Genomic DNA, 57,817 nt, shown 5'->3' with positions numbered 1-57,817 from the left:
GTTTTCCAAAGACGAGATTTTCATGTAACTGAACATGTAACTACTCCCAATAAAGAACACTGTGAATTACAACTATACTCTCAACTTATATCACAAATACAAGTGGATAAGAGTGGCTTTACTTTCAGCTCCATCCTTGACGTGTAAACCCTTATGGCCCACACTGACCTCAGCTGATTGTCAAAAGCACAAAAATGTCACAGAATCAAATGTTTGACGTGGCTTATCAACTGCCAGCTCAACTGAACACATAAATGCAGCTATTGTTCTTTTCCACCAACGTTAACACAAAAACTAAATAATCTTTGTGGACCAAAGGTTACATTTAGCAACCATCCACAAAACAGATGTGACAGAAAACTAAGAAAAAGAAGTAAAGTAAAGCAAGATTAGCAGCGAGTCAAGTCAGTCCTGACAGTGAAATGGTGTACCGTTACAATCTTTTACGAGTACTGTTTTGGTTACTATGCGTCGTATTTGAGCCAAAAACGGACATTCCTGCATGACAGCCATTTGTGGCAATGCCATAGTTATGATACTAACTTGGTTATCGTTGGAAACATTATCTAGAAAAAGCCAATTTAACGGTAAAAACATGTAATCTACGCTTACCAAAAAAGGTAACGGACTGTCCGTTGATGTTGTTGTTCCTCAATAGCTAGCGAGCTAGCGAGCGCTGACAGCCAAACCCCCCTGTAAGTTTTCCTAACTTAAAACTACTCAGAATTGTTTTTAATTAACTCCAGGCTTCAGTGCTTCCTTATCTCAAAAACTCAACGTACGCCGCCTGAACTGCACCGTTGTTGAGGAGTTTATTGTTTTAATAGTTTTAATAATTGCAGCTGCAAATGTCAAAGCGACCTACCATCAGTTTCTCATCCACTCCCGTCCATCGCCTGCCTCGCTGGTATCGTAAACATGTGGAGGGGGGAGGGCTTTCCCACGCCGAGGCGCCTCCCGGAGGGGCGGAGTCAGTCCGAAGATGGTATATAGAAAAGACCAAACACTCAATAGTTAAAAAAACAGAATAGTCCGCTTTCCAGTCTGCAAAAATGGGCGTAAATCGTCGCTCATGAACTGCCCTGCTCCTATTTTGATTGGAGTATTCTCAAGCCCCAAATAAGGGGTTCTTGGATCTCACCCCCTTTCAAATTAATGTCAAAATGAATATAGCTAATCTTGATTATTTTTTCTTTCGAAGGTTCCTCTATTATGCATTTCTTTATTTGTGAAGGTGGATTCGGATGGGTTTTGAAGCTGCATGAAATGAAATGAAAAAAGTAAAAAAAAAAAAAAAAAAAACGCTAGCCATACTAAGCATTTCAGCATTCCATGGCTTTGTGAATTTCCCCAAGGGGATTAATAAAGTGCTATCTTATCTTATCTTATCTTGAAGTGAAGACCGCCGCATGGTTGTTATCAAAATAATTTTAAAAAATTCGGTAACATGTAATAACTTTGTCATACATCATTTATTTCATTCATTTTAAGAACAAAACAGTTGACAAACAGGATCCAAAAATTCCATTAATTTTTGCCATAGGTAAAAAAAAATGGATCTGGATATAATCCGAATTAAATCCACAAAATGACGGAAACACTTAGTTATAATAATGTCTCATAATAATATCTGAATATATTAATATCATATTTCCATGATTTTGACCCAGGGACAAACGGCATAAGCATAGCTACACAAAATGCTATTATCAGTTAGTGACTGATCTGGTTCAAACCTTAAATTTATTTATCTCTAAAAAAAAAGAAAAAAAAAGAAAGAACAAAAACATAAATTTTATTCTGTATGTTAGTATTATTTTCGGTTTGTGTGTAATTTGATCCACTAAATCGTCTGTTTGACACATGCACAGAGGAGAAACTGACCATCAAAGGTGCTGGGTATAGCAACATCAAAACATCACTGGAAGAATAGCAGCCCTTTTCCTGTTTTGTGTTGTAAAGCAATTTCCTTTTGCGCCATACTGCAATGTAGCAGATATCCAGGGAAATCCAACCCAGTGGCACACTATGTAAAATGCAATGTAAAGGCTGGTAGAAGCCACCAAACTTGTTAATGGTAATTATACTACTGTGGTAATGATTTTTTTTCGATGTTAAAATACTACACATAGTGCTTTTAAGATTGCAGGTGCTTGGAGGTTGTAGTAGATGGAAAGAGAATGGAATTACACATAAATGTACATAAATAAATGTATTGTTATCAGCCACAGTTAAAATTTTCATTTTGTAATGAGTAGTTTTTGAGAAAAAATAATTTGTTTTAGGTCTGTGCCAGATCAGTCCCTAGGGTAACGTGTTATGCATTATGCTTATGTAGTTTCTGCTTAGGGCAAAATTGTGGGAGGAGAGTGCATGAGCGAGGATTAACGCCCTCTTTTGCATACCGGAAGGTGTTTGGGTTTTTTTTCGTTTGAGTGATTCATCTTTTCAATACAACATCTTTGCACTTCCTCCTATCAGCACTGTTCTCGCGGCAAAAACAGGAACGCGCCAAAATAAGAAAACACAACTGTTGTCAAATCGTTATGTTGCGTAGTTAGCTAGCAAGCAGACGATAGAAGTAGTCTGTTTGTATACTACAGCAGTCTATTACAGTTGTAGTCACAAACTTAGAAAAACAGAGAGGGTATTTTATCGTGGTACTTGCAGACCACGATATAAGATGGTTCTGCAAAACAGTGGAAGGTACAGAGCGGACCGGGGACAAGGCGGGGGAGATCAGGAAAATCAGTAAGTTCTTTCGCTTATGAGAGCTAAACTTGGTTAGACTATCCATGGTTAAAGTGATACGCATTTAACGTGCCGTTATGTTAACGTTAATGACACAATGTGAGTCCACGTTAGACAGAAACCAAGCTAAGTGTATGTCGGCTAGCTGGTTATCGGCTCCCTCTCTGTTTGAACCAGGGACGATGGCTCCGCTTTGTCGGCCCTCAAGAGGCTCGAGCGCAGCCAGTTCACCGACGAGATGGACGCCCGGTTCGGTTTCGACAGGATGAAGGACCCGGGGGAGAAAACAGGCTGGCTCATGAACATGCACCCGGTAGGTCCACAGTCTGTGAAGCACACTTAGTGGTTTAAACAGAAATCAACATAAACGTGACACGACATTTTGCCTGCTTGCAACTTTCAGACAGAGATCCTGGATGATGATAAAAGGATGATCAGTGCTGTAGACTACTATTTCATTCAGGAGGATGGAAGCAGATTTAAGGTGAGGAGCACATTTGCCTTGGCACTATACTGTGTACAGTAATTACCATGTAATAATACACATCAGGAAGTGCAACCCCTAACCTCTTCCATTGCCCTAACATATTCCTCCTCATATTATTGTGTCTGCAGGTGGCCCTCCCCTTTAAGCCATATTTTTACATAGCCACTAAAAAGGTAAGTCTTTGTCCTTCGTTGGCTCATGTGCTATGTGAGAATGTGTAAACATTTACTTAAAGAAAACGTGTGCTTTGCATCCAGAACTGCGAGAGAGAAGTCATCTCATTCTTGTCGAAGAAGTTCCAAGGAAAGGTGGCGAAGCTTGAAATGCTCCCCAAAGAGGACCTGGACCTGGTGAGAATGATCCAGGATGTTTACTATTCAAATAAACTGATGATAGTCAGTGATTTTGAATACTGTTATATTGCTGCTGTCAAGAGAAAACCTTGTATCTCTAAAACACCAGTTTCTTAGGAGTTGTAAAAAACGACTTCATTTCCTGTCTCGCAATCATGCATATTTAATTATGTGTTTTGAATGATTTCATGTACCTTGAAGTCATAAAAGTGCGTTTATGTTTCATTCTATACATCAATGAAAACCTCAAAAATGGACCTACAAAATTTGAGCACAACAGACACAATATTTTTAATCCTCATTATCTGTTTGATCTCTGTGGCGATGTTGGCCTTAAGTGTTGTTGATGTCAAGGTCTGCAACCACACACACGTCATCTACACTGTCCTGTTCTCCGCAGCCTAACCACCTGGTTGGACTGAAGAGGAATTACATCAAGCTGTACTTCAACACAGTGGACGACCTCATCAAGGTGAAGCGTGAGATTTTTCCGGCAGTACGCAAGAACAGAGAGAGGGATCAGTCCAACGACGCCTACACCTCAATGTTATCAAGGTACTTCGTGTCTATTAGAAGAGACCAGCAGGGTTCAAAACATGCTTATTATAGTTAAACCTTTTACTATATCAATATATATTCTTTTAAGGGGGTTTCCCCTAGGATTTTAGGCTCGTAACAGGCACCAATCCCATTCATTTCTAATTTTGTTTCCAATTATCCCAGTTTTCCCCTGTTATTCCCTGTTGTTGTTTTTATTTTACTGACCTGTTCACATCCCTGTCTGTTCTTCAGCGCCTTATCAGGCGGCAACGTGACGTCAGCAGACGAGGATGGGATGTCAAAGAAAATTTCCAACCAGTTAGACAACATAGTGGACATGAGAGAGTATGACGTGCCCTACCATGTGCGCCTGTCCATCGACCTCAAGATCCACGTGGTAAAGAAATTGGAAGTTTATGTCTACGTTTTAAAAAAAACTCCTCAAGTGTGTTGCTCTTCTAATCTTCATTGTCTTTACTCCTCAGGCCCACTGGTACAACGTTCGGTACAGAGGCAGTGCTTACCCGCCAGAGATTGTACGGAGAGATGATCTCGTGGAGCGACCAGTATGAGGATTTTATTTTTTATATTACAGCATAAGATCTGTTGGATTCATTTTGAAGCATTCACCCTTCCTGGTGCCTTCTATAAAACTGTTTTCCTGCTCTTTTTTAGGACCCAGTTGTTTTGGCTTTTGACATAGAGACCACCAAACTTCCACTGAAATTCCCAGATGCCGAGACTGATCAGATTATGATGATCTCATACATGATTGATGGACAGGTGCGTTTTATTTATTTTATTTATCCATTCTCTATTGGTTCTATATGTGTCAGAATGACCTATTCTGTAACTTTTACTAACTTTTGCTGTCTTTTAAAGGGCTACCTAATCACAAACAGAGAGATTGTCTCTGAGGACATTGAGGATTTTGAGTTCACCCCCAAGCCAGAATATGAAGGGCCTTTCACTGTTTTCAATGAGGATGATGAGGTAAGTAGGGGAATACATAGGGCAGGGGTCAACAGTTCCGGTCCTCGAGGGCCGGTGTCCTGCAGACTTGTGGTCCTCCTTGGTATTTAACGAGCCACACCTGGTGTCACGTCTGCAGGACACCGGCCCTCGAGGACCGGGATTGATGATCCCTGATGTCGGGCGTAGCTGCAGAGTAGTAGATAATACTGTATGCAGTGCAAATGGAGATGAAAATGCTTGAAAGTAATCCTATGTGCTTACATGACTGTAATCCTATTTTGCTGCAGGCGGCCCTCATTCAGAGGTGGTTTGATCACGTTCAAGAAACCAAGCCGAACATCTTTGTAACCTACAATGGAGACTTCTTTGATTGGTGAGCTGTTATTTTCTTAGAAATTATTGCATATATTGTTTATAGCCTATGCTGTTCACCTCTCATCTCCCCTTCCTCTCACTTTGTTCCCCTTTCTTCGAAGGCCTTTTGTGGAGACGCGGGCTGCCCACCATGGACTGACTATGTACAGGGAGATTGGCTTCCAGAAGGACAGCCAGGGCGAGTACAAAGCCAGTCAGGCCATCCACATGGACTGCTTAAGGTTTGCATACTCCTGCCACTGAAGAAGAAATCAGTGTAGTTTACTCAACTGCACACTTAAATAATATAATTTCTTATATATCAATGTGTTTCTTCTGTGTGTCAGGTGGGTAAAGAGAGACAGCTACCTGCCGGTGGGCAGCCATAATCTGAAGGCAGCAGCAAAGGCGAAGCTGAGCTACGACCCGGTGGAGCTGGATCCTGAGGAGATGTGCCGCATGGCCACAGAGGAGCCGCAGGTACAGTCTAGGACTTTAACTGGCACATCTCACACAGGGAATGACTGGGTTGTTGTGAATATATTGCTATTGTTGCAGTTTTGTAGACTGATCTTTTTTCTTTTTTTCTTTTTGCCCTTCTGTCAGACTTTAGCCACCTACTCTGTGTCTGATGCTGTGGCCACATATTACCTTTACATGAAATATGTGCATCCCTTCATCTTCGCTCTCTGCACCATCATTCCCATGGAGCCTGATGAGGTTTGTCTCCTATCTAAGTTAGGCTGAAATGCTAGAAATAACACACTCTTTGATTATTACTTCTTTCTTTTTTCTTTTTTTTTATCCCTGTTTTGTTTCATTTTTTGGTGGCATGCTTATGTCTGCTTCTGACACCAGGTTCTGCGTAAGGGTTCTGGGACGCTCTGCGAGGCCTTGCTCATGGTGCAGGCCTTCCACGCCAACATCATCTTCCCCAACAAGCAGGAGCAGGTTTTCAACAAGCTGACCGAGGACGGCCATGTCTTGGACTCTGAGACCTACGTGGGCGGCCACGTGGAGGCGCTGGAGTCCGGAGTGTTCCGCAGTGACATCCCCTGCCGTTTCAAGATGGTGCAGTTCATCCCAGTTCAACTCACTGTTCATTCTTTGTTTGGCTATTTTTCGTACAATTATCGGACCCCTGTGTGTGACGATGTGGTCTGGTGTGTTGACAGAACCCAGCTGCGTTTGACTTCCTGCATCAAAGAGTGGAGAGAACGATGCGTCACGCCATTGAGGAAGAGGAGAAAATCCCCCTGGAGCAGGTCACCAACTTTAATGAGGTCAGTTAATTTTTCATGGTATGTGTCTCCAGTTTGTGTTATTATTTTGAGAAGTTGTCCCCAGCATTCTCAGCATTATTGATGTGTTGTAAAATGTGTCTTGCATGTTGTTCTGTTGATTAATCCTCTGGCTTTTTCTCAGGTCTGTGATGAGATCAAGACGAAGCTGATCTCTCTGAAGGAGGTTCCCAACAGGATAGAATGCCCCCTCATCTACCATCTGGATGTTGGGGCTATGTACCCCAATATCATCCTTACCAACCGCCTGCAGGTGAATGAGCCCCACAGATAAGAAGAATAATGAAGAGAGTAAGTAAAAGGTATAGAAATGCACCAAGCTCAATACTTCCTTTTCTGCTTCTACAGCCATTCGCTATGGTTGACGAGGCCACTTGTGCTGCCTGTGACTTCAACAAGCCTGGAGCCACCTGCCAGAGGAGGATGGCCTGGCAATGGAGAGGGGAAATCAGTAAGTTGGTCTTGTATTCTTTGTGCTGCTCTTTGATATGGCAAAGGATTGAGGTACAGTGCCTCTAGAAAGTATTCAACCCCTTTGACTTTTTTTGTATTTTGTGATGCTGCAGCCTGAAATCAAAATGGATTCAATTAGGATTTTTGTTGCTGATCTGCACACAGTAAACCATAATGTAAAAGTGGATTTTTTTTGAGTCAATAAGTACTCAACCTCTTGTCAGTTAAAGTGCATGCAAATTCCTTTAAATGTCCTCTAGATGTCTCTACAACCTGACTGGAGTCAGTCTCTTTGTCCAAGAAATAAGCATTTTAACAGTGTGATGTGTTAGTGTTTATTAACCATTACAACATGTAGTGGAGTAAGCTGTTCCTTCTGTCTGCAGTGCCTGCCAGCCGCAGTGAGTTCCACCGCATCCAGCAGCAGCTCGAGTCTGAGAAGTTCCCCCCGTTGTTCTTCAGCGGTCCCCCTCGGGCCTTCCACACTCTCAACCGGGAGGAGCAGGCGAAGCATGAGAAGAAACGTTTGGCGGGTGAGTTCTGTTCAGAGTATCAAGGTCTACTGTATGCTCTGGCCAAGGCAATGTCTGGGCAGTCTGTTATGGATCTCTTGAGCTACTTTTGGTTCTGTGAATTTGTTGGCAAGTGTTCTAATTCACTGGTTCCCAAAGCAGGGCCCAGGGACCCCTAGGGGGCCTTGAGGGGGTTACAGGAGGCCCCCAGAAAAATGCAGAATAGTTCAGTTTCTGTATTATTTCACTCACTAGATGTTTGCACAGTGAGAGAATATATAAGAATTACTGTTTTGAACATAGATTTCATTGACCCTTCATCACATTCAATACAGTTCTATACTAAATCAACTATTTCCCCAAGGGGATCAATAAAGTGCAATCTTAATCTTAACCACAAAAAACTTCTCAGATTCTTGGGACACTGTCACTGTCAACTGGAGGTTTGTGGTCTAATGCGTATCTATTCGGGGTTCCTTGACATGAAAACATTTGGGAGCCCCTGTTTTTACTGTATTGACGTGTGTTTTGTTTGTCTCAGACTACTGTAAGAAGGCCTATAAGAAGACTCATGTCACCAGGCTGGAGGAGAGAGTCACCACCATCTGTCAGAGGGAGAACTCCTTCTATGTCGATACTGTGAGAGCTTTCAGAGATCGGCGTTATGAATTCAAAGGGCTGCACAAGGTACGTTTTGGAAAGACTGCCACAATATGGTTAATATTCCTGTGATATGAGAAGTCATTGATATCATACAGTGGAAATAACTTGGAAATGGAAAGAAGTGTAATGAGGATTATGGAAATAATCCTCATTACACTCATTTACATTCCATTAAATAGGAATTTCAAGATGTTCAGCCTTTGAACAAACTCTTTGAAACTCCCATTCATTTCTGATGGGACACTTTTTATGCCAATTTCTTGCATTTGTGTTCCTGAAGCTGTTCTCCTCCCTTCTTGTCAAGTCAAAATCAGTTTCTCTGTCATTCTTATTTGTTGTGAACTAATTGTTTTTCACGCTCCCTTGCTTCAGGTGTGGAAGAAGAAGCTGTCAACAGCTCAGGACAGTGGAGACGCTGCTGAGGTGAAGCGCTGTAAGAACATGGAGATCCTCTATGATTCTCTTCAGCTGGCTCACAAGTGTATCCTCAACTCTTTCTACGGCTATGTCATGAGGAAAGGGTAAGAGTCAACTTCAGTTTTCATCAGGAGATGTTTTGGTAATGGTCATTATCTTCCATTATCCAATATCCAATATTGCACAAGCTTTTTAGCCTTCACCACAGGGGAAATCAATTAGTATAGCACATTAAAGCCTACTTGATGGTGTCTGTGGTGTCTGTGTCTCCGTCAGTGCACGCTGGTACTCCATGGAGATGGCTGGCATTGTGTGCTACACTGGAGCCAACATTATCACCCAGGCCAGAGAGCTTATCGAACAAATAGGGTGAGTGTCATAATGATAATGTGATACTTAATTGGGGAAATTACCATTTTGCTTACCACTCCCAGGGAAATCATCTGGAAGCAATCTGCTGGAGCTGGTATGGATTCACTGTCTTGCTCAACAACACTTCATCAGGGCAGATCCTTGCCAACACAGAGGCTTGAACCCGGTTCCTCCAGTTGGGGAGACAGTCTCACCTAGGCTACCCTGCTGTCCATGTCATCTCTATTTCCTTACACAAGATACAAGGTTTTACATCTTACTTTGTCGCCCTAAGCCATGGCCTTGTTAGGCAGCAGATACGGTATTGGTATGCTGCAGGTCGGCAGGTTGGCCTAATAGAGAAACTGAAAGGTATCAGGTTTGATCCCCTCAACAGCCATGTGTCCTTTCCTTTTGAAGTGTACATGAGCAAGATACTGAACCCTTACTTGCTCACTCAGTGTAAGTTGTTCTGGAGAAGAGCATCAGCTAAGTACCTAAAATATAAACTGAAATATACTGTAATGCATTTGCGCTCATCACGTTTCCATTTCTCACACATCACATATTTCACTTCCACTTCTCCGTGACCCAGGAGGCCCCTTGAGCTGGACACTGACGGAATCTGGTGTGTCCTTCCCAACACCTTTCCTGAGAACTTTGTGGTGAAGACCAGTAACGAGAAGAAGCCCAAGGTGACCATCTCCTACCCGGGGGCCATGCTGAACATCATGGTGAAGGAGGGATTCACTAATGACCAGTACCAGGAGCTAGTAGACCCTGCTACCCTCACTTACGAGACCCGGTCAGAGAACAGCATCTTCTTTGAGGTGGACGGGCCCTACCTGGCAATGATCCTGCCTGCCTCTAAAGAGGAAGGGAAGAAGCTGAAGAAAAGGTACGGCTGTAGTGGAAATACATTATATATTTTTTGTTTTTGTTTTCCTGTGATTAAATGTACTGTCAGACTCCTGATTCTGAGACTGCGTTTTGAGGGATTTATTGCCTACGTTAATGGATGAGCTGCCTAAACGAGGTGGAGATGAAAATGTACAGTGATGAAGACTTAAGGATTCTCTCTTATGTTCAGGTACGCTGTGTTTAATGAGGACGGCTCTCTGGCTGAGCTGAAGGGTTTTGAGGTGAAGAGGAGAGGAGAGCTGCAGCTCATTAAGATCTTCCAGTCCTCAGTGTTTGAGGCTTTCCTCAAAGGAACCACTCTGGAGGAGGTCTATGCCTCTGTGGCCAAAGTAGCTGACTACTGGCTGGATGTGCTCTACAGCAAGGTAATAGTCTAAAATAGTAGTCTGTTGTTATAAGTCCATTATATAACAACCAGTTATTGGTTTGTGACTTCAGCATAGTTTTGAGTGACTTTTGGCTAAATCAGTCATTTGTGGACTTTGTCAAATGCCAACATTATTCTCAGAGAAAAAAGTTCAAGCAGAAGTCATCACAAAAATGCTGATTGATTCATTTCACCGGTTGTCCAGGCTGCCAATATGCCAGATGCGGAGCTGTTTGAGCTGATTTCAGAGAACCGTTCAATGTCCAGGAGGCTGGAGGACTATGGCGAGCAGAAGTCCACCTCCATCAGCACAGCCAAGAGACTGGCTGAGTTCCTGGGAGACCAAATGGTGAAAGATGCTGGCCTGAGCTGTCGCTACGTCATCTCCCGCAAACCTGAGGGTTCTCCTGTTACAGAGAGGTGGGGAAACGGCTCTGGAAAGAAACATTCAAAACTGTGGGACAGTCAGAGGGGCCCTGCATCTCAAGTTATGCTCCAGCTCAAAAGGGGTTAAAACAACTGCAGTGTAGCAAGGGGCTTTTAAACGTGATCAGTAAAGTCTCGATTCAGACCTTGACTAAAGCCTTTTTTTTTGGCACCAGTTAAAATCCAAGCTGCTGCATTCTAAACGAGCTGGAGTCATGAGAGTGACTTTTGACTGAAGCAGGAGTAGAGACAGTTGCAGTAGTTTAAACAAGATGAAACAAAAGCATGGATGACCTCTAAATTTGTAGAGGAGAAAAGTATTTGGATTTTTGATAAGTTTCTCAGCTGCAGGAAGCAGTACCGTGCTACCCTCTTGAACAGCTCTTCAAAAGCACTCCCAAGTCTCTGACTTGGGAGTGATGGAGAACAAACTACACTCTCCCTGCTAATACATTTAGACAGGTAGAGTTTGACAATGACTGACTTGTGGTTCTCTCTGTCAGGGCCATTCCCCTGGCCATCTTCCAAGCTGAGCCCAGTGTGAAGAAGCATTTCCTTCGAAAGTGGCTGAAGATGCCCAGTATGCATGACTTGGACATCCGCTCTGTAAGTCTAGACAGAGACTTGTGATGGATTTAATGGATACGAGAGACAAAAGAATGGTTAAATTGTCCTTTTTTGTTTACTGTGTGGATTTATTTGCATGCCCCTTCTAACATTAAAACTTCTGTTATTGTCTACCCAGATCCTTGACTGGAGCTATTACATTGAGAGGTTGGGTAGTGCCATCCAGAAAATCATCACCATCCCTGCAGCTCTGCAACAGGTAAAAACACATATGATTTGTCTCGCACAGTCTGGTTTATCTACAAATGAAGGTAACAATTTGATTGTTTCTGTACATCAAGGTGAAGAATCCAGTGCCCAGAGTGAGGCATCCTGACTGGCTTCACAAGAAACTCCTGGAGAAGAATGATATCTACAAGCAGAAGAAGATCAGTGAGCTGTTCACCAGTGAGGGCAAGAGACAGGTAGGCTCACCTCAGAGTAACAGTCATGGTAGTTATACACTAAAGCAAAGTTTCCAATTGAAGTTCAATCAGTAAAACATCATGTCCAGTACACATAACACACACCCACAAACTAATGAGAAACTTAACTGATATCCGTAGGGAAGTTTTCTTTTTGGAGGTCAGAGTGCAGAGTGCAGGTTCAGCTCCAGAGAATCACCCCTGGAGCTGGTAGGGATTCATTGCCTTGCTTAAAGACACTAGAGCAGGGCAGATGCTTGCCGAAATGGAGGCTTGAGCCCATTTCCTCTGGTTGAAGGACAGTTCTGCTGCCCCAAACTTCTCTCCAGTTCTGCTCTAAAAGTCCTTTTCTGTCTCAGGTGGCCCATCAGCCTCTTGAGCCAGGCCAAGCCAAGGACATCGAGGACTTTGGGATGCCTCCCAGGCCGCTGCAGCCAGCCATCCTGATCAGCACCAAGCGTAAGCGGATTTCCCAGGGGGAGGACAGCCAGGTGGAGTCTCAGGACATGGAGCTCACCCAGTCCTGGAGAGAGATCCTGGGACCACCACCACCCATGGGAACAACACGGGTAGGCAAGCAGCTATAACCGCAAACTCTGGCCTCTTGTGGAAATGTAGGATGTGTTTCGTCATAAATGTACCGATCTAGTAGTCTTTTCATTCAAGTTCAGAATATGTTTAATAATACCCTATTATAAATATTCTATTAAATATTTAAAATGAGAATTTCTTGTGGATATGTATAATTGTTTTTAATAATTCTTGTTAGTGTTCCTTGAGAAATATTAGCAAATATTCCCCAAAACATTTTTTTATTGTCCTGTCTTACATGGTATCTCTGCACAGGAGGAGCGTCTGGTGTGGCTGCGCTACCATAAGAAGAAGTGGGAGCTGCAGCTGAGGCAGAGGAAGGAGCGAAAGAAGAGGAGGAGGCTGATGGATGGAGAGGCCCAGCCTGTAGGAGGAGGGGTGATCAGAGGCGGCCCCACCACCGGCCTGGGAAGCTTCCTCCGCAAAACGGCACGCAGCATCTTGGACATGCCTTGGCAGATTGTGCAGGTGGACCAAAGTTGCCCCCCAATAAATAACAAAATCCAAATTGGCTAGTGTTGTAAATACCAAAATGACCAGTCTTATCTAACGGGATGTCCTGTTTCCTGCTTCCCAGATTGCAGAAACCAGTCACCCTGGTCTGTACAAGTTGTGGGCTGTGATTGGAAATGACCTCCACTGCATGAAGCTCAACATCCCACGGGTCTTCTATGTCAATCAGAAGGTCCCCAAGCAGGAGGAGGGAGCCACATACAAAAAGGTAAACAAAGCTAGTGCAGTGAAAAAGAAAATCATGGCAAAGACTATACATGTTTTGTAAGCATGTATTATTGTGAAACAGGTAAATGTAAATTTTGATGAGTGTTATTGGCTTCAGGTGAACCGGATGCTGCCTCGCTCCAACATGGTTTACTACCTGTATGAGTACTCTGTACCAGAGGACATGTACCAGGAGCACATCAATGAGATCAACGCTGACCTCTCTGCTCCGGACATTGAGGGGGTCTATGAAACACAGGTACTATATATAGACCTTTCATAATGCCACCCTTGATGCTATACGTGTGTGTGAATCTGATGTAGACTGGCAAATAAATTTAGTATAGTTGCATTATACTAAAGAATGTGAATGCTAATGGATTTTTCCACATGTGCCACGGTATACAGAAAATGAGGTGCTGATGTGATTTCCTGGTCTTCTCTCCTCCAGGTGCCCCTGCTGTTTCGTGCGCTGGTGCAGCTCGGCTGCATGTGTATGGTCAATAAACACACTGCGAGGGACCTGGCAGGCCGGGAGGCAGACACTTTTGACCTGGAGCATCTAGAGATGAGGTCGCTGGCCCAGTTCAGCTACCTGGAACCTGGTACGACCTGTCTCACACACTGATCATATTGGTCTTAGACAGATTTATTGATGCAGTTTGTTGTTTGAATTGCTGAGCGGCCCATTTCAAGCCAATAGGGTCAGCCGTCTCTCAAACCTGTTGTTGTGAAGACCAGTAGCAAGGTTAGAAATGACTGGATATAATGTTGTGAGCTAGGTGTTTGAGTAGATACAAGGCAGTGTAGCTGGGTCTAGTTCTTATGAGTCTTGACAGCGTGTGTGGAGGGGGTGGTTATGGGATGCCAGAACTTAATGTTGAAGCTTTTAGAGGTGTTGTGACGCTAATTCGACAAAACATCTGTGATGGGAGGTGCCCACGCTTAATTCCAATGTCATACCTGTTCTCACCCACCCCCTCGTACCTAACATGCAAGCTAGGTTTTTATATAGATGCTCACCCAAACAGCACAAGGGATAGTTAGTGATGAAGATGTCATGGATTCAAATCCTGCTCATGAACTTTGTCACGTCATGCCTTTTCTCTCCTGCCTTTTTTGTCTCTCTCGACTGTGTATTGTCCAGTGAAGCAGAAGGAAATGCCATAAAGGTAATCATGAAAAAGTGTTACTTCACTGTGTTTTGTTTCCTTTTCTCTCAGGGAGTGTTCGCCACATCTACCTGTACCACCACAGCCAGGGACACAAGGCTCTGTTTGGCCTGTTCATCCCTTCGCAACGCAAAGCTAGCATCTTTGTCCTGGACACAGTAAGAGCAATAATACTGTTCTTTCTTCCACTGACATCCTGTTGGTGTTTTGACTCGTACATCTTGTCAACTAAAGCTCTTGAGGAGCCAACGAATGTATGATTGGACTGAAAGGTTAACACATAAATATACTCCACAGTCTGCAGAATACAGTTTTAAGGGTTTTTTTGTGATACTCTTCCAATCCCCCAAAGGAGAAATTTGTCTTTTTCACTTGCCCTCTCAAAGTGCAGGGTCAGCTACAAAACAGCGACCCTGGAGCTTTTAGGCATTAATCATCCTGCTCAAAGACACTAGAACAGTGTGGATGCTTGCTGTCATGGGGGCTTGAACCCGGGCCTTCCACTAGAAGGACAGACTCCTTAATCTCTACACCCCCTTGCTTTCCAAATATCCCAGCCACAGTAGAGAAAAATGCTCATGGTCTGTCTTTATTTTATCCCCACAGGTCCGAAGCAACCAGATGCCCAACCTGAGTACCCTCTACGCAGCAGAACGCACAGCCCTGCTGGAGAAGACTACTGAGGAGCTCCTGCCTCCAGAGAAACACAACTTTGAGGTCCGGGCTGAAAACGACATTAAGGCAATCAACCGCGCACTGCAGCGCATACTGCTGAACTACAAGGTAAGTTGCACCAGCACTCCTTATTGAACTCTATCCTTCTCTCATCATGGAATTAATATGGTTTGGAGACATTGCTAATCATGTTCATATGCTCGGTGATGTATGATCAGCTCTCTAATGTTTTGTCTCTGTTCTTTCCCTGTCTGCAGGAGGAGCGTCGCGGCCCCACCCTCATCGCGGTGCAGTCCAACTGGGAGTTGCGGCGGCTGGGAGCGGGGATGCCGGTGCTTGAGGAGTTCCCGGTTGTTCCAGTGCATGTGGTGGATGAGATCAGCTATAATGTGCTGGACTGGCAACGTCACGGTGCCCGGCGCATGATCCGCCACTACCTCAACCTGGACAGCTGCCTGTCACAGGCGTTCGACATGGCCAGGTGGGAACTACATACCGCTGGACTTGTGGATCCCATATTCTCACTACAGGGGAGGAACAATAGAGGATAGAGAGGATGGTCCTCCACATTTTTTTTTTACTTTTTCCTTAAAAAGTAGGTTGTTTAGTCTTGAGTACAGTGGACTTACTAGACATGTTTTTGGGCCATACCCTATATTTTACCCCGACCATGCCCTGTCCTCAACTCAGTCACAAGCCTCTACTGACCCACTCAGACTATGGCTGTACTTTCTAACAAAGTGTATTTTCAGTTAATACATTTTTTGTCAATATTCAGATTTCTTTGATTGCCAACTCATCCATCTTACTGTTCACTCTCCCTTTGTTTTCAGGTACTACCACTTGCCAGTGGGGAACCTGCCTCAGGATGTGTCCATCTTTGGCTCAGACTTATTCCTGGCAAGACACCTACGGAAGCACAACCACCTCCTGTGGCTCTCCCCCACAGCCAGGCCCGACCTGGGGGGGAAGGAGGCTGATGACAGTCGTCTGGTCATGGAAAGTGACGACAGGGTCTCTGTGGAGATCAATGCACAAGGATGCTACTCCACAGGTACACACGCACACGCACACACACACACACACACACACACACACACACACACACACACACACACACACACAAGTGACTTACTTAGGTTGTGCCTATGAAAGGTTGGGCAAAAGAGCATGAAACAAATGTACGTTTCTTTCTGTCTGTGTGTTTATGGATTGTCCTGTTTCTTTCAGTGTGTGTGGAGCTGGACCTGCAGAGCCTGGCAGTGAACACCATCCTCCAGTCACAGCATGTAAATGACATGGAGGGCGGAGCCAGTCTGGGCGTCAGCTTTGACGTGATCCAGCAGGTCTCGTTAGAGGACATGATGTCAGGAAACCAGGGAGCCAGTGCGCTTGCTAGCTATGATGAAACTGCCCTCTGCTCCAACACCTTTAGGTATGTAAACATCGAGATCGAGAGTACATGTCTATCAAAATACTAAATGGCTTGTTGTATGTGTATTCCATATGATCTGAAAATTCTCTTGGGTGATGGTTTTTATACCATGGCCTGGGAGAATACTCAATTTTGTAGGGTGTCCATCAGTGTGACACGGCTGGTGGTTCTTGGCCCCCACATCATCCATTCAAATTGTTTTAAAGATACACCTTGTTAGGTTTTATCTTTTATGTGTTTTGTTAATCTGAATGTCTGCTCTGTGTTGTATGAGCAGGATCTTGAAGAGCATGGTGGTGGGCTGGGTCAGGGAGATTACACAGTACCATAATGTGTACGCAGACAACCAGGTGATGCACTTCTACCGCTGGCTGCGCTCCCCTAGCTCTCTGCTGTATGACCCTGCACTGCACCGCACCCTGCACAACATGATGAAGAAGGTCTTCCTGCAGTAAGTGTCACGTCAACCTCTGCACTGCAAAAAATATCAATCTTAACAATTCATTCAGTCTCATATTGAGTCTTAAAATCTTGTTTTTCTTAAAACAAGTGATAAAATCTGCCAATAGGGTGAGAAGTTTTCTGAGTAATGAAATGATTGTTGCATTTTAGTAAACGCTGGTTTGTCATCAATTTCAACCCCAGGATATTTATAAGAGGACACCCTCTCAATGAGGGACTCTTTCACCATATTAGACGAGGACTGGTACCATCTTGATTGAAAGCTATGGTCATGGCCTTTATTTTTCTTAACATTATTCTCAGGGTAATTCTGTTCACAGTAGTTGGTAAAGCTCTCAAGCTCTTTAACTCAGGCCAACTTGATGTAACGATGGGCCTGATCAGGCACTTTACAATCATGTATGACAGTCTTACATTAATATATCGCCACCTTTTTAGTGAATTTATAACTATGCTACTGTCTGGATCTTCCATTAATCATTCTCTCATGCTGTTGTCAGGTTGGTTGCAGAGTTCAAACGTCTTGGCTCCACTGTGGTGTATGGGAACTTCAACAGGATGATCCTGTGTACTAAAAAACGGAGGATAGACGACGCCATCGGCTATGTAGACTACATCACCAACAGGTTAGAAATGTACCCATCACATGTCTCTGTACAGAATGTCAATATTTCCTTTTTTCCTTTCCTCTTTAAAGGGTTGTAATCAGGACTACTAAAAGCAGGAAAAGTAATTTCCCATTAGATGTGGTTAGTTGTGGTTAAGATCCTCACCACTAGAGCCAAATGCGCCCCTGCTGGCTGAGACTCAAATCTTACCAGAAACTTGTCTCCTGTATATTCTACTTCTGTATCTGTCTCCCACGTTCCTACTGTCTCAGTAATCATTTAATCAATTACGTGTGTAACTATTCCCTTGTGCCATTTTTGGGTGAGCACCTATGTACAGTAGAAGCTAACTTGACTAGAGGAAAGAGGATAAAGTGTGCACCTCCCACAATAGATGTTTGACTGAATCAGGCCCACAATGCCTCCACAAGTCTCAATAGTAAGTTCTGTCGTCTCAGAGACCCCACCTCCATACCATACACACGCTCTCAACACTGATTGGAGTGATTCTTATCCAGCCTGTATTAGGCTTACACCTAGCTCACAACATGACTTCCTATTATTATTATTATTATTTAATTTTCTAACCTCGCCATTGAAAGGAAGAAGAAATCAGTGGAGCTGAATGTCCTGAAAACCTGAAAGATCACCTCCCTAATTGTATTCATATCTTTACTGCTTCTCCCTCTAGCATACACTCGCGAGAAATCTTCCACTCCCTGTCCATCTCCTTCTCCCGGTGCTGGGAGTTCCTGCTGTGGATGGACCCAGCCAACTATGGAGGCGTGAAGGGCAAACTGCCCTCCAGCATCTTGTATGGAGAGGTACGTCAAACTGCACCTCTCGCCTTCTAGTTGATTTGTTTTAATTCGTTTGTATGAAGCTGAACATGGAGCTCATTTCCCCCTCCATGTGCCTTTTTTTAGGATGGAGCCAAGCAGAAGAAAAACAGAAAAGGGGAGGGAGAAGAAGATGGCAGTGAGGATGAAGATGAGGAGGAAGCCAACGGTGAGGAAGATGACGGAGATGGAGAGACGGATGAGGTGGAGGAGCTGATTGAGAGCAACTGGAACATCATGCAGTATCTGCCCCAAACTGCCTCCTGTCAGAAATACTTCCTCATGATTGTCTCAGGTAGATATATGATACTGTACTTTGCATATACGCAGTTAATTTTGTCAATAATAGCCCTACGGTGCAGCAGTAATGGGATGTTATTAATATATAACATGATAATATGTTGTTGCACATTTTATCAGATTTCTCTGACACTACATTTTACAGTTTAGAGTAAAATGATCTATGCACGATGGATTTTTTTTGTGTCTTGTGTCATCACCCACCTCAGTCCTTAATGTATTTTTCTCTCCACCACACCCACCCACCCAACCACACACACACACACACACACACACACACACACACACACACACACTCCCTCAACTCCAGCCTACATCGCAGCTGTCTACCACAGCATGAAGGAGGAGCTGAGACGCAACGCCCCTGGAGCAACGCCAGTCAAGAGACGGGGAGGCAGCCAGGCTTCCCAGCAGGCAGTGGGGGACTTGAGTGCTCTTCCTGGTAAGATACTATTTGGTGGACTGGTTCAGTTAATAAAGACTTCCATTGAGTTTGTTAGGAACTTCACCTTTCAATCATTAGATTCAACGCCAGCTAGTATCCATTACATTTAAACCTACGATGGGCTGCTTTTTATTGTATTTACATAGATTTTCCTCTCAGGCGTGATGTTATTGTAATGTTTTAACACTCTGGCCCGCAGGTATGATCTCCTTCTCCCAGGAGTATGTGTCCAGTGAGCTGACACAGAACTTCTTCACCATCACTCAAAAAATCCAGAAGAAGGTAACGGGTACCAGGAGTGTGACTCAGCCCTCAGAAATGTTCCCCGTCCTGCCTGGTTCCCACCTGCCTCTCAACAACCCGGCCCTGGAGTTTATCAAATATGTCTGCCAGGTATATCACAGACAACCACAGTATTGGTATCATGTTCAAGTTGGAGATTTTATCTGCATGGCTGTGATCTGCATAATCATTTCTGCCGCCAGTAATCCGGTTATGTCTAAAAGTAGTAGAATTTACCGGTATTCTGTAAAGACACGTGCTGCTCAAATTTATACCAAAAAAAATATTACTGTATGAACAACTGATGTCAAATCCTACTACTATAGATAATAATAATAATAAAAATAATAATGATAATGCCATTAATGAATATTTGTATCTAGCTGAAATTATCACGCAAAACAATTAACTACATTATCAAATAATTTATTATTGGTAACATACCAGTAGGCTACCAGAGCATATTGGTCATCAGTCTTGTAAACAAAGTATCAGTGCTTCAAAATGGCATGAAACAAAAGACACAAAAGCAAATCAAAAAAAGCTCTCTGTCGTGTGTTGACTGACAAACATGAGTAATGCTATATAGCGATCCAAGCAGTAGTTGTGTGTGTGTGTGTGTGTGTGCGCAGTGGAGAATAAACTACCCAGAGACTGCAACAGAGTTTCTAATTGAATGCTGAAGACGCCCCAGCTGTGACGAGTGTATCCAATTTTTGTTTACATTTCACCAAGTGGAACATACACTTTTGCTTCATATTCCCTTTCCATCCTGTCTCTCTTTAGGTCCTTTCACTGGATGCCAACATAGTGAACCAGGTGAACAAGCTGAAGAGAGACCTGCTGCGTCTCGTGGACGTTGGAGAGTTTTCAGAGGAAGCCCAGTTCCGTGACCCCTGTAACTCCTACATCCTGCCAGAAGTCATCTGCCACCACTGCAATTTCTGTCGTGACCTGGACCTCTGCAAGGACCCCTCTATGGCGCAGGTAAGAGCAGAGCAAAGGAAAGGGAGCATCTGAAAAGTTGAGTAATAACACTGACACTACTGCTATTTCTAAAGCGGCTAATTAAATTGAAATTGAATTTGGTCCTTTCTTTATCCACCCATCTCTTCCATTTCATGATCAGAACTCTATACTTTCTACAAATTAGATTATCGTGTTTCTGCAGTATTTAAACAGTGTTTTCCTATCCTCAGGATGGATCTGTCCTGCCCCAGTGGTTCTGCTCCAACTGCCAGGCCCAGTATGAGACTGAGTCTATTGAGATGGCTCTGGTGGAAGCCCTGCAGAAGAAACTGATGAGCTACACTCTGCAGGACCTGGTGAGTAAATAAACATGCAGTTTGGAATATAGCAGTATTACCCAAGAGGGCGTTCTTTTCTGTGATAAAGGGTACAACAGACGAGGCACAGCTGAGTCCAATCGGATTCAGCTGTGCTTTATGGGATTTATAAGCATGGCTGGAATGTGTCTTTGACCAATCAGATTGTTTTGCTGAAACTAAGTGTTGTTTAATAGCCTGTTTATTGTTTTCAGAGAACAATCTTTTCCTAAAGCTGTCTCGGTGCCAAAAAACCTCCTTGTGTCGTTTTAGGTGTGTTCCAAGTGTAAAGGTGTGAAGGAAGCAAACATGCCCCTCTACTGCGCATGTGCTGGAGACTTTGACCTCACTTTCCCAGCCAAGGTTTCTACTCTAAATGCATTACATGCCTATAATCTTTCCCAGTTGACACCGTTCTCAAAACTAATTTTTTTTTGCTTTGTATTTCTCCCATTTAAAGCGCTTCTCTGAGCAAATTCAGGTGTTTCAGAACATCGCGTCCCACTACAACATGAGCTTCCTGGAGGAGACCATCGACTGGCTGCTGGTCATGAGCCCACACATCAGCCAGACCACTCACTAAATGTAACATCTGCCACAGAGACCCTTCCCTCCCTGAGCTGCACTGGTCCCAACGGCTAATTCTTTTTTCTACAGGAAGCACTTAATTCTGAAACTGTTATCAAGCCTGATGGTGTATAACTGGGACACTTGTGACTGTGAGTCATTGCTCAAATTGCTTTGTGGGTTGGAACAGAAATGGGTGGATTGTAGATATTTTTCCATTCTTGACCATGTTATGTCCTAATTATTAGAAATGTATATGATTTTGTTGACTGTGTCAATAAATATTTTTCAAAGCGTATAAACTGATTCTCTTCCTTTTCCGCTTTAAAATCCACTCAGGACTGTACTTAAGACTTTTTCATCCATTATGTCAGTAATTCAGCGCTGAGTGCCATCTGGATTAAAGATCTTCATCAGTCACGTCGACTTTGCTTCCTCCTCATTTGGCTGCTAATGTATCTCAGTAATATTCATCATGGCTTATGCACAGCTTGTGACCTACACTATACTAACTACACCCATTTATTCTTTTAAACTGCTGTAAGTTTCATGACTTGAGACATGAATGATGCTGCTGAAATAAGTTTGTTGTTAATTCTCATGTTACATACTTTCATCACCTAAGTTTTTTTTTCCAATTGAAAGGATACATTTGATTATTTTGTTTTTAAACAGAATATATAACTTGTTTCATTCATTGTTATTGGTGAAGAATTGATGAGAAAAACTGAATTATTTCTGAACCTTAAGGTTTTCAATTTGCTGAGCATCTTGCTTTTACAGTTCAGTGTAGAAACTCTGTAGTCTGCTAGTGTGAGGATTATTCAAAGGGGTGATAAAAGATCAGAGGGAGTTTTAAACCGGTTGTGAATAATTTTGCTCGTGATTGAATGTGACGGAAACATTCGGTGGTCAGTGATTTTCACCTGCATGTAAGTGTGGATCAAAATTATGTCAACCCATGAACCTCCATCACGATAACCTCATTGTCCCACAGATGACTCACTTTGCCCGCTGATGGGCATCTCCCAGACGAGTAATCACATTTCAGACTCTGAACTGAGACACAATTAGATTGGCTCCTCGCTGACAGCTTGTCTCAAATGAAGGAATGAAAGCACTTGCTGTTCTTTATAGTTTCCTTTTTTGTCTTTCTTTTTATACATTTTTAACCGAAGGCAGTACAATCTGGCTTTTTCAGTTAAGTAGTGAAATGCAGTTGCATGCAAATAATTCAATAACTGCACTTTAATTATTACATGTCGTAGCTGTTGTCTGTTCTTTACATATCTAAACATACAATTTTCTAAAGTGACGTGGCTGTCCATTGTGCTCCATCTACTGTGGAAGATAATGATCCATTAGACCTCAGACTTAAGTCCTTTTCACCATTGACATTTGTATTATTTTCCTCAGGAGTCCAGATGGATTCACACTTCCCCACAATCTTGTTAGAGAAAATGTCGGTGTTATTTGATTACTGTTAAAGCGTTGCTCTCCTCACAGACCTCTGCCTTTTTCTTCCTGTACATTCTCCTTATGCTGAACACATGAGGTTGAAAGATGAAGCAAATGAATCAGAACATGGTCAGACAAATATTTTGATTCTACAAATAGTTCTTGTTATGCAATAATAATTAAAAGAACAATGGTCAATGTGATATACTTTTTAATGAAATAACTATTAACAGAGACTACAATTCAAGTTTATAAAGGACATTTAATGTTGGATTTGAATGTCATTAATACATTGATAGAAACGGGCATAGTTGTGTTTCTCGGAACATTATACTAAGACATTTTTTTCTGCTATGAAATGGTTTAGTTTCATACTTGAGAACATCAAGCATTTGTATCTTTTATTCAATGGGGTTGGTATTCATGTCGTGTCAAATCATGTCAACTGAAAGAGAAATAGAATTCATCCATTGCAGTACAGTTCAGGTCCTTATACTGACAATGTTTGAGATGGTAGCCTATATAAACTGACTCTGCTCTGCAGGCAAAGACTTGTAGAGAACCAGCTGTCATTCAGCAGGATGCCCCTGTTTCTGTGGCTGTCTTTCAGTTCATTCCCATAAAGAACTGCATAGCGCTCGGCCCGTCGAGCCTTTGCAGACACCTGAGAAACCACTTGCTGTCGTTGTCAAGGTCAGTCGTTAGAGGAGCATCCGTACACTTGGCCAGAGAGGATTGTGGGAACTGGGCATGACTGCATCAGAGTGGCACACCCTCCGACAGGTCTGAGTGGTTTGAGCCGTAGCTGCTGACGATGCTGAACTCTGTGGAAATAGGCTGTGTGGACTCTTTACTAACCTGTGGAGGCAGTGCAATGGACAAATATCTTAAGTTACTGAGTAAGACATACAGTATATCATAGCTCTCAAAATATTGCCCAAATAAGTTTATATTGTGTGACTTTTCTTTTAAAAAAAACAACGATCATGCAGATGCAATTAAGTAAAATGCAGAGCACAGTGTAGAGAGACAGTTTGTTGCTCAGATCAGCAGACTGGTTTCTATGGAGGGGTTTGAGGCATGTTGGGGCATGATCCAGCAAAATACCTTGTGGATTTAACATGAATCACTTTGTGACCTTGGAATTACAAGGCTCCATCTGACATTTTGTTCAAAACTGAGCTATTCATGTGATCAATGATAGTCCACTGTTTAACATCCCAACCTCTGGAGCCACATGAGTCTGGTCCAGGACTGAGTCCCATCAGAGCTTTCTCTCCTTCGTCACCCCTCCTCTGTTTCCCTCTCTGATTTCCCTCTCTGATTTCCCTCTCTTCCCTCTCTGAGTTGTAAATGTATAAAACACTTCTTACTCACATCATCAAACTTTCTCTCACTGTAGACTTCATTCTTATCAATAAATGTCAGCATGATCCAGTCACAGATAATGGAACACTAGAGGGGAAAAAATTATAGGTAAATAAGCAAAGATCTGAAAAATAATGTGTGTTAAAGCATGATTATGGTCACTTTAGAGTCACAAGACAGGCAAAAAGGGGAGAATTAACGAAAAACTCACAATTCCAACCGATGTCAAGGCAGTCACTGTGCTGATGATGGTTGGGATGGGACTGAATTTACCTGCCTGCAAAGAAATAACATGGCAGTAAATAGAGAGAGATAGAGTCCCAACAGCAAGCTGGAAATAAACTAAACTTGAGCAACTGAAAAACTGGGTGATGATGGAGTGATGATCCACTTACATGTCCATGAACTATGACGTCCAGACGGATACCATAGGCCTTGATAAGCGTCCGAGACTCCACCCCATCCTTGCTGTAATACTTGGCAAACCTACGTAGAGATAAGGAGAAAAAACACAGAGGATGAGGTGCAACGAGCTGATCACAAGCCAAAGTGAAACCTGCAATCTAAAATACCGCACAAAACCTCAGTGTTGGATGCTGGAGCTCACCTGTAGTAGTAGCCAGAGCTGGGCAGGTCCTTTCGCAGGTCAAGACGACGGAACGAATATGTGGGTTTACAGTGTGAGGGATCCACGTCCAGGTCACAGTTCCAGTTGATGAAAACCCCAATCACTCCTCCCTGACCAAAGCACAATAATCGTAGCGTAAGCAATGCTACACACATGTGTTCGAAATGACACATCCTTTTTAAGAGTGTATACATCTGAAATCTTCTGAAATCAAAACCTTAGTGCATTCATCGTACGTACAGTCCTGCAGAGCTCACTGAACTTCTCCCTGGCTTGATCTGCGATGTAGCCCAGGCGGAAGTTTGGGCAGTACGGCTCTTTCTCCTCATCGTAATGACACTTGTTGAGATATTTCTGCCTGCTGCGTCTGTTTGAGCTGTCCTTGATATTTCCTCTGCCAGAGAGAAGAACACCTTCTGAATCACTGCAGATCTAATGGCCAGTAGCAATGGCTCCAGTGTGTGTGTGTGTGTGTGTGTTGGGAGGGAAGAGGGTGTCAACAACATACTGTACTCTACCTCAGCACTTTAAATTTGGGGAAGTGGATAGAGTTCCTAATGAAAACTGTGAAATTGATGGCCTCCTTTAATGCGGGCTCCCTGTTGAAGACACCAAAGAATTACGCCTTTAGAGTAAACTGCAGCACAATAGTACAAGCAGCTTTGTCCAGACCAAGCAGCTTGCCTTACCGTACTGCAGCATAGTCCTCGATGGGACACCAAGTCTGGATCTCACAGGTCTTGAAGGTTTGGTCGTAGTAGGGAACACATCGGCCGGTCCTCCTGCCTGCAGAAAGTGTTTTGAACATGGAAACACTGTGCGACAAATACAGACAAACCTTAACACAAAGAAAGATTTGATCAGGAGTAAAAACAGTACCATGGCCGGCAAAGTCCATCTCTCCCGGGACGCAGTCAGAATCCATTGTGCAGTTGGCGTTGGCAACAGAGAAATGCTGAAATAAAGTGAGACAGTTGCTCAGTCATGGGAGTATGATTTCCTGGGAGGGCTTGGTGTCTATGTAACTGATACACTTTTATTACATTTTCTTCTCCTGCATAGCAGCAGGTATGCTGTATTATTGAGAAAGACACTTTGAAGGTCCAGTAATGATGATCTGAGATTCCACTAATCTTTTGTTTGTTTCTGACTTCTCGACTTGTGTGTGGTTGTGAACTTTTGTTGACCTCTCACCTCAGCGCAGTTGTTTTGCTTCTGATCGTACGTGACTTCACGTCTCAGTATTGTACTAATTACATCACCACCCTATGAGGGAAATGTCAGAAGAGAGTATTACAAAGTAGGGCTAATTGTGGCGTGAAAAGATAATGCTACTGACAGATAAAGGCAGGTTAGAGTTCACCTCCGGGGGTCGAGCGTACTCCACTGTGTCCAGGATATGGTCTCCCTGAATGGCGGTGCCCCTCATCTTAGTGTAAACTGAGCTCTCCGGACGAGTCTCGCTGTCTTGGTACGCTTTCTGACTTATGAAGACATACCTTCAGGATGATATAACAGACATTAATGATATGACATTTTGTGCCATGAAATTATTTCTAGTGAAGGTGGATTTCCCTGGATTTGTTCAACCCTCTTTGCTGAACCTGGAGAAGCCTACATGAGACATAAATCTCAAGACTTCTAATTGGATCATTATTAAAAGGCCATCATAAAACCACAATCTATGAAAATGGCCCTCTTTAGATCAAATTACATTTAGTAATGGGCAGACAGACTAAACCATCCCTGTTGACATCACTGTCTCAGTTATGTTGTCATTAATTATGTTGTACATTTGTTTCCGGGAGTGAATTGCAAGTGAGAGGCGTTTCCTCACCACAAAATTGCTATTTTCAGGTTTTGAGAATTTGAAGTCACAGTGCATGGTTTTTTTTTTTTTTTGCCTTTGTAGGCTCAATTAAGATTTTTTTGACACACAAAAGCATATTGTTTACAAATTATGTTGTGTTCCATAATAAATATTTTATAATTTATTCCTAAAAGAAGCATAAAAAATGAACACATTTTACTTCTCCACTAACACAAGATATAGAAAAGGCTACAAAGTCACAAATTTAAGTTACCAAAGCCTTTGAATTTAATAAAATCTCCAAATTATTAATGTAGATGTTTGCTTTTACTAAACAGGCATGCAAATACACAAGCTCAGAGCTTACCAGATGAAGTAGGTGATCACTAGAAACTGTACCCCCCTATATATGACTCCAAGAGTTCTGTTTTTAACCACCATCACCTTTGGGGTCTCATAGTCCCAGAAGCCAAGAAAATAATCCTTTATAAACTCACGCAGTCCCATTCTGAATTTAACAAGTGTCTGCACTCTGCAGATGTCCTGAGATGTCTTGTGCCTTGTGAGACTTGTGAAGTCTGTCTAATCTCTCTCTACCGCTCTATCTCTCTGCATCTAGCTTTCTATTTTCTCTCACTCTGGTCCTGAGGAGACTGAGAGGAAAGAGAAGGGGGCGGGGTTGAGATGGGGGGAATCACCCTATTCATTTTATATTTTGTCTGTATTGTCTATAACAGTGTTTTCTGATGATCATACAGCTCTAGGATGGGTTTCTGACCAGAATTCAAATTTGATCACTTTTTTTCCAAATAGCCTACAATGCAACTGCACAGGACCTTGTTTTTGGTGGCAATGGTGCAGATATATTGTCTGCAACATAAAGGTAACACAGTAGCCTACATGTTAATAATAACTTTATTTATTTCATATTGATACACATGGTAGATAGATAGATAGATAGATAGATAGATAGATAGAGAGAGAGAGAGAGAGAGAGAGAATTAGTGCGAATCTGTGTGTTCTTTGTTACATGATCTGTTTAATCTGCATTCGTTTACAGTCTGTTATAATTATTAATAATTTTGTTTATTTATGATTATTAATTATTGTTACCATTATTTATGCAAGATTTGGCAACATAAGAATTACTTGTCATGCCAATAAAGCTGATTGAAAAGAGAGAGAGAGAGAGAGAGAGAGAGAGAGAGAGAGAGAGAGAGAGAGAGAGAGAGAGCGAGAGCGAGAGCGAGAGCTCCTTGTGAATTTTACTCAGGCGTAAAAAGGGACTACTACTGGTCCTGGTCCTTGCGATTGCTTTTGCGTTTCGTCCTCCGCGCATGTCAAACGACACGTGCATCGGCTACGTGTTATGGTGGCGAGCTCCCTGTTTACATTTTTATCACACATTTTCTAGGCAGTTAAAACATTTCCAAGCTGGTGCGGAACGTTACATATTCTTTGTAAATGGGGGGTCTTCAAAAGAAAAAGGTAAGTGTCCGTGTAGGAGTGATGTCAGGCAAACCAACTCCGTTAGCTGGTTAGCTAACATTAGCTGCCAGATAACTTTAAGCTGATTTTACATAACTAGAATAATCTGTGTTGGCCAGAGGAGGGGGAAGTTGAAGTTTAAGTATTTAGTTAACCTAGCTAATAAAGAAAGCCTTGGTTTGTGGGTTTTTAAAAGCAGCGTGTGTCCTCATTTTGCAGTTTGAGAGGGGCTCTGCTACCAACTACATCACCAGAAACAAAGCTCGCAAGAAGTTACAGCTGAGCCTCCCAGATTTCAGGTATGGTACATCAAATCGTCGTTACATCTCAAGAACGAGTCCCATGTCTGGATACTTGACTGGCAGGACACAGTCCAGTTGTCTAACAGCACCCATATCCCTGACACGTGATTTCCTGGTCTACCTTTCTGGTTCTCAGACGTCTGTGCATCCTCAAAGGCATCTACCCCCATGAGCCCAAGCACAAGAAGAAGGTGAACAAGGGATCCACAGCCCCGAGGACCTTCTACCTGCTCAAAGACATCCGCTTTCTGCTGCACGAGCCCATTGTTGGGAAGTTCAGAGACTACAAGGTATTGTATTACAAGCACATTTGGTCCATTCTACAAACAACAAAACTAATATCGGGTGAAAACAAGATTTGATTTGGTGAATCAGGACTAGGATCTCATTGTATTTGATCAGAGTGAACTGTTGTCGATCGATTGCTTTCTAATTTAGTCTACCAAGTACACAAAAAATACCAGCATTAACTGAAGAGAAGTCGATTTGTGTCATCTGAGCATTTGCTAGGATTGTAATTGGTCAGACTGCTCATTTTGATTTTGTTATTACTTCTTATTTTATATCTCTAATTTTGAGAATTTTTATTATTTTGCATTCTTTCTTTTTTGTTTTTATTTTTTTACAGTGCTTTCTTGAAACAGAATGTTATTCCAGTGAGATTTTCTTTATAAATGTGTCAGTCAAGTATTAACACTGTGTCCTATTGTCATTATGTTTTATCTTAACAGGTATTTGTACGCAAACTTCGGAAGGCGTATGGAAAATCAGAATGGACGGGAGTGGAGAGACTGAGGGAGAACAAGCCGACCTATAAATTGGACCACATCATCAAAGAGAGGTGAGACCATCAAGTGTTGTACTGAACAGCCAACAGAGGAGGGCGTTGTTGACATTTGCTGATTTCCCTTGTGTAAAGTCAAATTACAGTTCACCCTAAGCCTGTTGCAGCAGCAGAGATGACCAGTAACATGAAATTCTGGGAATTATAAATTCATTGTAAAATAATTAAAGATGAGGTGAAATAAGTTGCATATTGCTGCTTTAAACAAAAATACTGCTCAGCAGAAGTTGTTTTGGGTTGAAGTTTTGCAAACTATATTAAGTTGCATTGCCTCACTGGTGCTCCTTTATGCGGCAGGTACCCCACCTTCATCGATGCTCTCCGTGATATCGACGACGCTCTCTCCATGGGCTTCCTGTTCTCCACCTTTGCCCGCACGGGAAAATGCCACGTCCAGACGATCCAGCTCTGCAGACGCCTTACAGTGGAGTGGATGAACTACGTAATCGCATCTCGTGCTCTCAGGAAGGTAAGAGGTGCCAATTTGCAAAGTACAGCAGTGATTAGGCTGCCTTGGGTTTAGGGGTTTACTATGTTGCTATTGGATGTGTTGAGTTCACTGATCTCTGTTCTGCAATACACTAAATGTGTCTATTTCCCTGCCAGGTTTTCCTCTCCATCAAGGGAATATATTATCAGGCTGAGGTGCTGGGACAACTCATTACATGGCTGGTGCCCTACCAGTTCTCCCATGATGTAAGTGCAGAATGATGAAATGCAGTCCATAGTGATCTGCTAAAAGTAAGCTGTCAGTATGTAATTAAGGGTTTAAAGTTGGCACAGCTCTCACAGTAACAAGTTGTGTTGTGATCCAATAAAACCTAAGACAGTGTAGTTTGCTTGTGTTCGGTATACACTGGCACAGTTGCTGCCACCATCTCCTTTGCTGGGTTTATCAGTCAAAGGATGGGTACAATAGCACAGTGTGTGTTTCAGATTCGGCATTGATTATGATGCTGTCATTCTGTTGGAGATATCAGTTTTAATCAATAGGATCTTGACTTTGGAGAGGTCAGTTGGTCTGTTTGCAGAACACCATTTTGTAAATGATTGTTAGGAGGATTTCACTGACTGCCCTAAGGTGTGAGAATGCCCAAGGGATTTAAATTGACTAAAAATGTCCGCACTCATGTTTTCTTTATTTCATCTTTTAGAAACACTTATTTATTTAAACTCAATCTTTGCTCTTCCAGCACCCTACAGACGTGGACTACAGAGTGATGGCGACTTTCACAGAGTTCTACACCACCCTCCTTGGGTTTGTCAACTTCCGTCTCTACCATTCCCTCAATCTGGTTTACCCACCAAAGGTAACTCAAACCCTGAGATTCTGCTCTCCGTATTACATGTCATATTTGCTGTAACCCCTTATTTAGAGATTTAGAGATTTCTGGTCATTTGGTCGCCTAGTGGCTCTGCGCTCTGATAATCCCACTCTCCTTTCCAGCTGGACAGCAAAGCAGAGTCAGATCAGAAGGCAGAGAATGACGATGACTATGCCATGGACTCGGAAAGCTACTTGGAGGTGAGACTCTTTCTGTTTCCAGTCAGCTGTACTGGATGAGAGGTTGTGTGTATATATAGAGGCTGCCTTTTTCTCCATGTTCAAGACATATAATACGGTTCTCTTCCTAAACTCATTCTTTTCGGTTGTTGCGTAGAAACTGTCAGCCCTGAGCTCCAGTCTGGCCCGGGTGGTTTCTACAGCAGAGGAGGAGGAGGCTGAACTGGACCAGTTCCCTGCTGAAGAGGTAAGCATGTATTCTGTGAACGCATCAGTCTCTCAGGACCATGTCACAAGAAATGATGCACTCCACCTTATTTGTTTAAATATGTAGACAAATAGACATTGTTGATGTCATTCCTGATTCTTATGAATGTCGTCAAAACATACAGACAAATCAAAAAATGGTTGATAAGCTAATTGGTCTCCAAGGGCAGAATTGAGAGGTCAAATATCTCTGTCAGAGGAGTTACGTCAATTGAGGTGTGAGACTGGGGATTACACCTCTTTGGTTGCTAAGAATGAGGTGTTAATCACCCTGGAAAGCTTGTTTTGCCCAATTGGTGTGAAGATTTCCACTAACTGTTAACTGTCATAAATATTTCTTTTTTTTGTTTTTTAATACTGGACTGGCTTCATAGAAAAAAAAAATATACCACTTTATTCTAGTTCCCTTGCATTTCATTATTGTTTGGCTACTTGTGATTATGGTAATAAGGATTAAATTTAACGGGAATAATAAACATCCAAAAATTTGGAAAAGTGGAAATTTGTCCATAAATACTTGACCATTTAAAGATTAATGTCAAGCTAAAATCTTGTAGATCTAGGAACTGCTGAAGGAAAAGTCTAAAACAGAAATTTCACAATTACGTGATTTCCAAGTGGTAGCTATAGTGAAAGTAATGGGCCCATGGGCCTTGAAAATGGATGACCTTGAAAATACTTGATTTTTCCGCCTTTTTTTTTTCTTTTTTTTTTTTAAAATTAAAATATAAATTCCTCTGTATGTCTCTGCTCTCTGGATTATCCATCCTGAGGATTTCATCATGAGGCTGTAATGATGTCTAATTCTTACCCCAAAACATGCGTCCTTGAATTTCACCAAATCAAGTCCTTGAAAGTCATTGATTGAGTCCTTGAATCTGATGTCCATATGACCAGTAGGCTAAAAGAACATACTGGTCATCAGTTATGTAAACAAAGCATCAGTGCATCAAAACGGAATGAAACATAAACTTCCTGAGCCACAAAAGTGAATTTAAACACCCCCCCCCCAAAAAAAAAAAAAGCAATACTACATGGCAATCCAAGCATTAGTTTTGTGTAATGAATTTCAAGGCTTACTGCCAGTACTTGTATCTATGGCAATGAAATATATGTGACAGTGTCTTCTAGGCTATTAATAATGTATGAGTTTAGACTCCCTTCTGGTAATTAGGCCATTTTGTTTTTACCTGGCTTTTATTGGGGACTGGCCTATATTTACACATACACACAACACTCCCTGGCTATTGTTAGAAATCTGGACACTATTTGAGATCCATTCTTCATTAGGAGATTTAAGGTATGTGCCTTCCAGGAAACAGGCTTTTGTTTTTGTGTAGTGTTGACTTCCAGTGCACCAGCCTGCAGTATCTCTTGTACATTAATCAAGTTATCCGTCTGTTAGGGGTGAAACGATTTACAGAGTCACAGTTTAGTACATTACATAACATTACGTCATTATGCTTTTGTCCAAAGCGACTTACAATAAGTGCATTTTGTCAACTACTAGTACTTATCTCTGAAAGTGATGTCTTTAAAAGCGGGCCTTTTTCTGCTTTTCTTCAGGAAGACATGGAGAAGATGGAGGCCAGAGAAAAGGAACAGAAGGAGCAGGAGGCCCAGAAGAGGCTTTTTGAAGGGCTCAAGATCTTCCTCAACAGAGAAGTGCCCCGAGAGTCACTGGCCTTTGTCCTCAGGTGAGTGAGCGCTGCTGCGGTGGAACTGAGCCACACAGCATTTATAGTAGCAGAGGAACCACAGAAACCATCCAACCTCCAATTGATGCATAATCATTTTACAGTCCTTTCTGTAATTGTTGCTGCCTTTCAGGTGTTATGGTGCAGAGGTGTCCTGGGACCAGTCTGTTTGCATTGGCAGCACATACGACGTGAAAGATGAGACCATCACCCATCAGATTGTTGACAGACCCAACATGGACAAGCAGTACATCAACAGGTAGGGGGAATCGCACATCAAGCTCATGTAGTGCTGTTTTTCTTCCATTCTAAACATCAAATATCTGGAGCATGGAGCTGTTTGTAGCCTAAGTGAGATTTACATTTCTGAATCCTAGATGTAGAAAGTTCCTCTTCCCTTGTATATTGCCTTATCCCCCACAATGCCCCCTTTCAGAGTCCGCTTCCTGCTCTTGTGCCTCAAAGGAACCCTGTTCTTTGTAATGTCTGACAGACCCTGTCCTCTTTCTTTATTACTCCCTCTGCCTTTTCAAAGGGTCATGACACTTCCCATCATGACCTGTTAGCCCACTCATATATTCATGCATTCATGCCTCTAGCTGCTTTCAAAGAAAAAGGTCCTCAACTCAGTGTGTGATGTGTTCTCGTAATTCCATATTCAATCAATATAGTTGTTTAACTCAGAAAAATAGGACACCCGATATTGTCATATCTGGTTAGTTTCATAGCTGTCATGTTCAGTGGATGTTCTGTTGTTTCAGGTACTACGTCCAGCCCCAGTGGGTGTTCGATTCTGTCAATGCCAAAATCCTCCTGCCTGTGGAGGACTACTTCCTCGGAGTGACTCTGCCCCCCCACCTGTCCCCCTTCGTGGAGGAGAAGGAGGGAGACTACGTTCCCCCAGAGAAACTGAAGATCATGGCTTTGAAACGGGGAGAAAAATCTGGTACGAACCGAGGCACCTCTCTGGCATCTCTGTATTCAAATCTTCAGAGATTGTGAACATAAAACTGATGTTTTTTGCTTCTTGCATCACAGCACAAGGACAGGAGGAGGATGAGGAAGAGGAAGAAGAAGAAGAGGAGGAGGAAGAGGATGACAATGATGAGGAGGAGGAAGAAGATGATGAGGAAGTGTCAGAAGAGATGAATCTGAAGAAGATGGAAGAGAAGCGATCCCAGGGCAAGGTAAGAGACATCAAACCATCTTTCCTCACCATCTGTGTCATTACCTGTTTTACATAAAAGTGGCCCTTGAACCTTTGGATAACTCGTCTCTGTTCCTTACAGTCTCTGCCAGTGAAGGTGACTCCTGGGAAAGTGAAGGTAGAAAACCCAGCACGCTTGGATCAGGAGGAGAAAGCAGAGGAGAAACGCCTGGCCATCATGATGATGAAGAAGAAGGAGAAGTACCTGTACGACAAGATTATGTTTGGAAAGAAGAGAACAGTCCGAGAGGTTGGTTGCAATTTCTTATTGAGTGAATGTAAATCCAGCTTTAGGGAAAAGATTGTGGAGGTACATGGAAAGCTTGGACCCTTTATCTATTTTCTATATATGGCATCTCGCTTTGGCTGATAATGGTCAACGGTATTGAATAGTTGAGCTTGCATGCCAAATGATAATCCCCCCCCCTGGGCCCTGTAGAGGACAGGTGACCTCACTGTGACTGGTGTTAAATACCAATTAGGTCTTTGAACTCCCAACTGTTCATTAACTCAATTCATTCTCTTCCCCCCCCACAGGCAAACAAGCTTGCTGCCAAGAGAAAGGCCTATGATGATGCCGCAAAGGTGGAGAAGAAGAAAAAGGCCAAGAAATAATAGTCATCTAATGAGATATTCATCACGGACTGACTTTATGTATGTAACTTCATGAAGTTGAATACATTACTGTTTGATGTGTCATGAAACATGTGAGTGTATTATAGGACTATGAGTGAGTTCCATGCAGCGTGACATGGGTGTATTGGGTCATGGCTGGATGAGGAACAGTGAAAAATAAATGTGTAATGTGACAATGCTTTGAAATTGTCTGCAGTTCTCTGGTTTGTATGAACTCCAGTATTGTTACACAAGAAATTTCCTTCACTTTATTTTAAATCTGTATTTTAAATGGTGGTCTGTATTTTACAGTAAAACCAATTGTATAACACAATGTATGTCTTTATTATTTGTGATCTTGCAACAATATTCAAGTAAAACAGTTGAATACTACTAATTGTTGATTAATTGCTGTATGTTTCTTCACAATACCACTGGGAGGTTCAAGAAGGTTTAGCAACGCTGAATAATTTATGGCTCAAGCTATAATTCTCCTGATGGCAGATGAGCAGCCTTGTGGGTGTCACATCCCACAGCCGTGGAGGGATCAGAGAAGATAATCAAAGGGTGGAATTATGCCCCATGAGATTTAAGTCTGCATCCTTACAGTGGACAGAGGCTGAGGTCAGTGTGGTGTCAGCGGGTGGGGGTCTGTGCGATTGGTCCATGCATGACCAGTGGGTGTTTATGACGAAGGAGCATAAGCCTCTGGCCCCTGCGATGGTGCTGTGATCTTAGTGGGCCAAGGGCCAGGCCAGTCATGCCCTCCACTCTTCAATCTCTTCATTCACTAAGTGACCCCCCTGCCCCTCCACCCCTCCCCGCTCGCCCTGTGGCTGATCTGCATTCCACGCATGCCCGCCCAGTCCGGGTCTCAGCCTGGCACTCTGGCTGCGTGCATGCAACGGCACACCCTGCTCAACAAAAGCGTCACTGTTGTGGCTGGACACGGCTAGGGTGGGATGAGCAGCATGATCCCTATGCTGTCTCCCTGTTTGTTGAAGGGCCACAGTGTGGAGAGAGAGGGAGAGAAAGCTCCCACATACTGTAATGGGTGAGGCTGTATGACCACATATTGCTGCATCCCGGTACACAGAGCCAAATGGACTCATCACTCCCTGGTTGAATGTCTATTTAACTCTCTATTGATACAACATCGCTGCAGTTGGCACAAGAGATGGTATCAAAGTTGCAGTTCCACAAGCTTAAAATATTTACAATCTAATTGTTGGAACTCTACATGTCCCAGAGTTCAGTTATTGGCAGCCATGCAATACAAATCTAATATTGCTAACAAGGAAAAAGATTGTTGCTCTGTAAATGGCCGGAACATTTTTTTTTTCCACCATACACTTAATACTGCCTCGGGGCTATCCTCGTTATGTACCTGTTTGTTTAGTGAATTGCTTTATTTGTGGTCCAAATTGAATCTGCTATCCTTTGTACCTTCCTCCAAATGCATGTATAGACAGCTTGCTAAATAAGCATTTCAAACAATACAGAGAAAGAGCAGTCTTGATCAAGTGGTACAATTGAGGCCTTTGTTCTTGGGCTTTCTGCATTTGTTCTTTTTATGCTATTTGCCACCCCTCCTATCAGCTTGCAGCTCAGACTCCAGTGTCCACACTCAATAGCCCTCTGTATGTAGTCACAGAATGGGGACTATACAGCCTCCCCTCTCCCTCCCTCTCTCCCTCTCTCCCTCCCTTCTTCTTTTACACACACTGACAAGTGCAAGTCCCCTGACAGTGAGCCTGACGTCACAGGTGGCTAGATGAGCCTCCCTGTAGTGCTTTATTCAGCTAGATCAGTTTTGGAATTGAAATTGGAAGAGGAGGTGGAGGCCAGGAGCATCAGGTGTGCGGAGGGAGAGAGGGAAAGAGGAGAGCACCAACCAGATGAATGAGCTTCGCAGCACTGGACGTGATAAGGAGAGTGCTGGACCGTGCCTGTTAATAACAGCATGTGTATGTCAGGATCAGACATAAGTGCAACTTCTATTAGACTTCTGGAACCGAAGGGAAAGGCTGAAGACTGTTCACTCATCATAATGCACTTGGTAGAGAAACTAGTGCAATAGTTTCTCCTTGGATTTATGCATGAGGGTAAGGAATCACTACATTTTCTATTTATTTTGATTGAAATGAATTGAACACACTTGAATTCTTCTGTTAATATGTTTTGTGTGCAGTAATATTGATAATCGTCCATCTCAAGCATTATACATAAGAGAAACATAGGATTGTCTAAAAAATGATAGATCCTCTTATTTAACATTATAACACCCTTAGGTGTATGATCAAATGTAACCTCAGGGAAAAAGCACTTCAACAAAATCCTAAGTCCAATGGTGTTTACACTAACAACAATATTCCTCTTCATCTAATGAGCTCTTACTTTATTTGAGCCATATCAGTGTTTACCTGAGTCTGTGTCTTTGGTATTTGTGTGCAGTCATACAATGCTCAGTGTCAACACTGTTGCTTTATTATTGAAGGTTGTGGCATTGCCTGCATGACTGGTGTTTTGCAGAGTGGGTGAGAGAGCATTTCAAAATAATGTGGAATAATACTGAGATAATGACTTACAGGAGAACTTATTACGTTTGCTTTTATATCATATCACTGAGTACCAGTATACAGAATATTTTACTGTAAGGCCTTCTTCAAGATAAGCAAACAGCTGCATAAATTGCATTGCCTATTATTTGTCCCTAGGGTCTCATAGGGTTTGGCGTTTAATGCCAGGCGTATCCCTGAAGCAAAGGAGAAACAAAGCTACTGAGAATTCACACCGAGGGCCATTTGCAGGCAAAACCATTCCTGTAAAGCATCCTGCACCTGCCCCAGCCTAGTCCTGAAATGTCTCCCATCGCAGTGGCCTCTGACAGCAGAGAAAGCTCTCTCACATGCTTCCATAATAGGTCCTTCATGGAGCTCAGACAAAGAGCAGAAATAGCCCTTTTGGCTGTGTTTGGAGAGCAATGTTTGCATGCTCCGATGATAAGGCTGAACCTAAACTGTAACTACAGTTCATGGAACAAAGGCTCATACAGCAGTGAGACTTGGGACAGACACATCTACCTCCAGCCATGATCCCAGCAAGACTGAATCCAAAACACAGGTCACCCAGGTTTTACTCATCATTTGTGCCATTGAAATACAGTTAATTAAAAAGGGACACCAATCTTCAGCTTAGACCTTCATGAAAAGATCTGTGCCTGGTTGCTCTTTAAGGTTCACCTTAAACATTCTTAGATAAATCTGCAGATAAGGAAAGAGCCTCATTATATTATTGCTGATGGGTTGCACCAAGCTCCTTAAGGGCATTTCCTTTCCTTAAATGTTAAGGGACCTCCCATGATCTCTTAAGTATTTGTGCTATTTTTATATTGCTATTATTTTCAAATGTATTAATATTACTGTCAAAGAAAATTATGTTTTATGTGTAGGAGGCTTCAGGCTGGCTAGCCAGATATGCTTCCAGAGTTCTTGTTGGCAAGATAAATCCACCAAGCTAGCAGCTTGTTCAATGCATTTTCCCATTAGCTAGCTAGCAGTCAGTCCGTTTGTAGTACACAAAAACGTCTGCATGAAATAAGTGTATGACATGGTTCGGTGTCACAGAAATGTACACTTTGATGAAATTGCAAGGGGAGTTGTGAGTTTTATAGATGTTTCAAAATAATAGTGATCCTCTGCGGATCGTGCAGCAAGCGGTTGCCACGGTAACGAGGGACTCAACTGCAGTGTAGCCGAAACTAACGTCCTGTAAAACACTAAATTCAAGCCCTTAGCTGAGGAGATCATTTAGGGGCTCCATGCAACGCTCCTAAAGAAATCACTGGCCTCAGGGAATTACTTGCCTAAAGGGAGAGACTTAAGTTTGACACCTAAGGTTTTTCATGCAATTGGGATATTTTCAGAAGACACAACTTAATTGGCTACCATGGCCCCAAGTCAGAATGGATCCATTAAAATTCTGGTATCGAAATGGTTTAGACTAGAGAAGTGACCCCCTGTCAGAAAATGCAGAAATTACACTTTAATGTGTCCCCTTGCTTCTGAAGTAACTTAATTGTCATGACAACAATGAAAAGGGAAGCATGGCGACGGGAGCGTTGATATGTTTTGTGAGTAGCTCACTTTATTGTAAACTAAATTAAGGTAGAAAACAATGTGTTATTTATTGACGTTGTACTGTGCTTGTTGCTTCATACATTCAACAAACCATTTTTAGCTAGCTAACAGTTGTTAAAGTGTTACAGTCCCTTGTTATATCCCCATGTTATAATGTGCTACATTTCCATGCATACTTGTGCTCTGTCATTAGTGTGGAGATGCTCCACACTAATGATGCAAATCTATTGCAACTTGCGAGCATAAATTAGCATGAAATTAAAATCGCATGTAATGGAAGTTATGGGAAGAGAATGATATAGGAGAGTCGTTGGCTTTTACTTTTTGTTACAGGGGAAATTGGTGAGATATGTGAGTGACAATGATAGTATTATGCCTTGAGCCACATTTTAACCTTATAAATTGTACTCCTCATAGATGTTTTTCACTCAACACTCAAGGTCATTCAACCCCTGCTAACATTCATTTGCATCTTTGAAGCTGCAACTTAAGGATGTCCAAACATGTCTGTCAACCCTCTTCACTGTCAATCCACTTTGCCTGCAGTTTGGTCAGTATTGTATCATATAACTAATGTGAGAAAACCTACTCTATGTTGAGGCCACTTTGAGTCAGATGATGCTTCAAGCTACAGGTGGCCAGCGTGACTTTATTTTGCTGAGTCAGCCTCTGGGTCATCTTATTACAGACTGCAGGGGGAATGCAGGATCACTTTCCACAGGAATGCATTATTTATATGAGGGACAGGTGAGAAACACAGGGTAGGCCATTTCAAGTCACAGGCATGTCATTTTGTAGCGCACCATACAATTTTAACTAAACCCTGTGTTTAAAATGTTTATGAAGTGGCAATGCTGGTGTGAACTGTGAAATTCTGTCAATAGGTCAGCTATTCAGAAATTATCAATTACACAGGGATTATACATCTCTATATCTGAATATCCTTGTTGACTTTAAATTTTATCCTGCCAGATCTTTCTTACCTGTCTGAATAAAAATATTAAATTTGTCTGGACTGCCTTGAAGTGGATTTTCTCTTCAAGGGATGTCAGGTCAGCTAGCATTTAGGAAATACCTACCTGGTGGCAGATGGTGATGATGATGTTCTTTTTTTCAAGGTAATCCTTGATTCCTCTGGACCATGATTGGCAAGCAAGGGAGGCAATGGAGGTCCATGTGCAAAGGGCTGGTCCTGGGGACCCTCCTCACCAGCTGCATGATCCTGCTTTACTGCCTTTCTACTCCGCAGGTCCACTTCAATCTGCCTGAGTAAGACTCATCATACCCGACATGCATTTTGTGGAATATAACATCATGTGAAACATTTGATATTGTCATCATATAACATTGTGTCATGGAAAGTTAGCCAATATCAAATTTATCTGGAACTTTTATGGATTGTGACACAAAATGCTACATAAGTGCATGCCTCACTAAAATGTTCAAATGCTTGTTTTCATTTTTTTAATTTCGGTTCACAAGACTGAAAATTCTGATGACATTCTGACGATTTAGCACTAAGTGTAGTTTACTTTTAGTTTATTTATTGGCTCATATAAAAATGCTAAAACATGGGAGGAAGATGGAGAATACTACAGATTGTGCATGTGACATAATTAACAGGGGTCTTAAAAAAAACATCTCACCTCAAAAGAAACAACCAAACAATCAAACATCACTGGTATGTCTTCAGTGATCATTCTAAAATGTGTGTATAAATAGGTGGATGATGTATTGACTTTCATTGCAAGTAAGTGATTTCACTGTGTTATAGTAATTGTTATAGCAGTTATACCCAAGAAGGCATTTGTTCCTTTTATTATGGGTACTATGGTGATGCAGTCGGTATGAGGTGCAGCCAAATGACATCAACATCACTGCAGTCCCTATAATCACAGTAAAGAATATACTCAAGTTTATTATGGCTTTTATACAACGCAAACACATATGCACTGTCTGAAAACTATTCTAGTAGTAGTACAAGTAGTACACATTAATAATAATAAAACCGAGGCAAAACAAAAAGATTGCTAACTAGCTCTGTGACTGACTAGCACAAGAGATGGCATAGTAGCAAATGTTTTATCAGAATTATCAGCACAATTGGAACATGTCTTTAATCAGATTGCGTGGTTGAAACTACCTGTTTTACAGATGAGGTTAAATTATGGTGACATTTATGATTTGACCATGTTCTCTTTCTCTAGGGTTCCAGTGCCTTACTCCTGTGCCCACCGTCCAGCTCAACTCCACAGCATACCAACCACAAACAGCTCACAACAAACCCCTGGCCACACAAGCCTCTGCACTCCTAAAGTAGATGTCATGTTCATGAAGACTCACAAGACAGCCAGCAGCACACTCATCAACATCCTTTTCCGCTTTGGAGAGAAGCACCGGCTCAAATTTGCCTTCCCTGACAGTAGAAATGACTTCTTCTACCCCTCGCCTTTCCAGCGCTCCCAGGTTAAAGACTACAAACCTGGAATGTGCTTCAATATAATTTGTAATCACATGCGCTTCAATGCACCTGAGGTGACCAAGCTGCTCCCTGTGGATACTTCCTACATCACTATTCTGCGAGACCCTGCAGAGCTTTTCGAGTCGTCCTTCCACTACTTTGGCCGTCTGGTGCCTCTTACCTGGAAGATACCAGGGGAGGACAAGCTGACTGAGTTTCTACGTGATCCTCGTTACTACTTTGACCCGGAGGGCTTTAACTCTTTCTACCTCAAGAATCTGCTGTTCTTTGACTTTGGACAGGACAACACTCTGGAGCTGGATGATCCGCGGGTAGAGGAGGGAATCAGATCCATCACTGACCGTTTTCAGCTGGTCATGTTGGTGGAATACTTTGAGGAATCACTCATCCTGCTCAAGGACGCCCTCTGCTGGGAGATGGATGACCTGCTCTTCTTTAAGCTCAACGCCCGGAAGGGATCCACTGTATCAAAACTGACCCCTGAACTGAGGGCCAAGGCCCTCGAGTGGAACGCGATTGACTGGAAGCTATACCAACATTTCAATAACACCTTCTGGAAGAAAGTGGAGGCATATGGACGCAAGCGTATGGCAGAGGATGTGGCAGAACTCAGACGGAGGAATGCAGAGATGGCAGCCATCTGCATCGAGGGCGGTCGTGCCGTAGAGGCCGGCAGCATCCAAGAGACAGCCATGCAGCCCTGGCAGCCCATCGGAGAGAAGTCCATCATGGGCTATAACCTGAAGAAGAACGTGGACAAGGCGCACCGCAAGTTGTGCCGTAAGATGTTGACGCCAGAGCTTCAGTACCTGACAGAGCTGGGGGTCAACCTGTGGATCACCAAGCTGTGGGGCCACGTCAGAGATATCATTAACTGGTGACTGGGCGCATGAGCAAGAGGGGCCAAGGAAACTTTGATAGACTGAACAAAGAGTGGAGGAATTTGACTGTGAGAGGCTTTTATAAGGTTAATGGTTTTTGTTTGTTTGTCTTTTGGTTTGTGTCACATCCCCAATCTTGTGACCTGTCTTTGTTTAAATTTATCAGTATTGACTTGTTTGCATTTTACATGCTTGTGCGCTGTAATGTTTCTGATGGGTGCTTGAGAAAAATATCGTTCACCTCACAATCTACAAATACTGAACCAGTTCATTACATAGGCTAGGCCTACTATTGTTTTACATGTTTGTGAGTCCATTTTCAAACATTAAAATATTCTTATCCTTGTAAGTGTTGTTATTTTAATTGGATTGTCGGGTGCACGATTGAGTGCAAGATTATTTATAGATCCTTTGGAGGAATTAAGCCCAAATGTTTCAAACTGGTTTGATGAGAAAATATGATGATGTTGCATTTTCTCCTGCATTTTCAATTGTTTTTTATTTTTTAGTTTGTGTTAGATAAGTCAGATAAAGTTTCAGCTCAAGCCGCCTGAAACGGTCAAAGAGATCACCTTTGAGGAGTAAAATAAGTGACGTGACACAATGTGAAAATTGTGAATGTAACAATTACATCCCACTTTCCCATCTATGAAGGACAGAATTGGCCATAATTAGAAGTAAATTAATAAATACATAAATCTATTCATTTATACAAAAAGGCAGCATGGAATTTGATGCATAGTAAGCCAAAGTTGTTTTGTTGGCAAATCCAATCAAGCAATTCACCACAACAATGACCAACCAATAGTGTGTTAAACACCATCCACCTGCATTTGATTGACACAGCCTCATTAAAGGAGAAATAACCTACAGAAAAAAAAAATGGGGATATAAATGATAGATATGTCTTATTTATTTATTCATTTATGTTCACTGTTGTTTATATATTTATTTCCGGATATGCATTTCTAATTATGGCCAATCCTGTCTTCCATAACCACCCACCTGCCTCTTAGCAATATATGATAATCTTTTTATCTTTATCCTCAAAATAAAGTGAAAATTAGGCTACGTGTAATATTACATGGAGTTCATTAAGTGTTTTGTCTGACTCATAAAGTTGTCAGTTTATTTTTCTGTCTGTCTATCTGATTATATAGAATGAGAATCCAAACATCTTTGAATAAATGGACAAGGTCTGAAATATTGGCCCAAGATAAACATATATTTTATATAATATATGTATATAAACAATATCCCTAAGTAAACCAGTGTTGGCTGTGGTCATTTCGAAAGGACCAATGATAAATGTTAGAGCGTTGTCCTGTGTATTCAGTTTTGTAGCTCAAGGTACGTTGTTGGGATGCAGATGATACACAAAACTGGGCAAAAGAGTGGAGGGAGGTAAGTGCAGCTGAATGTGTCCTAACAGCTGCTGAAGAAATGCACAGTCTTTGTGTAACTGCAACGACTTTGACGTTGACTTGGTAAGTCAAGTAAATATAATAATATGACACAATTGGATTTCGGTATATCCTCATACGACATACCAAAATCCAATCTTGAACTTGTGCACTTGTTGACAGGTATATAACCTGTCTGAAAGACTAGCATAATAAAGACTAGCAAAACTCATCTAGAGACAGGTGTGTTAGGGGTACACCTGGACTGAAAGACAGACGTTGTCGGATAATTGTCTTTGTCCGGCTCCTGAGGAGTTTTAAGAAATTAATCTAGAAGAGATCATGTGTGAGGAGACAATTTAATTAACGTCTCTGGAAAACAGCATTATGAGATATAATGGTTTTGCTCAGCTGCCAGATATACTGTAGTTTTTTGTCAGAAACATTTCCAATTAACTTAAGACACCTGAAGACAAACAGGTGTGTGGTAGATCTCCATTAACCTGTCTGGAAGACAGATATGTTATGAGGTATATTATTTGTGTTTGCTAGACTGCTATGATTAGCAAGATATATTGCTTTGGTTAGCATGCTACCCATACAGCTGTCTGGCAGGACAGATTATCAGTTTCTAAGTGGTTCAACTCATTGACATTACACTGTACTGAAAAGAGGGCGTGCCAAATGAGCATCTGAGGTAAGTAAGCTGCTCATGTCACCATGACCCAGCTGGGCCTGGCAATTCAGCAAAGGTAGAGACATATTTTACATAAATGGGCAGTGTTCCACTTTAAACAACCTGTCTCGAAGACTATAATGTTAAAGACATCATTTGCTTTTGGTAGGCTGAGGGGAGCTTTGGTTACTTTGGTTACTGAACAGGTTTGTTTGGTTACAGCTTTGTTAACTTTTAGAAAGACAGATAGGAAAGATGTGCATTTTGTTTTTGCTGGCTGTGGAGGACCAAAATAGTCACAATTAAATAAATACATATGTGTCAGTGAAATAAATAATTACATACATAAATACATAAATAAATGAATAATTGATTGATTCTTTTCCTTTAATTTAAAAATTATTAAATTATATTATTTCATAATTATTGTTTTCATAATAACATGACTATATTTAATTGTATTTTTATTTCATAAAAACTTTTTTTATTTTTCAAATTACAATTAAATTACTTTTATTTTCAATTACATGATATTATTATTATTATTATTATTATTGTTATTTAATTACATTTTTCAAAGTGGTTCTTTTATTTACCTTTTTCTTTTTTCATTGCTCCTCTTTTTATTTCATAATAACACTTTTCATTTCATAATGTCACTTTTCATAAAGTCTCAGCCATCTGTCAATCAAAGTGAATGGGGCGGGATCTATTTGCTGATTGGGTAATCCTTTGCAATCGATTATTTCTCCTGGCTCTGAGGCTGGTCTTGCCCCATGGGCCAAATTACATTAAAAAAGTCATAATATTACGAGAATAAAGTGATAATTTTGATGAAAAAGTCAAAATATTACTTACCAGCACCTGGATAGGACCTGACAGCGGGAGAGAAGAGGAGCAGTTCATTGCCCACAGAATCCCGACAGCTGCCAACAGCACCCAGCACTTCAGCTACACTCAGCTAACAGCTAACAGCTAATTCTAGGGAAATTGTTTGCTAACTCTCAAACATGCCGATGGTGTGCATGGCCAAAAAGTTCCATTTTGGTCTCATCTGACCACAACATACAATTTCAATTGTAGTTCCAGTGATGCTTGGCAAAGTTCAGGCGCTTCAGTTTATGGGTTGCACTCAGTAAGGGCTTCTTTCCTGCAACCCTTCCAAAGAGCTTGTTGACATGGAGACATAACTGTTGATTTTGACACTTGATAACCTCAGCATTCCACTCAACTGTGCAGTTGTGAAACTGTGATCCTTGGGTTCTTCTTTGCCTCCCTCGCCATCTTCTTCCCTGTTCATGGGGACAATATGCACATGCGTCCTCTTCCTGGTGCATTTGCAACTGTTCCAGATTTCTAAAACTTTTTGATTATTGCCCTGACTGTGCTTAGTGGTATTTTACTATCTGTCTCCTCTGAGCTGAAAGCTCTTTGATTTTCCACAAAGTGATGGATGACAAATGGATTTTACATGTGTGCAACCTCATATTTTGACCCCAGTGAAACAGGAAATGATGAAAGCAATACAGTTTCTGGATTCTGAGATCAATAAAAAAAAGAAAAAGAATTTTATTTATTTTATACAATAAATTTTGCTCATTTTCATGAAGGGTGACAATAATTCTGCAGTTGACTGTATGTATCATGCAATTCCTGTATGATAATTTCTGAATTTTACAATGCATCAATTCACAGTAAATGAAAAAAAATTGACTGACAGGGACTGATTGCAATGCAACACTGAATTTATTTTTTGCAGTGGGATTTCAGTCCCTCTCTGTTTCCTCAGCTGTTTTCCTCAGTGTTTGCCGACGGAAGAAGCGTCGGACTCTGTTCTTCTTCTTGGTCTTTTTGATCTCTGAAAAATAAAAGAGGACAATCAATGCCTTGAAGGAAGTAGACATGAGCTACAGTGTGAGCGGACCTGATGAAGAATTCCTACTTGATGTGGTGTCAGAAGATTGTTGCACCTCCTCCTTCTCCTCAGTGCCAACCAGGCTGCTGGTCAAGCCCCTGGACTGGAGTAATGGCAGGAGCTTCAGTAGGGAGGCTCACAGGAACCACAGGAGCTTCATTAGGGAGGCTCAGAGGAACCACAGGAGCTTCAGTAGCGAGGCTCAGAGGAACCACAGGAGCTTCAGTATGGAGGCTCAGAGGAACCAGAGGAGCTTCACTAGCGAGTGTCAGAGGAACCACAGGAGCTTCAGTAGTGAGGGTCAGAGGAACCAGAGGAGCGTCAGTAGGGAGGCTCACAGGAACCACAGGAGCTTCAGTTGGGAGGCTCACAGGAACCACAGGAGCTTCAGTTGGGAGGCTCAGAGGAACCAGAGGAGCTTCAGTAGGGAGGCTCACAGGAACCACAGGAGCTTCAGTAGGGAGGCTCACAGGAACCACAGGAGCTTCAGTAGGGAGGCTCACAGGAACCACAGGAGCTTCAGTTGGGAGGCTCAGAGGAACCACAGGAGCTTCAGTAGGGAGGCTCACAGGAACCACAGGAGCTTCATTAGGGAGGCTCAGAGGAAGCACAGGAGCTTCAGTAGAGAGGCTCACAGGAACCACAGGAGCTTCAGTAGTGAGGCTCAGAGGAACCAGAGGAGCTTCAGTAGCGAGGCTCAGAGGAACCAGAGGAGCGTCAGTAGGGAGGCTCAGAGGAACCACAGGAGCATCAGTAGCGAGGGTCAGAGGAACCGCAGGAGCTTCAGTTGGGAGGCTCAGAGGAACCAGAGGAGCTTCAGTAGGGAGGCTCACAGGAACCACAGGAGCTGCAGTAGGGAGAGTCAGAGGAACTAGAGCAGTTGAACCAACAGCAGAGTCCATTTCTGGGCTTGGTGTTGTGTCCTCTTCCAAGCCGGGCTCTTCGCTCAAATCTCCATCAAGGGGGGTGGAGTTCACGGCTCCATCCATTACAGCTGGCTGGGTGGAATCATTTAGTTCCACCTAAAGAGGGAGAGAGGCCGTTTGAATTTTAGAAAAATGATTTAAAATTTAAAATTTACTACACAGTATCTTATCCAGCTACTCGATCATACATCTGCACAGGTCTTCTTACCTCTTTGGTGGTCAGCACTTCAGACATTTCCATGTGTTTCTGAGGCTCGAACATCACACAGATTTCCCCCACTGTGACGTCAACGATCCTGGTCAGCAGCTCTGGCCCAAAGCACTTCAGCTTCTCCAGCAGGACGTCTGGAGTGTACCTCTCTCTGACCTTGTTCTGGATAGAAAGGACCTTCTCATCCCGGATGGAGCGGTAGAAGGCGGCCTGACGGTCCGTGGAGGTCAGAGAGGCGGAGAGCTTGTCCTCAACGGCCTTTGTGAGTCCGATGGCCAGGTCGCTGAGCTGCAGCGGGGGTACGGACGAGAGGATTGCCGGATTAATCCAGAAGCCCTGCAGCACTTTGGGCACAACCAGCATCGCCACTTCCTGGGGGCCGAGGAGGCTGGAGCTGGGCTGCTGCTTCTCCATCAGGCTCCTGATGGCTTTGTCAGCCAGACGGATGATCCGAGGGTCTCTGTCGATGAGAGTCGCTCAAAATGAGTTGAAATACACATTTTCTGAAAAGACACAATTTCCCCACGGTAATCATTCAAGTTTCATCTTATCTCATAAATGTGACTTACTGAAAACAAGGACTGTTGGCTTCAGGTGAGTTGAGCACAATTCGGGCTAAAAACTCAATAACCATCAGTTTCATGCTGATGTTCACCTCCCACATCTGAAACAAGAAATGGGATGCACCATTAACATTTGACATATTTACAGGATCAATCTATTGTCTAGATCTAGTGTCTAATCTAGAAATGTTGCCAACAAGCAACATTTCTCTTGTTGTATCACAAGCTTTAGGTCCAAGATGCACAAGCAACATTTTGAAGCTGTGGAGAAGGGAAGTATCGCTTACAACAGGGATAGGATTGGCAAGCAGGACAAAATCAATGAAAATTGAACGGAAATTTTCTCCAGTTGGTCCCCCCCAATGCATATCTTTCTTAGAAAGTTTCTGTGTGACTGGGGGAGGAGTTAGCGACAAGTTACCATCGCCCCACCCCTCGTCTGTAAGACAACATTGAGGGCTAAATGTCCTTTGAGCTCTGCCTTTACAGGAAGTGAAATGAAGTCACCAATCTCGCTTCAGCATGCATTAGGGGCGTGGGCGACCGTGGTCTTTGATGACAGCTCTTATTTTGCTTGTTTAGTTACAATAACCTTTGTGGCCAACATCTTGCTGCTATTTTATTGAGTTGCTGGATAAAGAGCTGCTGAAGTACTGTAAAGGAGAAAATAGATGTACTTAGTGCAACATCCGTTACCTTTTTATTCCCAGTATCGATTTTGCAGCTTAGCAGTAGCACGTAGCTAGCTAGCGTTAGCTAGCCAGCTAGTTTGTAGCATTACATGTTGCTAGCTGGACGACCTCAATCCTTTAACGTTAACACAGGTAACTTTGTGTGATCTGTCCTAGTGATGTTGAAGCCAGATAGCTAGCAGTAGCAATTAAGCTTTCACCTAGGACGAATGGCACTGACGATGGCGTTAACTCAGGATGTGCCAGCCGACAAGTGGCCCTGAAAGTAATTAGCCAAACTGGACAGCAACAATGTCTTGCAAATCTACTAAAGTGGCCCCAAGTGTTGACTTCGACCACAGTTGCTCCGACAGCGTGGAATATCTGACGCTCAATTTTGGTCCATTTGAGACTGTCCATCGTTGGAGGAGGCTCCCTCCGTGTGACGAGTTCGTTGGTGCAAGGTAATCTGTTGACAGCTAGACGTAGCTTCAGAAATGGATTTGCACTGCCATGTGTACTTTCATTGCCATGTATTCACCCTTAAACTCCTTTGGCTTTATTCAGGCGCAGCAAGCATACTGTTGTGGCATACAGAGATGCCATATATGTGTTTGGGGGAGACAATGGGTGAGTAGTATTGGACAGTAATAGACCTAGTTCCTTTTTAATTACAATCCACCGCAGTAGTTGATGTTCTGTGCCACTCAATCTTCTGTACAGGAAGAACATGCTGAATGATTTGCTACGCTTTGATGTGAAGGACTGCTCATGGTGTCGGTAAGAAGCATGAATCATTGCCCCATGCCACTGCAAATTAGCCTATATCATAAGTCTAGTCAGCACAATATGATTTGATGACTGTTTATATCTACTTTACAGAGCCTTCACCACTGGAACCCCACCTGCTCCCAGATATCACCACTCAGCTGTTGTCTATGGAAGCAGCATGTTTGTTTTTGGTGACTTTTTTTCTTGGCTTTTATCCTTCATAATGAAATGTTATTCATTCTGCACTTGTCAAACTGGATTGATATTGATGTTATAACGTTTGGCTTATGACATTTCAGGCGGCTACACTGGAGATATCTACTCAAATTCTAACTTGAAAAACAAAAATGACCTTTTTGAGTACAAGTTTGCAACAGGGCAGTGGACAGAATGGAAAGTGGAGGGCAGGTAATGCATGAAGCCTGTATGTTTTGAAAATGTAAGACAGTCCATTCTGGGCTTTCAAGTCCATAGTTATCGTTTTGGATGTTTTTATAGTTATAGTTGTAGTGTGAACACAGACATTCTGTTTACTTAAAGTGACTTAAATCTTGTTATAGTTCTAGTTATCTTTATCGTGAAGGGCCTTAATCAGTACATTGCTTCTGTTTTAGCTTGCCAGTGGCTAGGTCGGCACATGGGGCCACAGTCTACAATGATAAACTATGGATATTTGCTGGATACGATGGGAATGCCAGGTATGTTTGATGCCGGGTTTTGTTGCATCCAGCGTATAGATTCTTTTGTGTATATAACATTTTTTGATGGATGTTTTCCTTATGTGCAGGTTGAATGACATGTGGACCATCAGTCTGCAGGATCGAGAGCATGCCTGTTGGGAGGAGGCTAGTATAAAGAGTTTTCTTACAGAGCGCACGCATACTGAGAAGACTATCCAAGCACATAGTTGGAATCGAATGCACACAAACATTGCATGTGTTAATGTCTCCATCTCTGCTGTTCTGTCCATCAGATTGATCAGAGTGGGGAGATTCCCCCATCTTGCTGCAACTTCCCTGTGGCCGTATGCAGGGACAAGATGTTTGTGTTCTCTGGTCAGAGCGGAGCCAAGATCACCAACAACCTTTTCCAGTTTGAGTTCAAGGGCCACATGTGAGTAAGACTTGTGGAGTAGAAACCATGTAACTGACAAAAACAGGCGCTTTCCCCAGTCACTCAACCAGTAGTTCCAAATGTTGCACCTCAGTAATCATTTCTGTTGATCCGTCCTCTCAGGTGGACACGCATCCCCACCGAACACTTACTGCGGGGCTCCCCTCCACCTCCCCAGAGACGCTACGGCCACACCATGGTAGCCTTCGACCGCCACCTGTATGTATTTGGAGGTGCTGCCGACAATACTCTGCCCAACGAGCTGCACTGCTATGATGTTGACTCTCAGACTTGGGAGGTGATCCAGCCCAGCCTGGACAGTGAGGTACCTACTAGATGTATTTACAAAGTACTCTGTCAATAAATAATGATAGTAGGTTTTTTTTCACAGCCTAAATCATTAAATAGGAACGTGTTTGTCCTGTGTTTACCACCCTTGTACTGTCACTCATATTGAGTTGTGTGTATGGTAGGATGTTGTCTGAGAGCTTCATGTTTATGCATTTTGAAGTATTACTGCTCTTCTCCTTCCAGGATTTAGTCAAATCAAAACTAGTCAAGTCTAAAATGTCCTGTTTTTGTATTCTTGAATTCATCTGCTGTACATTGAGCATTCGAGGGCACATTCTGCACGTTATTGTCATAACTTATTTAGATATATAGGTGATTATATGAATTTGGTTGAATAACTACGAGTGTAAGGAACTGGAATGTAAAAATGTTATTGCTTCAGTGCACCTCTAGTGTCATCCTGGATGTGTATGAAAAAGCATTTCTTAATGAGACTTCAAATTTTGAAGCAGACCTTTTGAAGAATCTCCTTCCATTTTCTTCTAAATGCTGAACTTATCTTCTTTGCATTCATTCTAGCTGTTTACAAGCTTGTGATGTCGAGTGTTTCTATTAACAGCTTTGTCTTCATTCTCTCTCTTTCTCTTGTCTCTGCCTCCTCAGATGCCCAGTGGGAGACTCTTCCATGCGGCTGCTGTGATTCAAGATGCCATGTACATCTTTGGAGGCACAGTGGACAACAATGTGCGCAGCGGGGAGATGTACAGATTCCAGGTTAGGGTCTTTCAGTCATATGGTTGAAATATACAAGCACTTTCTCTAAATATATAATCTTCATTGTTGGAAGCTTGTCTTGCTAAAAAAAAAAGAAAACTGTAAGAAAACACTTTGCACTCACAAACAGGTCGAAAAGATTTTGCACCACTTTTACACTTGTGCACTTTGTCAGATGGAAAATAAATTTCTCATTTTTGCATTTGTATAACTCTGCTTGAGGAGTTTTATCTTCCTTTTTGTGAATGCGAGCTCTTTTCTCTCTATTCTTCTTACTAAACTAACCGTTGTGCTTACTCTGAGTGTAGTTGTCATAGTTACTGTATTAAATGTTACATGCTTACTTTCTTTGTCTTGCAGTTCTCCTGCTATCCAAAGTGTACCCTGCATGAAGACTATGGCAAACTGTGGGAGAACCGTCAATTCTGCGACGTGGAGTTTATTCTGGGCGAGGTGGGTTCTCATGGCTGTCGTGCTGCTGGGAGACTAAGCTGCTTCAATGCTGAGCAAAATCACAAGGTGATGGATAGATTCCATGCAGCTAATTATTTTTAATTCTTTCTGACTCTTTGTTGTGCTGTTTACAGAGGGAGGAGAGAGTCTTGGGGCACATCGCCATAGTGACTGCAAGATGTCAGTGGCTGCGGAAGAAAATCCTGCAGGCGCGGGATAGGCAGAGACAGGTCAGAGCCTTGCAGCAATCACTCTTAATTTCCTTTGAGACATCATGCAACAAGGTTAAAGCAGAACCACAAGGCAGTGACTTTTCTGGACCCAGTGGTAGTTCAGTAATTATAGTTAGATTATACTGTATATCAGACAACATCCACAGATTAAATATGTTCAAATCACATGTTCCACTTCAGGTTGGTTCAGGTCGCACCAAAATGATAGGAGGTTAAGCCTTTCCCATATTAAGTTCACACATAATCATGCCATTAAAATGAAATAATTGTCAGACTAATTACTCAAAATAAAGTTTCTTCTCAATATAGATGCCACCACTCTTAAAACAAGTACGTAATTCGTTATAAGATGCAACCAGTGTGGCATATCTTGGGGGAAGGGGGCATGCATGAAAAAATAGTAGCGTTAAATTGACTCATTGCTTTACCAACGCAGCTAAACTCAAAGTGATGCTGGTCACAGCTGAAAGTTAATTTACCCACACTACAGTGGGGGCCACTCAGTCCTGCTACAAGTCCCCCAAATGATGACCTTTGTATGAGGTTTATCGACCTCTATTGGTGACCAGTAGGAACTGCAACAACTTCAATAGAACTTGCCTCCTCCTACACAAGTCTCTGGTGTAGACGCGTATCTGTGAAGAGGTAATAAATCACGATGCAAAATATTGTAATAATAATATTGCTTTGTCATTTGCTTTTTTGGATTGAAAACAAGGCCTTTGTAGCTGACATGTCTTGTGATGCCAGTGGCTCGCTTGTAGCACTGTCCTCCATTTAAAAATAAATAAATAAACCATAGAAATCTTAGCACTTGGCAAATTAAATTGTTGACTTGAGTCATTGGCAATTTGCTGTCCAAAGAAGCTGTGGCAAAATCAAGCATCAAGCACCATAGGGAAAACTTAATCTTGAAGGAACTGTTAAAGCCTTGCTGCATATTTTTAATAAAATGAAGGAACACTGTTATGAATCACAGTGTGCTTTTAGGTAGGGTGCAAAATCAACAACCTTTTAAGTGAGGAAACATTAACCACGCTTAAAACAATATACATAGTAATACAAACAGTTGTAACAGTGGGAAATCTTTGCTATAGAGGGGCTTCAGTTGGAATGTTATGCAGAAAGTGTTAGGTAATCTGCTCTTTGTCCCGTCTCTGTGTGCAGAAGAGTAAACAGGAGAGCAGCGAGGAGAGTGATGAGGGGGCAGCTGGAGGCCCGAGGGATATCCCAGGAGGCAGCAGGCCGTCGGGGACACAGCCTATGCTAGAAGTATCCATCAGGGAAGCGGAGGCCCAGCCGTTTGAAGTGCTAATGCAGTTCCTGTACACAGACAAGATCCAGTACCCACGCAGAGGTCAGCCCTCTCCACCTGCTCACGCTGTTTATCAGTCACTGGCTGGTAACTGCATCAAACCCCAAGAGAGAGAGAATATGTTGGTAATTTGTCCTCTCCCTGCCTCTCCACACAGGTCATGTCCAGGACGTTCTCCTAATCATGGATGTATACAAACTCGCACTTAGTTTTAAGCTTTCCCGGCTGGAGCAGCTGTGTGTGCAGTACATCGAGGCGTCTGTAGACCTGCAGAATGTTCTGAGTGTTTGTGAAAATGCCAACAAGCTGCAACTGGATCAGCTCAAGGTACGTCGACATAACTGTTGAGAACAAAGATGCAGAGAAGAGAGAAATTATGACAGTGTAGCTCTTTCGTTTGGTCTGACACTCCAACAAATTGTTTCTTCCTCCTCCAGGAACATTGCCTTAATTTTGTGGTGAAGGAGTCGCACTTCAACCAGGTGATCATGACTAAGGAGTTTGAGCACCTGTCCACGCCGCTGATTGTGGAGATAGTGCGACGGAAGCAGCAGCCTCCCCTCAGGCTGTACTCGGACCTGCCTGTGGATATTGGGACCTCTCTGGTGCAGGACATGAAGGCTTACCTGGAGGGAGGCGGCTTGGAGTTCTGTGACATTATTCTGCTGTTAGACGGACACCCACGGCCCGCGCATAAAGCTATACTGGCAGCCCGCTCCAGGTAAGGACCAGGCTGTGTTTATGTCTTGGTTTCTGCAAATACAGTAGTTCTGAAGAGTATTCAAACCCCTGACTTTTTGCACATTTTTGTGTGATGGAAAATTGGCTAACAATACATTTATTAACATTGGAAGTGCCCATAAAGTGCTGCTTTCCGTCAAAACAGAAAAATATAGTTTGTTAAAATTCACCCCTTTACTTAATTAGGCTAAATTCTCACTGGCAAAAACTTAATTTAATAACTTACATAATTCATGCTTCATCTTTAGGTTGTAATGAGACATTTGAATAGATTTTCTTTTCAAAACGTTTTGAGATTTTTTACGACTTTGCTGTCATTTGCCTGTGAGACATTTTAACCCAAGGTGAATAATTGTACAAATTAGATTTTTCTGTTATTATAATTGTATACTTCAACATAATTTCTTTTGAATTTCCACTTCATTTTGATAGAAAAGTGTACTTTATATAGATTTTAGACCAGTAATCCCCAATCAATGTATTTTGCATCACATGAAAATGTTCAACAAGTCAAGGGTGGAGTGAATAGATTTTATAGTCATTGTACTTGCAGACAGTCTGGTCCATTTTGTTTTTGGTGATGTGTCTTATGCTTTTACTCTTCAGTTACTTTGAGGCGATGTTCCGCTCCTTCATGCCGGAGGACGGTCAGGTGAACATCTCCATCGGCGAGATGGTTCCCAGTAAGCAGGCCTTTGAATCCATGCTGCGCTACATCTACTATGGAGACGTCAACATGCCTCCAGAGGATTCCCTGTATCCTTCTCAAACTCAACACATTTTATTTTTGTTTAACCATTCTGCCATCTTCAGATTAAGAATCTCTTTTTGTCCAGTGAGACCTTGCCAAGAAAACGACATTAAGGCAGTTTTTGTACACAGGCCTGAATTCAAAATGGATTATGTTGTTGTTGTTGTTGTTGTTGGGTTTTTTTTGCGCTCTGTAAGAAAACAAAGTTAACAACATTTTTGGATACGATTTTCTACCCTTTCTTCCCTGCAGATTTGCTCAAGTTCTGTTAAGTTGGACGGGGAGCTTCTGTGCAGCTATCTAGAAGTCATTCCACAGATTTTCAATGGGATTCAAGTCTGGGCTTTGACCAGGGCACCTAAGGACTTTCACATTCTTGTTGTGAAGCCATTCCAGTGTTGATTTGGCTGTATGTTCAGGGTCACTGTCCTGTTGGAATATAAGTCGTCACACCAATCTACGGCTTTTGGTTCTCCTCAAGACTTTGCCTGCATTTAGCCACATTCATTGTTCTCTTGGTTTTTACAAGTCTCCCAGTCTCTGCTTCTGAAAAGCCCCTGCAGCGTGATGCTTCATGTTAGGGACGGTGTTAGATGGGTGATGAGCTGCGCCCGGTTTCCGCCAAACAGCACTTTGCCTTACGGCTGAAGAGCCGTCTCAAGAACCTTTCATATGTCTCAGGTGTGTTTCTGCTGTGACACTGGCCTATCTGTCTAGTGTAAAAGTTGCAGACAAATGAGATGCAATGTAAATGAGCAAACATACGATCAAAATGAGATAAAGGGTAGTGCAATAAAAATAAATAAGAATTTTTAAATTCACTACACAAGTGCTTAAAAGACGGGTCCAATAAACTTGCTTTTCAGCTAAATCAGCATCATAAGGATTTTCATCAGCGTGTAGCGTTGACAGAACAAAGCCTTGTGTGTCACTTCCTTGACTCTTGATAAACAGCTATCTGTTTGCTGCACCATATTACTATGGGTTTTCGAATAACAGGCTGCAGGCCTACTGCAAGCAGAATCTGGAGATGAACGTTACTGTGGAGAACGTCTTGCAGGTATTTGTGTTTAAGGCTGCGGGGAGCGATGACCCAGTTTGGCTCTGCTGTCCCTTTTAAATTCTTGAACAAATTTTTTTATGCGCAGTCATTTCTTCACTCATATCCACGTCAATATTTTTCCCCCCCTTCAGATCCTGGAGGCGGCAGACAAGACCCAGGCCCTGGACATGAAGAAGCACTGCCTACACATTATTGTCCACCAGTTCATCAAGGTGGGTGGGCTTGTGTCCGGAGCCCTGGGGGTTTGCTGCCCACTCACTGCAGCTGAGCTAACCCCCTAGCCCCGTCCTCGTGGCGGGAGGCTGACCCCATTGGCCTAGTGGATTACCCTCCAGCTTCTACGTAGAGAAGAGACTGTTTACAGCCAGGCCGGCTGTACAAGCACCTTATCCCTCACTGTTGTGGGTCATAGTGCCACTCTGAGTATTGTTTATTTTTGAAAGAACCAGTGAAAGCACTTGAGTCCCGCCCCTACTTCACTGGAGTGTTACAGTTAATGTGCTGTTGTTAATGTTTCAGTTACGCTTCTTTCTGTTTATCTGCAAACATTTTTTTTTATGCATGAGCAATTAAGTGCTGCCCATCCCTCATTTTACTCTGCTTGAGTATTTATTGCTTTCATAGTCAAAGTCTTTCTTTACGGCTCATTTTTTGCATTTTTTGCTCTCCTCCCCTTCCAAAGGTATCCAAGCTTCCCAACCTGCGGTCTCTCAGCCAGCTGCTGCTGTTGGACATCATCGAGTCCCTAGCTACACACATATCAGACAAACAGTGTGCTGAGATGTGCTCCGACATTTAGGATGACCTGGAGAGCCGGGCTCTTTTCTCCTCTCGCAGAAGCCTTGCATCTCTCCTCCACCTCCGCACTACTTCTAGTCATTCCCTCCTCCCACATGCAGTACTTTTCTTTGTTATGTTGGACCTTGCGTGTCTTGACTCCCAATAGTTGCCTTTATCCATGCAGTATAATGTACCTGTTTCATGTGAGATGAAAACATACCTTTAGGCAATCAGATGCTCTACATCTCGACTAGGAGTGAGATTGGCGATGAATGAACCCACAGATTAGAATTGCTACCTGATCAAAATGACCCTTTTAGAGCAAAACTCGAATCAATGTTTTATTCTGCACAGTATTGTTGCTGCATTTGTTTTTTGTTTGAAATATGCAATGTACTGTAAGAATTCATACTGGTGGCACTATAGAAATTTTCAAGTGTTGCTTCTCGTTTCAGGAAATGTCTTGGTCAAATAGGGTCCTCAGTCATCTAAATGCAACTAACTCAAACATACCGTCATGTGGATTATTTATCTTAATCTGTATTCATCGCTTTTGTTCTCAAGTCTGAAAATGTTTGCAAGCAGTTAACAAGGCAGGATTTAATTAAAATGTAATCAGGAATCAGAATAATTCGTATGAGCTGCATATGATGTGTAGTATGTCTGTCTCAAAGCTATTTCTGTTTTGTTTAATGTATGTTTGACATTGGCACACAGACCTTTATATTTGTGATAATAACCACCTGCTACTATAACTGACGAAGACATCAGCTCTCTTTACCTGTACAATATAGCGATGTGTATTTAGTGACAACAGTATGCTGTTATTAAATGTTTACCCACATGGGTTCCATGTATTTAAGGCCTTATTAAATATCCTCATGTGAAATGAGTCATGTTGAACTGGGTCTCTGTCATTCGCTTTGCACAGTGTGCACCAGCCCCTTGTGAAATGCAGGCACAGAGGAGGCTCGACTAACTTGATACCAACACAATGGGTCTCATTCTCTGTCGAAGCTTCCAACTCTTTCTGCCAGAATATACTCTGACACTGTCTTTAGCTGTACGGCTGCTGCGGTAAACTGACTTTTTGTGTAATTTGAATCAATCCACAGCCACACAGTTGCTGTTGCCAACAAGATTGGACACCTCCA

The 57,817-nt window shown here is 42.4% G+C and overlaps 5 protein-coding genes across 6 annotated transcripts; 4 read left to right on the top strand and 1 right to left on the bottom strand.

Annotated features, from left to right (window-relative positions):
• Nucleotides 1–2,569: 2,569 nt before the first annotated feature.
• On the top strand, nucleotides 2,570–21,612 carry pole (polymerase (DNA directed), epsilon). Its single transcript, XM_078285115.1, has 48 exons — nucleotides 2,570–2,751; nucleotides 2,929–3,064; nucleotides 3,155–3,235; nucleotides 3,367–3,411; nucleotides 3,496–3,588; nucleotides 3,992–4,146; nucleotides 4,384–4,528; nucleotides 4,617–4,697; nucleotides 4,807–4,914; nucleotides 5,014–5,124; nucleotides 5,394–5,479; nucleotides 5,583–5,702; nucleotides 5,808–5,940; nucleotides 6,067–6,180; nucleotides 6,319–6,531; nucleotides 6,636–6,743; nucleotides 6,886–7,014; nucleotides 7,110–7,212; nucleotides 7,601–7,747; nucleotides 8,268–8,413; nucleotides 8,762–8,910; nucleotides 9,083–9,175; nucleotides 9,753–10,055; nucleotides 10,248–10,443; nucleotides 10,651–10,865; nucleotides 11,375–11,477; nucleotides 11,617–11,697; nucleotides 11,780–11,902; nucleotides 12,262–12,471; nucleotides 12,749–12,961; nucleotides 13,071–13,214; nucleotides 13,332–13,472; nucleotides 13,665–13,818; nucleotides 14,437–14,543; nucleotides 14,992–15,168; nucleotides 15,318–15,541; nucleotides 15,894–16,114; nucleotides 16,291–16,495; nucleotides 16,773–16,946; nucleotides 17,458–17,583; nucleotides 18,257–18,389; nucleotides 18,492–18,699; nucleotides 19,015–19,146; nucleotides 19,349–19,542; nucleotides 20,218–20,418; nucleotides 20,631–20,756; nucleotides 21,030–21,119; nucleotides 21,217–21,612. Exons 1-48 carry the CDS (start codon nucleotides 2,684–2,686, stop codon nucleotides 21,337–21,339), a joined length of 6,888 nt encoding a protein of 2,295 aa, XP_078141241.1. The 5' UTR covers nucleotides 2,570–2,683; the 3' UTR covers nucleotides 21,340–21,612.
• Nucleotides 21,613–23,540: 1,928 nt separating this feature from the next.
• Nucleotides 23,541–27,097, bottom strand: p2rx2 (purinergic receptor P2X, ligand-gated ion channel, 2). The gene is made up of 12 exons (XM_071899786.1): nucleotides 26,955–27,097; nucleotides 26,141–26,276; nucleotides 25,972–26,043; nucleotides 25,657–25,732; nucleotides 25,467–25,563; nucleotides 25,296–25,376; nucleotides 25,018–25,171; nucleotides 24,757–24,887; nucleotides 24,545–24,635; nucleotides 24,361–24,426; nucleotides 24,159–24,236; nucleotides 23,541–23,639 (listed from the first exon to the last, which is right to left on the bottom strand). The coding sequence occupies exons 1-12, from the start codon at nucleotides 27,092–27,094 to the stop codon at nucleotides 23,541–23,543; spliced, it is 1,221 nt and encodes a 406-aa protein (XP_071755887.1). The 5' UTR covers nucleotides 27,095–27,097.
• Nucleotides 27,098–27,931: 834 nt separating this feature from the next.
• pes (pescadillo) lies at nucleotides 27,932–34,845 on the top strand. Its single transcript, XM_071899710.2, has 15 exons — nucleotides 27,932–28,075; nucleotides 28,295–28,374; nucleotides 28,514–28,667; nucleotides 29,109–29,218; nucleotides 29,519–29,690; nucleotides 29,828–29,917; nucleotides 30,415–30,531; nucleotides 30,669–30,746; nucleotides 30,883–30,972; nucleotides 32,559–32,689; nucleotides 32,823–32,948; nucleotides 33,451–33,635; nucleotides 33,728–33,876; nucleotides 33,979–34,146; nucleotides 34,434–34,845. Exons 1-15 carry the CDS (start codon nucleotides 28,052–28,054, stop codon nucleotides 34,509–34,511), a joined length of 1,752 nt encoding a protein of 583 aa, XP_071755811.1. The 5' UTR covers nucleotides 27,932–28,051; the 3' UTR covers nucleotides 34,512–34,845.
• Nucleotides 34,846–39,791: 4,946 nt separating this feature from the next.
• Nucleotides 39,792–42,294, top strand: gal3st1a (galactose-3-O-sulfotransferase 1a). The gene is made up of 2 exons (XM_071899804.2): nucleotides 39,792–39,919; nucleotides 40,858–42,294. The coding sequence occupies exons 1-2, from the start codon at nucleotides 39,792–39,794 to the stop codon at nucleotides 42,011–42,013; spliced, it is 1,284 nt and encodes a 427-aa protein (XP_071755905.1). The 3' UTR covers nucleotides 42,014–42,294.
• A 5,958-nt stretch (nucleotides 42,295–48,252) lies between these two features.
• lztr1 (leucine zipper like post translational regulator 1) lies at nucleotides 48,253–57,543 on the top strand. Of its 2 annotated transcripts, none has more exons than XM_071899695.2 (19): nucleotides 48,253–48,842; nucleotides 48,946–49,008; nucleotides 49,102–49,158; nucleotides 49,261–49,340; nucleotides 49,449–49,557; nucleotides 49,764–49,847; nucleotides 49,937–49,994; nucleotides 50,123–50,262; nucleotides 50,386–50,587; nucleotides 51,217–51,327; nucleotides 51,688–51,780; nucleotides 51,915–52,010; nucleotides 53,181–53,370; nucleotides 53,486–53,655; nucleotides 53,766–54,049; nucleotides 54,676–54,825; nucleotides 55,775–55,880; nucleotides 56,015–56,095; nucleotides 56,566–57,543. In XM_071899695.2, exons 1-19 carry the CDS (start codon nucleotides 48,691–48,693, stop codon nucleotides 56,680–56,682), a joined length of 2,343 nt encoding a protein of 780 aa, XP_071755796.1. In that variant the 5' UTR covers nucleotides 48,253–48,690; the 3' UTR covers nucleotides 56,683–57,543. The 2 variants fall into 2 exon arrangements, with proteins under 2 accessions (XP_071755796.1, XP_078141485.1); XM_078285359.1 differs by having other exon boundaries at nucleotides 51,900–52,010.
• The last annotated feature ends 274 nt before the right edge of the window (nucleotides 57,544–57,817 follow it).

The sequence above is a fragment of the Centroberyx gerrardi genome, chromosome 8 (assembly GCF_048128805.1).
Source record: "Centroberyx gerrardi isolate f3 chromosome 8, fCenGer3.hap1.cur.20231027, whole genome shotgun sequence".
NCBI classification, from domain to species: Eukaryota; Metazoa; Chordata; class Actinopteri; order Beryciformes; family Berycidae; genus Centroberyx; species Centroberyx gerrardi.
Note: the sequence above shows the minus strand (reverse complement) of the source record. Positions and strands in the feature narration are given on the sequence as shown.

Bases quoted from the DNA above. Each gene is read 5' to 3' on its own strand.
- pole (XM_078285115.1), top strand. From the start codon at position 2,684: ATGGTTCTGCAAAACAGTGGAAGGTACAGAGCGGACCGGGGACAAGGC. The intron at 16,947-17,457 runs GTAAGTGTCACG...TGCTGTTGTCAG, and splicing joins ATGAAGAAGGTCTTCCTGCA to GTTGGTTGCAGAGTTCAAAC. The intron at 18,700-19,014 runs GTAGATATATGA...CCTCAACTCCAG, and splicing joins CTTCCTCATGATTGTCTCAG to CCTACATCGCAGCTGTCTAC.
- p2rx2 (XM_071899786.1), bottom strand. From the start codon at position 27,094: ATGGGACTGCGTGAGTTTATAAAGGATTATTTTCTTGGCTTCTGGGAC. The intron at 25,733-25,971 runs GTGAGAGGTCAA...ACTTTATTTCAG, and splicing joins AGCAAAACAACTGCGCTGAG to CATTTCTCTGTTGCCAACGC. The intron at 24,636-24,756 runs GTGAGCTCCAGC...ATCTCTACGTAG, and splicing joins AGCTCTGGCTACTACTACAG to GTTTGCCAAGTATTACAGCA.
- pes (XM_071899710.2), top strand. From the start codon at position 28,052: ATGGGGGGTCTTCAAAAGAAAAAG. The intron at 29,691-29,827 runs GTAAGAGGTGCC...TTTCCCTGCCAG, and splicing joins CATCTCGTGCTCTCAGGAAG to GTTTTCCTCTCCATCAAGGG. The intron at 30,747-30,882 runs GTGAGACTCTTT...GTTGTTGCGTAG, and splicing joins ACTCGGAAAGCTACTTGGAG to AAACTGTCAGCCCTGAGCTC.
- gal3st1a (XM_071899804.2), top strand. From the start codon at position 39,792: ATGATTGGCAAGCAAGGGAGGCAATGGAGGTCCATGTGCAAAGGGCTG. The intron at 39,920-40,857 runs GTAAGACTCATC...CTCTTTCTCTAG, and splicing joins GTCCACTTCAATCTGCCTGA to GGTTCCAGTGCCTTACTCCT.
- lztr1 (XM_078285359.1), top strand. From the start codon at position 48,691: ATGTCTTGCAAATCTACTAAAGTGGCCCCAAGTGTTGACTTCGACCAC. The intron at 49,848-49,936 runs GTATGTTTGATG...CCTTATGTGCAG, and splicing joins GGATACGATGGGAATGCCAG to GTTGAATGACATGTGGACCA. The intron at 55,881-56,014 runs GTATTTGTGTTT...CCCCCCCTTCAG, and splicing joins CTGTGGAGAACGTCTTGCAG to ATCCTGGAGGCGGCAGACAA.